General features: G+C 54.2%; 1 protein-coding gene across 1 annotated transcript; it reads right to left on the minus strand.

Annotated features, from left to right (window-relative positions):
* Positions 1 to 27003: 27003 nt before the first annotated feature.
* Positions 27004 to 58853, minus strand: EPHB1 (EPH receptor B1). The gene is made up of 14 exons (XM_026073711.1): positions 58697 to 58853; positions 57642 to 57797; positions 52899 to 53234; positions 48661 to 48842; positions 46780 to 46942; positions 42793 to 42901; positions 42305 to 42369; positions 36692 to 36814; positions 35305 to 35552; positions 34120 to 34335; positions 29934 to 30083; positions 28952 to 29145; positions 27656 to 27811; positions 27004 to 27112 (listed from the first exon to the last, which is right to left on the minus strand). Exons 1-14 carry the CDS (start codon positions 58851 to 58853, stop codon positions 27004 to 27006), a joined length of 2364 nt encoding a protein of 787 aa, XP_025929496.1.
* Between the last annotated feature and the right edge of the window lie 3566 nt (positions 58854 to 62419).

A 62419-nucleotide genomic window follows, 5' to 3' on the forward strand; every position in this document is an offset into this window, starting at 1 on the left:
ACAAGTTTTAATACAGGACTCAGCTAAGAACATACGTAGAAGCGTATCCAGTTGACCATCTCCTTACTGCTCAGGCAGGCCTTCCAAAGTCGGCCTGTTCTCTGCTACTCTTCTGACAGCCTGCTGCCTTAAGACATCCTTGAAGCACATTGTGCTATTGTTTTGGAAGCCCCATATATCTCCTAACGTTTTGACTACATCGTGAAACAGCACAGGAGCAGCATTCAGCTCTTGGAAGGGACCCTGCCAGGGTACACAGACTACCAGTAGCCTGAAGTTTCTTCCCAGAGAGGTCCTCAAGGCAAATCTGACTGCTCACCCATTGCCCAGGCCAGGGCAAAACTGCTCTAGTCACCAGGGCTGGCTGCAAGGATTCGCACTCCCCCGTTAGCAAGTCTTGTTACTTCAGCTGCAGCCGGATGCTGAGCTGCTTTCTTAAGGCTCTTCTCTCCTACCCTGCTAGATAAGGGGCACGTCCTGCAGCTGCAGCCAGGGACCCGCTCTGCCACATCTACTGTGCTTCACAAAGATGCTCCACAGGGGCCTGATACCTATTTGCTTTCAGTGGGAATCTGTCACTTAAACCCATCTTCCAGGTCTGATCCTTGGGCTCTTTTCAAGAGTTCATCCTAGACATGTCTCAGACACTGCGTTTTAGCAGCACTGCTCTTGCTGTTGTAAAACACACAGGGAGAGAACGAGACTTGGGAAGGGTGTGCTTGAAAACCCCAGCCTTCTTGAAGGCCTGCCTGCTCCCCAAAGCGACTTCAGTTTAAAAGACAAGATGAATCTGGTGAGTGCAACAGCCACGTGACGGGCTGGTCCGTATTGGCCCATAATAGTATGGGCACCACATATGAATAGAAACATGCTACTACCACAGTATTAACGTATGGCCCAGCAAGGAGCAAGGACGTGGGTGGTGGTAGGGAAGGGCTCAGAGCCAGCGGTCTCTAGAGCACGGCATAGATCCTTGCTCTCTAGCCCAACCACCCACCTGTATCTTCTCTTAATTACATTAAAACAGCATTCTCCCATCTCATTTATTATTAGAAACAAAAAATTTAAAGCTTTTCCCCTCAAATTATGGTTCACCTGAGTAGATAATTAAAAGACTATAAAGAAGATACATTTTTATGTGCAATTACGCCTACTTCTACTGCTGTAATAGGGCTTCAAAAATATTTGCAAAACAACTCAAAACTTTTATTCTGTCAGTACAGTAATTGCTGCTTGTCATGGCTATCCATACGGGTGTCTCTTATCTAACGAGAGCGCCGTCTCACGAGCCGTCTGGCTGAGAGAAGGAGAGCGCGTGCGGGAGCTGCAAAGCAGCGCCAGCGTGTTTCTGACACAAAAGCTGCACGCCGCAGGACACGCGGAGACAGGACAGCCGCAGGCAGGCCTGGAGCTCGCCGGGATCCGGGGCGCTGGCGGAGACGTCCCCAGAGCTTTACAGAGAGAGAGGAGGATGGAAGAGTCCGAGCACCCTCCCCTCCCAGAACGGTAGGGTCTGTTCCCCGCTCGTCTCGGCAACAGGCAGCGCGCACCTGGCTGGATTTCCTCCGGACAGCGCTGGATCTGCCCGCTTTCGTCTGGCATGTTGCAGACTTGCCCTGTAGTAACGATGCTCAGCAGTAGCTGGAGCAGGTGCAGGACACAGCTGCCACCTCTCTGCACGGGTTCTCACCCCCGAGCCCGAGGGGACGAGAGCAAATCACCCGCCGCGTTCGGCGAGGTCGACGTCTGCAGTAGGGGGCTCCTGCAGAGGGGCTGGAGGGCAGAAACTCGACCCCGCGGGAGCTAACAGCACGCGCACGTACTGCGCGGCACGCCGCGCGGGGTCTGAGCCAGCCCCTGGCCACAGGCACGCGGAGGGGCGACCAGTGGGACGGGAGCGCAGGGCTAGTGAAGCAGGAAGGACGCGGCCAAGGTCCCAGCCTGGGAAGGTGTAAGAGGCCGCTGGGGATTTCTGCGTGGGCAAGGGCTGAACAGCACTCTGGTGCCAAATGTCACAGAGGAGGCCATCTTCACACAGCAGCGCAAGGGCCCAACGAAGAGGGACCGGTCTCATCCTTCTGCTAACGAGGCTGGGGAAGGCTTTACTATTAGTAGCAGCTTTGTAAAGCTAGCAGGTCTCCGGTGCCTTCACCTTCCTGTTGCACGAGCTGTGGCACATGAATTCCCTATTTCYGAGATGACTATATAAGAGCCGAAGGGGAAGGTGAGCTGGGAGAGACAAGAAGGAAGGACAGCATCCCACCTGGAACATTTTCATTATCAGATGGAGATGGTAGATTTGAAGTCCCTATCCCCAAAACCTTCAGCTAAAAATAAAAAGCATTTCTAAATACACAGCTGGGAAAGCCAAATGCTGCTGAATATCCCTTGCAACTGCTCAGAGCACTGCAGATTCAGCTTCCCGAGGAGAACAGGCTGGCATCAGGTGTTTGTTACTCCTCAGGAAACTTCTGGTGAAGGAGGTGCAGCATTTGCCACCTTTCCCAGCAGGGAATGGTCACAGCTAATCACACCTTGGCCAGGCTCTGCCAAATGCAGGCCGCAGCTCCAGCCTCATGTCACCAGCTCCCCGCTCCTCACAGACAAACTGCACCCTTGCAGCACAGGCCAGCAGGGCTCGTTAGTCCAGGCTCCGAGGTGGCCTTGCCTGATGCTCCATACCGAGCAGCTCAAGGAAGGCACGTCGGTGGAGCTCGGCATTGCATGAACGCGGTTCTGCTGCTCCCAGTCCCGAGCTGGTTCCAGGCCACCGCATGTGCCACACTTCAGTTCATAAACCCTCTTTGAGCTAAGAGCAGTGCTGATCTGACACGTACCCTAGCTGGGGTGGGGGCTGCACGCTTCAGAGGCTTTGCTTACAATTATCCAGGCTTTTCCAGGGCATCAAAGCCACCAGGAAATTCAGTGCGGGCCAAACAATTCAGCCTCAGCTAATTCTCCCCTTAAGGAAGTCTCCAACGATCCTGTCCCTGCCTTCAGTAAGGAAAGTTTAGGCTGAGGCTGAGGAGTTTCAGAGGTCCTCTCCCTGGCTACTGAAATTAGAAAGCATGTATTATGCTGCTTATGTCACCAAGATGATGACACTCCAGGGTTTCTGCTGATCCAAAGGAGACTATTCCAAGGAGACTTTACAAATATCCTGCTTTTCCTCCAAACCCTCTGGCAGTGCCAGCCACCCCCTTCTGTATTTAATGTCAGTAGAAACGTTCCAGCATTTTCTCATTTTAACAGGGCCTAAAATAGTATGAGAACAGGCTCTCTGGTGTCATTCCCATACTCCCACTGCTACAACAAAGAGCACAGGAAAGCACTGTAAGAGAAAACTCGCCAGAAGCTCCCAAACCTCCCTGAAGTTCTTGCTCCACCACACCTAGGCTTGGGGGAAGCCCCACGCTTCTGATCAAGAGTCCTACACCATGAAGATGCCTTACTGAGGGGTTGTGCCATGGTGAAGACTTGCCTAACTTTTTCAGGGCGAGTTTTCAGCTGTGGGTTTTGGCCGTTGCACAATTTATAGCCACGAAAGTACCTGGCATGCTAAGAGTTGAGCATAGTGTTCCTCACTCAGTGGTATAGGGGGCACCTACTTAGAGGAAGGTAGAGCAGTTAAACTTCCTTGCCATCAGTCCCTAGGCCCAAGCTAACAAATCTGCAGCCAGGTTTAAACAAGGCCATCCCACTGTTACGGTCACTTGTCCTTGAGGACCTAAGAAGCTAGTAACAATGCTAATCATCTCACTAACCACCTCATGTGCTACTGGCTACAAAAACCTGGTGCCCCCTACCCATGTTAGCCTGATGGGCCACTTAGAATCCATAGCAGACTTTGAGTTAAATGTTAAATAATAATCTTCAGTGCACAAAAGCAGCTATCACAGCCAATGTTCTTAAAAGCAATCACTGGTGCTGGTTGACCAACTGGCATCAGGGCTGACAGCAACCAGGAAACGCAGTTATTTCAAGGCAGATGCACGAATGGAACTTATAGCCTCACTGCGGCCATCTCCAAGGTGGCCTCCTCACTCAGGGGAGTGATCCCACTCAGTGCAGGGGCTGTGGTTTGTAAAGTATCTAAGGATGTGGCAGAACATATTAAGTCAACACCTATGGCTTAGAGAGCTGCCATAGCACCAAGACATCTGCTGGTCACTGACTCCCTCCCACTGGCAGATGTTCCTAGTCTCAACCTTTCCCAGAAGTGCACTGGAAAGCTTTGGGCTTTGGAAGGACAGCCAAGTTTTACATGTTCATTGAGCAGAACCTCACTGATAGCTCCCTGTTCAGGCTTGGGCTTCTCTGCAGCAAGTGCCCTGCTGAATGCTAATTAGTACCCATCAGGCCCAGGGGTGGAGCTGGACTGAAACAGCCAACCCAGTCTGACACAAGTCACTAAACACCTTTATGTGCTAACAACTCCATCAGTCCCAACAAAGCTGGATTTTCACCAGCACCCCATATGTACGTAGAGTCAACCTGCTCAATTCACAGCTTGTTCCTATCCTCCTCCCGTCTCCAACTCAAGTAATACCATGGGCTCAACTTTAGCCACCACTGAAAAAGGGGGCATATGTCAGAGCCCTGGCTCAGAGGATCGGAAGACAGGCATCCTTGGCAAATAGGTCAGGCTGACTCCAGACTGCATGTCTCCAACATCTCCGGGCTGTAATGGCACGGGAACCACCAAGCCGTGAATGAGGAAGCGCAACCAAACTGGTCATAACTCAGCAGTACACCATTGCCTCTGATTCACTGATGCAGAACAGAACATGGCTGGCCCTAGAGCCACCAACACAGCCACAGATCACCACGCAGTCCCACCCTCTGTGCTCCCAGGCAGCGGCTACTCTGGTGCTACATGTTAGCAGAGGTGGAAACTGTGCTGAGCACAATAAAGGAGAGGGCAAAATCATCCAGTTACCTGAGCGCACCTGGCTCACAAAACCCCAAAAGGCCCCTATGGTATCCAGCCTCACAGCAGCATGTGTCAGCTCAGCTCAGCCCAATGCACAGGCTGCATTTCGGTGCCGGTGGGAGCATTCCTTGACGTTGTTCCACATCTGCAGGGCCCTCCCAGGGAGAGGGGAGCTGGGATTACATGCAGCAATAACATACGTGAGTGCTTTCCAAAGGAGAGGGCTACCTGCAATCAACAGTTGACTCTTTGAGGACCTGTAGCACACTGTCCAGCTTCTTACAGCCACTGTAACAATTAAGCAGGCCTGTCCTTTACAAATCACAACTGGAAGCATGTATCTTATCACTACACCAGACTTCCCTTTAGTGACTTCTGTCACATCTTAAGTAGTTCATACGTTGTATTTTGGAGAACACCCTGAGGTTGTCGGGTGTCTCCACTTCTCCTAGAAGGATGGTATACCAAGATGCTGTGGTGGTAGCCACATGCTACCCACAGATACCTTCTCCAGTCTCCTGCTTCTGTACACACTGCTCCTCTCCACATTCCTGGTCAAGCCAGCTGGGGTTTAGCAGGAGGCAAAGACTAAAGAAAAGGGATTCACTGTAAATCTGAGTGCAAGAACATACACGACAAAGCAAACAAAAACCCAGCATGGCAAAAGACGTCGGCCCACCAGAGTACAAGGCTATCAGAAAGAGAGACGGGACATCTAACAGCTGGAGGAGGCAAGAAGTCTGGGGACACCAGGAGTGCTGGAGGGGGAAGCAAGCAGGACAGAGCACCAGTGGAGCAGCTAATAATGCTCACAGACATGGGTGCAATTCAGAAAGCAGAGAAGAGGGAACAAAAGCTTGTCAAAGAACATCTGCAGCACCAGCAAATGCAAACCCCGCAGCATGGCCACTACGCCCATGCTCGCCCCCACGCACCCCGAACGCCTCGCCGCACGCCGGAGCCCGTCCTGCGGGGCCACCCCATCTGCGGGGCCCGGCCCTGCCGACCCCCTCGAGGGTCCGGCGCAGGCGCAGCCGAGCCGCGCCGCAGCGGGAGCTGCCCGGCAGCCCGGGAGGCAGGGCCACATCTGCCCCTGGGCATTAATGAGCAAATCTGAGCACAGGAACTGGTCTGGTGCCTGCAGGAGCTGCGCAGGGAACCTATGGAGCTGCCCAAATTCCCGCCCGGAGAGCTCCCGCCCCAGCTAGCCCCACGCCAGCGAAGGCAGCCAGGAGTACAGGGAATCACAAATCACACCACATTTCCAAACCACCCCAGCAAATGCGAACTCCCTTCGCCCTCCTGTAGCAGAGCAGAATAATCTTAGGAGGAGAAACAGGAAGGACCCGCTCCTCCTGCTCCTCCTTCGAGCCGTGACACCACCACAAGGCCAGCAGCCCTGAACTACTCCGAGTCCTCACCTCCTTGCCTCTCCCCTAGGGTACACCCACATTTCCTCTTGCTCAGAAAGGAATGGGACTTCAAACACACCCCGCCAACATACCACCTGGAAAGAAGATCCATGGGTGTCAGCAACAGCTAGGTCATGCCTGTCAGACAAACAACCCGTCAGATTGCTCGCTGTCTTGTCCTGAGGAAAAATTCTGCAATAAAAGTTGCACAGGTGATTTTACGCTTCATCCGATTACACTTGTTGCAACAAATCAGTTAGCTCTGTTCAGTGCCCTCCTCCTTTCAACACAGGAGCCACGGTAGGACTGCAGTCAGCCTCATGCCACCAGAAGCCGGTTCCTGGCTCGGGACTCAGGTGCGCTCTCCGCTTCCAGCTGACGGTCATTCAGCATCTGACTCCCGGCACATCCCACCAAACCCGGCTGGACCTCAGCACTGCCAAGCGCGGATCACATCCGTCAGCCCTCAGCGCCTCTCAATACCTTCCCAAACTACAGAGTCTCCATTGGTGTAGGCCATTTTGCAGGAGGAACCAAGAGTTAATGCTGTCTAGTGGGAAAGTGGTGGGAAATGCATTTGGACCGGTATTATAGACTTGGTCTGTACGCCAAGATGAATCCTCTGCAGCAACATCAAGGCAGACGAGCTTCCCAGACTGCATATGCAAGAGGTAGGTGGGCTGGTCCAGTGGCAGAATCACAACACACCCACCCAGACCAACCCATGCTGCAGGGAAAACCCTTATATTTGCAAAGCCAAGCATTCAAAAGCTAGGGAATATTAGGAGTGCTAAATACTGGAAGAAAGGCGGGTCCCCCGGTGAAGAAAAGCTCCTTGTCCCAGGAGTAAACTGCCGTCTGGCCCTGCTGCTTGGGAGAAGGCTGAGCAGGGACCCGCACAACGTCCAGCACCATCTCCGTCCAGGATGGGCATCTTCCATGTCCCACTTCTCAGCTGAAGACACCTGGAGCTTGGTTTCCTGACGTGCTGAGCGCTCACAGCTGCAACCGAAGTTAACCACAGCATGCTCTGAATACACCGAGCGCTCGATTAACACCAGGTCCTCGGCAAAACCAGATTCCTGGCCTCCCAGGCTGCATATTGAAGCCTGTGGTTTTGAAGTCCCCGAATCTGTGCCTGAACTCCCTGCGTATAAAGAAGATATAATACCTCATGTCTCTCATAAGGGCATCAGGAAATAAATTCATTAGTGTTTATAAAGAACTAAGAAACTCTGATTAGAGAGCCATGGAAAAAGCCCATGAGGGAAATGAATAATTCGGCATTCAGCACAGTGTTGTGAAGGCGCATGGTAAATAATGCATGGGCTACGCATGGAACAAGGAGATAAAAGGAAGCACTGAGGAGCTGCTCCGCCGCGGCATGCCGCATGCAGCAGGAGTCCAGGGAGGGCATAAAGTCTCCTTGGACGGGGTAATTAAAGACCACCTCATAACACCGGGACATCGGGGGCTTGCATCAGGCAGCACAGGCATTTCCGGGCTTGGGGGAGCTCGACTTTGCAACCTCCATGTTCTTTTGATATTAGTTTGCTGGGGAGTGGGTTGCGACCTGTGCCAGATAGCAGCACAATGAGTTACTTGGGGTAAGATCCCAAAGTTAAAAGGAAAAAAAAAAAAAAATCCATGAGCAGGACCTTGGAAAACCACAGGCTCAGACAGACTTATTATTAGTGGTTATAGGCTATTTTCCTCAGAAAGTCTTACGACTTCTGTCGCCCTGCAGTCCACTACCCTTAACCCTTATGTCTGTGCCTAGCCAGGAATAAGAGTTTTCCTGTGGTATGCCTCTGTGACACTGGCCCCGGCTGCAGCTATTCCCTATGGGGCCGTACCATCCCCATCCCAGCCCCACACGCAGCTCTCCATGGCTGGAGACAGCCTCTCCAGAGGAGACGCATTTTTCAGATGAACCTGTTGCTATTTATTCATCCTTTTTCTTGCTCGGGCTGCATCATGCTGAGGGGCAGAGCCCACAGCGGTGGGCTGCGAGAGGAAGCAATTGCATCAAGGTGTAGCCTCAGCAGCCTGGAAATAGGGTTTCAGCTCCCAGTGGTGGTGGTGACTTTGGGGATAGGGAGGGTGGAGGTCATGCAGTCAAGTTGTAATTAAGTTGGTAATTGGAAACCAGCTAAAGGCTATTGAGTCGATGTGAAGCCTATGCGGTCCCAAACACCTTGGGCTAGAGGGAGGATGTAAGCTGTGCACGTGTGTGGCTGTGTGTGCACGCAAATGGCTCCGTATGCACATGCAAGTGTGCGCGCACACACAGACGGGTGCTGTTGCTCAGGAGGTGTATGCAATGTGCAATGATAAATAAAAACAAGCCGTTCTGGAGCTCGGCCTCGCCGGGGGCAGAAGGTGGTTTTCCTGAGAGAGCATCCCGCAAAAGTCTCCCACGGGGCCTGCAGATTTCGGTGAAGTTTTTGATGCAACAGCCACTTACGCCCTGCTCCTGCCAAGCCCTCCTGGCTGAGGCACAGGCTCTCAAGAACCGCTGCAGCCTGTCTGGCTTGTCCTCAAGGAAAAAAAGAACACTTTTAATAGGCGATGAGGCATCTCCAATAATTCCGGCAGATGCTGCCATTTAATGCAGGTTGGCACATAGCTTTATAATTGGACCATATTGCTCCAATTACGATTTAGCCTATAGTCCTCCCGGGCTTGTCTTTTATTTGTGTTACATTACCAAGCGCAGAAGGGAGGACAGGTAGGAGAAGACCGGATCGCACGTGTCTCCAACGTCCCCTCCTTCATTTGCACGTCCCTTTGGGCTGATCCCTTCCAGGCTGCCCCTCTTTCTCCTGTGCCCAGGGGTGCTGTGTCCCGTTGGGCATGCAGCGAGGCTCGCGTCCTGCCAGCAAGCGGACGGGGAAGGAGGGATGTGGCCACACTGCACAGAAAGCTGTCCTCAGGGGAGCGCGGTGCCCGGCGCCTTGTCTTGCAGCGAGCAGCTTGCCCCAGAGCCCACAGCAATGGAACAAGGGGTTTTATGGGTGAGTGTTTTATGAACCCTTAAAAAGGTGGCTTCTTTTTCCCCAGAGCGACATTTGCCAAGAAATACAGTGCATGGTACCCCTCGCACAAGAGGTGAAATAGGAGTAAACTACAGACTGTCATTAAGAGAGCAGGGGTGATGGTCAGAGACCCCAGAGAGCTGGGTCCTTCAGACCATTCCCGGCTCGCCCCGGGGTTCCCAGCAGTCCCTCCCCTGCTCCAGCACTGTCTGAGTCCATCCTTGGGACCGAAAAACCATCAGGAGCTCTTGGCAGGGTGCAGGCTGGGGAAAGCCTAAATGTGGGTCACCTTTATCCCTGGAAAGTAGGGGGGGAATTAGGCAAAGCTGTGCTAGCTCCAGCCGAGGCAGGGACCGGGCTCAAGTAGACATTGGGGGCAAATCCCCACTGGCATAAATCACGGCGCGCCCCACGAAGCATCGTCCCCCCCCCAGGGATCTGGCCCAGCGCTGCGTCTCCTCACCGCGCTGGGTTTAGAGGAGTCCCAGCTCAATTTTCTGCTTGCGGTGGGGTAAATCAGGAGTCAGCCTACTTGACGGCAATCGAGTTAGGCTGGCATCAAACTAGTGCGCCGGCATACCGGGTATATTGAAATTTCTCAGAGCTGCTGCAAAGTAATTGGAACCAACGTGCTGCTTCCATTTTTCAAACTTGATAGCCATGAAGGAAAGATTTTTCATTTTGAGAGCTAGTCTCTGTTCCGGTTGTGACAGCTGCCTATATCTATATTCAAAGCTCAGGAAAACTTTTTTGGACTCTGTGTGGCCTTCAGAAATGACATTTCATTTGAGCCGGGAAGCAGGAGAAGCTCATGACTGGCTATCTCATGGGAAACAAAAAMAATCAGAGGGCCAGAGTCTGCAGCTGTATAAATCTCTATCACCAAGCTGATGCCCTGATGCCCGCCGAGGTGAGGATCCGGTGAGGACCGGCCCGGGAGCCGCAGGCAGGGGCCAGTCCCTGCCCTCTCCGCGGCCCAGCTGTGCTCTGCTAACCGGCTCCGCGCGCCGCTATCGACACCGCACAGGTGCCCGGACGTTCGCCTACATCCTTCAGAATCCCATTAAGCCATCAAACTGTCAGCAGTGCTCTCGCAGACCCTATTAAAAAGATATTCCCAGACAAGCTACTTTGTGAACTTTAAGCACTGGCTGTAAATGTCTAYTGGCTGCTTAAGCGGAAAGCCTCCAGTGACCTGAGTAAGGGATATTCCTTCCCTGCGCCCCCAAATCCCGGAGAATTTAAGACATGTGAACATTTGTTTAAACCACACTGGTAGTCCATAAAATCAAATGTCTAGTCAATTAAGGCCGCACAACCAACTTTAACTCTGCCCTCAGTCAGCCACTGCCCGTTCACGCTTGTCCATTTGCCTCTTGTACGGCCAGTGTCCACAGGCGCTCTGGTTTCATTTGTCTTTGTTCAAAAAAAACCCTACTAATACCAAAAATCGGCTCTAAATGACCCCAGAAAGGTAGCAAGAATTCAGATTTCTTGACACCAGATWTGAGAAACTCTCACAGCGGGAATATAACGGATCTCCTTGCTGGTGTCACCACACACAGGATTTTAGGGCAGAAGAGACCTTCGTGACATGCGAGCCCGGCACACAGCACAGAAGTGGGGTGACCTGGAGAACATTTCCCTGCGAAGGTCACCCACCTTGATTTAAAAATCAGCAGGGACGGGAAGTCCTTACCTGGAGCCTCATAAGGTATTCCAGTGGTAGCTCCTCTTTTTGAACCCCAARCACTTTTGCTGATCGCTGTATCTCTCCCTTTTATAAACCTTTCTCATCTCTGGTTCCCAGCTGGATAAATGCCCAAGCACAGCTGATGCAAAAGGAAGAATTAGTTTTCCTGTTATCATTTACATCAATCGCTGCAGCAAGCAGGTTCAAGCTGAGTGTGGGACTTTAATTGACGGGCTCCAGCAAGACTTGGGAAGCACAGAGCCTCCCTGCTCACGCAGGACAGACGGGACTTTCATCCAAGTCAGCATTTACAGCGTGGTTTCCCTGAATGATTGCACACGAGCGTTTTGAAACGTACCTTGTGTAAAAACCCATGCCAAAAAAATTCCTTCTTGCGGCTTTTTTGCAGCAAGCAACCTCTGATAGGGATCACTGAGAATAAAGTCGGTTCGCTTACAAACCTGAGAGCCAAATCTGATATGCATCAACCAAAGCTGAGGTAAGTCAAGGAGGGATGGAGCTCTGCCAGATCCCTAAATGAATATTCATGGCGAATATTCACCCAGCGCGAAGCTGAAGATRAAACAGAAGCAGAGAGACCGCCCCTGGGAAGGGGAAGAGAAGGAATCAGGCTTATTTCATCCTTTTTATTGAGTGCAATTTTCCTCTTTAGTACAATATTCTCTGAAAGTTACTGTTACAAACGCCGACAATTYCAACACAATCAACAAATTGGGGAGGAGGGGGGGGCAAAAAAAATTACAACGGGCGAAATCTTTTACAGACACCTCACTGGTTATGTACAGGACAGGGTACTGCCGGCCGGCACAGTGCATGCTGCAGCGGTGGAGGCTCCCCGCGCCGCGGCTCGGCGGCACGGAGCCTCCTCGGCGCGCGCGGGAGCCCGGCGGGAGACGTCCAAGTCCATCTCGGGGCTCGCGGAGGGAGCGGGGCGCTCCGCCAGCGGAAAAGGAAGCGGGCGGCGCGGCGGCGGCGGCGAGCCCTGCTGCGTCCCGTCTCCGTCGCTGCCGGGCTGGATCGCTGGACTCGTACCCCTGCAAGGCAAGAGGGAGGGAAATAAAGGAGGGGGTGAGGATGAGCCCGGCTCGTGCGAAAGGAAACGCGGGGCTTCGCGCCGCCAGTCGAACGCCGGGGCGGCGCGGGAGAGCGGGCGTCCGCGCGCGCCTCCCGGGCGGCACAGCGAGCGCCCGGGGCTGCGGGCTGCCCCTTCCTGCCGGCGCGCAGCGCTCCGTCGGACGCTTGCCGGGGTTACCGTCCTCTGCTGCACCTCCCGAACGCTCCGTGCGAACGCTCCTGCAGGAGCCGAACCTGCCTGACGGTACCAGACGCTCCCCGAATCTCCAGCAGCGGCACGCAGTCAGTCAGCTCTRCGGCTGGCCGGGAACGTCACGCAGCAAAACCCAAAGATTTGCTACAGCAAATACGTCGAGGTTCTTAATTACTGCGCTGTCGCAAAGGTGACAATTTGACTGGAATCTTTCAGTTTTTTCCTTGGGGGGAAAAAAAAAATCTAAAAGCGACGCATTTCATGGTGGAGGCAAGCTGACGTGGAGCCAAAGGCTCCCAGCRGGAGCAGTGCCAGAGCCTGGCACTTGGTTTTTGCCGGGGAAGGGGGGGCATTCCTGTACCCTGGTGTCCCCAGGGAGTGAAAAGACAGGGAAGAGGCAGAGCAAGGGCCGCGCCGCCGCCGCCGGAGGGGAATCGGTCAGCGCGGCAGCAACCAGCAAGGGCTGCACGGCCCTGCTGGAAAGCCCTGCTCGCCTCCCGGGTCCGTCCTGGGAAACGCGCCGTTTGCAGGAGACCCGGCCCCCTCCTCCCTCCCCGGCGTCCGTTCGCACAGCGAAGCCGCTCGGTAGGTAGAGACGTGTCGAGACGGAGGGGGAGGCAGAGGAAAGGGCTCCCCCAGCTTCGCACCACGCCGCGGACGCAGCAGCCGAGTCGGTAAGAGCAGAACTGTCACCTCTCTTGCGCTAATGCCGGCACGAGCCGTAACCTTAATTAAAAAAAACAGGGTTTGCTTGACGCTGCAGCGACAGCCACCCAGGGCCACCTCTCCCGGCRCCGCCGCTCCTCCTCGCGCCGCTTYTCCCCCAGCCGAGACGGCCACGCGTACAGAAACACGGCAGCTGCCCGCAGCCGACGGGCTCGCCGCCGGAGAGACGGCCGGACCGCAACGCCCGCAGCAGATTTTCCCCCCCGGACCCAGGCGCCGGCCAGCAGCTCCCCGGCGCCAAGCCYGAAGCGGCCGGAGCGCTGCTCGCTCGTGCAGGGCTTCGCCCGGGCTCRCGCTGAGCCCGTGAGCCCGATTTGCAGGCGAAGCCAGACTGATGCCGTCCGTCCATCCGTCCGCCGCGCTCCAGCGTGGCCCCCCCAGGCCTACAGCAAAAGAAAACCACCAGGCACCGAGAAACCGCTGTGCCTAAAGCAACAAAAATYGGCCGTTTCCTCTGCTGCCAAGGGGAAGCCAGAAGGTTTCCGAACCGAAAGAGCAGCCCTGGGAGCACCTCCTTCCCCCGCTGCAGCCAAGAAGCGCGGCACAGCAGCAAAATCCCATTAGTGAGCCACTTCAGAGAGGCAAAGATGCTTTTAATACACAATTGCACCTTGGAAACATAAAGCTGCCGCGTTAAATAACAAAGCAATTGACCGCTGCGTACCCTTGCGTGGCTACCAATAACTGGGGATCGCTGGCGTAATTATTCCAGGGCGTCTCTGCGACTCTCCTAACATACTGATGCTTTTAAAAAAAAACCTCCAGCTGCGCCTGACATTTTGCTCCTATTAAAATTCATCATTCTGCTGAATGAAAATCATTTTTAGCAAACCTAGGTAGTAATGAAACTTTTATTTAGTAATTTAGTGTTGGGTGGAAAAAAAAAAGGTATGGGAGAAAGGGTAAGAGAAATTGAGATTATCTCAGAAAGAGAGTTTTGGTTGAGGGAAAAGATATAGCTGTGTGTTTCTTATGCACCAGGGTCCACTTCCAGTGCCTCGCTCAGAGATTAGGCCTCACGGCTCACATTAACATTAATGGGAGTAGAACAGCTAAGCGGYAGGAAAAAAAAAAAAAGCTACAATGGAAATACGTCCCTGTTATGTTTTACAAAATGCAACACACGCAAGACGGAGCAGGTGATATTTAACATGCTGCTAAACCGGACGGGTCCCTCGGGGCCGGCTGCTCCGTCGGTGTAAATCGGCACGGTTGCACCGCAGCCAGTGGGGCGACAGTGATTTATATCAGCTACAGGTTTGGCCGCATTACAATTTAGGCACTGTGCGCGACAGGGCAAGCGCTCGCACGACAGGCGAGGGGACAGCGCCGCGTTCCCGGGCTCGGCCGAGCCGGGTTCTGGGCCCAGCGTTGCCGCTCTGTTATTCCCGCGGCCTTTCCCGGCTCGTTTAGAGGCAGCCACGCGGCAGCCGAGCCGGGAAAGGGYTGTTTATTTTTTTCCCCCTGGGGAGCCTGCGCTTCCCCCAGGGTGGCGGCGGCCGGCTCGGCTCTCCTGACGTGACTGTAAACAGAGCTTTTCCCTGGCTGCCTCTATCGAAAATGAGGCAGCAGGACCCAAAGCAAGAGCTGGAGCAAAGCTGGACGATGAGGCGGGTTACGGCGGGGCTCCGCCAGGCGATCGCAAGGGCCTGGCCGTGAGAACCGGTGCGAAGCAGAGCAGAGAGCAGGGCTTTGATCTCAGCCTCTCGGTGCCGGCGCGACAGAAGCAGCAATAAAAAGGCCACATTTGCRAGATGAAAAGTCATCCTGTAATGGAAGGTGTTATTAGCATCAGCATCCGCCGTACGGGAACGAACGTCTCGTTTGYGATGTGAGCAGCATACTGGCTGCCGGAGTGGTCTCCCTTTCAAAGCTCCCGGAAATCATCGGGCAGCCCGGCAGAATCATAAATACTCATCAGAGACCGACACGCTACGCGCATGAAACGCCTTTGATCAACTGTATGAGCCATGCGACGAAACCGCGTCTGCTGCTGCTGAAAGAGGCGCGCCGGGCGGCGCGGGAGCACGGCCCGGCTCAGAGCGGGCAGGGAAGAGGGATTCATGCGGCGACGGAGCCCCGGCTCGCGTGCCGAGCGCCGGGGCGAGCGGAGCAAAGCAGTCGCCACGTCTCTAATTGTTCACGCAGGCTCTCCGYGGGCGCCAGCCTTTCCCTTGCCCTTTCCCCGGGGAGCCCAATTGTCAACGAAGCGCGGTTTCGGCTGAAACGGGGAGGATAATTTGACAGCCACAATTAACTCAAATGGGGCTTTGATTCCCCGATGGGAGGCCAGCCAGTAGTTAAGAGTTAAAACACGCTTGCTGTGTTAACTCTGCTCCCCCGCCAGGTGTGGGAAACACAAAGCTCTTTAATTGCCAAAGGCATTACGGAAGGAGGTAAAAAAGATAGCACGGAGTTTTGTTCATTCGCAAGGAATGGGATACGGCATGCAACTCCTACGGTGGATACCTAGACCTTCCTGTTTGCTTGGGCATGGCCCGCAGCCCGCGTGGGCAACGGAGTACCCGGGAGGTCATTCTGCTGGGATATACGCTCCTCACGTCGATCTTGCTCGGCASAGTTTTACGCACGCAAGCTTGCAAATAACCTCCCTCTGAGCAGGGGAAATCTCATCCAGTCTTTTTGCAAAGGTGAGCTGCAAACGTGGTRGGACCCTGGCGGCTTCTCCACCACTTGAGGAAGTGCTGCCTTGCCGCCAGCCACACATGCTGAACGCACCTCGGAAATCACACAACACCCCGGTTGTTGCCTCTCTCAGGTCTTTACAAACACAGCAATTTGTCCTGGCAGAAGAGTATTCCCAGGCCCGTCCTCCTGCCGGGAACGCTGGCMCCTCGCCAAGGGCAGGTGGCTCGGCCAACGGGATACGCGCCATCCGTGGCAAAGCTGGAGGCGGACGGCACTGCAGCACGGGCCGAGACCCACGCTGCCGYGTCCTCCCGCGCCTCTCTCACCGCACCGCCAGCGGCAGCGTGAAAAGCGGCCTTCACAGGCAGCACACAAGCAGAACGATCCTTCGGTGGCCCCAGAAACACTGCTTCAAGCCTCGTCACCGCTTCCTCAGTGTCCTTTTGGGCATCCGCTGGAGGACAGAATGGCAGGAGAGTCCTTGCGCCCCRTCCCCATCCATGCAACACCTGACACCACCTGCGCATTAGGGTCTGTGACACACGTCTTCTCCTCATCCAAGGCATGGGTCTGCCTGGCATTAACCCCAGCTAAGGAATCAAGAGACGAGAGCCTGGACCAAAGACCAACGTGCAGTTCTCTGGCTGCAGGAGAACAACATTTGCCATGAACCAGAGGAAGGCCCAGGAGGCAGCAAGTGTTTAATGATCAACTCTTGTCCTAGCTGGAGAGGGGATCTCCCGCTCTCAAAGACTACAGTATCCGCTTGATGCCTGTACGGCAGGCTGGACTATCACGCTGACAGCCAGAACATAATAGGTGGACCCTTCTCTAAAACATTTAGGCGGGGGCCTATAAAGCCTGTGAAAGCACTTTAGCRAAAGCATGGAGAAAAACAAGAAGAGCTTTGCACGTTCCGAGCCTGCTTCTCTGTGGAAGTCCCTGAAGAGTGCCAATCTGCATTTCTGACGCGAGACTCTCCAGGCMACTTGCTCCTTAAACATAATACTTGGCATGGTCCGTATTTCATGCTGTCAGTCCCACTCAGTACTAATTAGCATTGATAATTGCACTGATGTTGACCATAATTTTCCTGCCCTCTTTCCCCACCTTCAAACAAGGGTTCAATTGCCTAATGAGACCCCTGAGGATAATCAAGACAGAGGAGCAAATTCACCCCGGTGTAACTCTGCAGGTTTCAGCAAAGTTGCTCCTGAGGAGAAAGTGCCCTGAAGAAGTCAGATTGGGGCAATGTGTGTGTGAGACAGAGAATGGGATGAGAGAGAGAAGAAAATGGAAACATACAGTCTGGGATGAGGAACTACAGAGGCTTATTTACTTGGGCCACTGGGAAAAGTTGACTCAAATTAATTTTTAAAGTGACAGTGTAAACTGCATTAATTCCCTTAAGACTTATCTCGAATGAACGCAGCCTTAAGTARATTTTGCCTAATCCACTTTCATGTCAACCCTGAAAGGGTGCATCCATTTTCAGAACAAGAGTAGTTCGGCTAATCCACTTACAACTCACATTGCTGGTTTGTTCAGACTAACCTCTTTGAGCATTTCTGTGTAAAGATGAGCCAGAAGACCTCAGCTCAAATCCCCACTCTGCCACTGACCAAGCGGTCCAATCCACAGTCATCGCCCCTACCGGCGCCACGGGTTTCTCTTCCCTTGTGTGTGTTGTTATGGACAGTTTGGACCTGGCAACATCCCCAAAACACCTCTTAGAGTCATACACCTGGGGAGCAGGTACCCAAGGTCAGCATGCAGAGCAAGGCAGCCTAGCAGCAGCCTCGCTTCCCAGAAAGTGTGCGTGGCGGGAGCGCAGCGGAAACAAGGAAGGTCACCATCTTCTCTGGTGATGGTGCCCTTGGGATAATCTTTGCAGGCTGTCACGAGTGGGCTGGCTGGGTTTTGGAGAGGGCAGGGACACAAGCCAAAGCTTAGATGATTTCCACAGAAATGCCCAAGAGAGCTCACAGCAGGAGGAGCTAAGCTGTCTAGGAGATGAAAAGTCCTGCCAGCATCCCTGAAGACCTGGAAAGGCACAGATGAGAGACACTGTGCTTTCCAAAGGCAGGCTTATTCCCCTCCTTGGCACAACCGTGTTTCTTCAATGAAAAACAAGAGAGCCAGCCTGCAGGAAGGGCAAAGCCATTTCCTTTCTGTGAGGAAGGGTTCAAAATACCGAGCTGCATTGGGACAGCGTCTTGCAAGCAAAGGATGGAGAAAGCCATGTCATACTGCTGGAGAAGCAAGGCTGTAGATGGAAGACTGAGCACACAGAAGGAGGCGCAGGACAAGTGTATCCTCTTGATCACCTCCACCAGGATCGGGCACTTACAGTAGTCACTAAGGGCCCTTCTGGGCTAGAGCTGCAGAGCTGCCCAACAAAACAYGACAACGTGAATAGCCRAGACCCYGAAGGCCCTGCTGGTGACTCCCTGRCAGTGCTGGGGGTAGTCAACACACAGGGGACCCCGCTGCCGCTCTACTACCATCCCATGCCAGCCACCCCACCACTGCAGCCACACTGTGCCCACAGCGAGGCACATCCAGTGCTCATAAGCTGGGGTTTGGAGAAAGAGGAGGCAGAAGAAAACCCCTTCTGAGCCGCTTAGAGATGTAACAAGGAGCAAGAAGATGAAATTAAGGAAGAGAAACTTATGCTGAATATGAGGATACCTTTAAGAATTAGACTATGCAATGAACTCTCCTGGGACATGATCAAGCACTCTAGGCATGGTGGGCAAACTGCTGAGAGACAGAGAAGGCTAACGTCATAGATCCTTACAGTCCCCAAAATGCATGAACCTGGTTCTTGTCTCATGCGGTTCAACCCAGGGGAAGACTGCTGGGGTTGCACARCTGACACAGAGTTCATGAGCCTTCTGCTTTCCACCTGCTCCTCCCACCACACAGAGGAGAGAAGGTCCTCTCTTCCACCTTCCTTCTTTCCTCACATCCCTTCATGCTCCTGGCTGGTTATGCTCCTTCCAGAGCAACCAGCCTTGCTTGCTCCTCTTTACATCACAAACCTGGCTCAGGGCACACTAGCAGGCAGGCAGCGGGATGGGAATGGAGCCCAGCTCCAGTCAGGGTCCAACAAAAAAGGCAGGACTCTCTGTACAGACACGAACCGGCAGACATCTGCCAAGACACGGATGCGGAGCCAAAACCCAAGGGCATTAAAAATGGGAGAGTGCAACAAGACATAAAATTAAAAGCCCTATCATGCTCTCCAAACCCACAGATCACTTTTCCAGGCCGTTTTCCAGGTCAATTTTGCCACCAAAACAACTTCTTTCACAGCACCATTTTGGCAAGGCACTCACAAATACTCTCGGCTAAGAGTAGTCACGGCATTACCATTGCTCCAGAAACCAGGCTACAGGGAGGAGGGCAAGGGAAGGAGCACATGAGGAGAGAGCTGTGGCCTCACCCACCTCCTCACACCCTTCTCCTGCAGCCCACGACAATAACGCCAACAGCAAACCTTCACACGCTGCTTCTCACCAGCGGATCTCCAAGCGCTCAGCACAAGCGATAGCGTCACTGTGCAGATGTTAGAGGCGAGGAAACCAAAGCAGAAGGGGAGGAAGGACTCACCTCAGAGCACCAACCAGCCCGCAGCATCTCCTGCACCCAGCRCAGCACAAATGCGGCACTGGCACCTCTCAGAAACACGTCTTGGAGGAGCTCGACCTCAGCTGGGGCAGGGCAGAGCCATTCCCACAGGTGGAGGAGACAAGACAGGCCGAGAGCAGTGTGGAAACCAGGCATGAGGAGGGGAAACAACTTGCTGAGGGAGAGTCATCTGCCTGGTTGGGGGCGTGCAGAAGGTGCCTTTTCCCCGTTGTCGCTCGGGAAGTTTCTAATGCTGAACTCTCTTTCGAAATCCGGAGGAGCTTTACTGCGAATTGCCTGAGAAGGTCTCCTTCAGTCTCTTTGAAAATAATTTGGAAGGCAACCAAGTTATAATTAGATCAGCATCCATCTTGGCAGGATCTTTCATAAAAGAAGCGCCAAATCAGATTATGACACGTACATTAAATAACCTCCTGTGGTCTCCTAGTACAGTGAGGACTTTAAAGGAGAACCAGATACACAAGACCTGCATGAATGCAAGAGCCAGTCTGAACGCCAGGCTTTCTATTTGCAGTTTAACTAGACGTAACGCGAACTACAGAGACATGGTGGGGAGAGGATGGGTGGCCTTGGAGCCAAGATAGATACATTTCAGAGAGCTTGAAAATCTGCTGCAGGGCCTGTAAATCCATTTCTTGTGTTAGAAACCAATTGATTTCTTTTTAAAGTTAAATTTGACGTTTAAGAATACTGATTTCCAAATGAACATATAGTGGTTCAAATATATTGGCAGGTTTTATGGATTCGAGGCAAAAGACTTAATACAGACCCTAAGAAATGCAAATGTGTGCCTCCTCATCACAAATCAACAGTGCTCATGGTGAGTCGTTAACAGGAAAAAAATAAAAAAAATCGGAGTCTGTGAGGCCCAATTTTTTAATTCCACTCCACATGCCTGCCTCTGCCAGCTGCAATATTCCCGTGGCATCCCCAGCATCCTCCAGCACAAAAACTGCCTTCTCTTCCCCACCAGCCTCCTGCCCACGGTTTGCCCAGGCCCCCGGGGACACCCTCGGCAGCCATGTGGCCAGGTTTTTTAACTAGATCTCTGCAAAACAAAGCAGCCCTTGCCTCCCTCCTCGCCCAAACCACCAACTCTTTTCCCCGGGCCACAGAGAGCGCGGAGCTCCTTCAGGCAGCAAAGGAGGAGAAGGCAACCAAACCCAGAGAAGGGGAGGACGGGGGRAACAACAACCCTGTTTTTCACCTAGGGAAAAGAGCGAGTACATTAAAAGCACCGAAAGCTGACAGGCTCAGAAATAATGGTCCGAGTTTGCTTTTATTTAAAAACTGGCTGCCTGCTGTTTTCATTGCAAGCCCCACTCTGACTTGCAGCAACATTTAAAATTAAATATACATAAGTGCTTTCAAAGAACTGTTAATTTGAAGGTCATTAAATGGCACAAAATATATATATTTTTTTATAAGAAGGCACATAATAATGCTATTAATACGTGCTCCTCTTCCGCATTCAAAAGCTTGCTCTTGCCTCAGACGTGTGAGTGACTGCTTTTACCTTAGCTTCCAACGGCACGACATCTCATTTTAATTACTGCTACTGAGAAAGCTGCCTCCTCCCTTCGGCACATGCTGCAGCCCTCCCTGGATACGGTATATACAAAGGCAAATTCCGGCGGGGAAAAACGCACCTGAATTGCCCGTGGATTTTTGGGGAGGCAGAGGGGAGCCAGACAGCGGGGCTGGCACCGGAGGGTGCAGAAGCGCAGGGGCAATTTAAAACCACGTGGCAAATACCCAGCGCGGACCCGACCGTCTCGCCCGCCGGTTCCCAACTCGAGCCCCTAACGTGGGCTGAGCTCAGAGTTAGGTTTCCGTAGCAAGAAGTTGCACCCGGATTTAACGCTCCTGCGACAGGAGCTGCTCCCTTTGCGGATGCTCCCGCTGCGCTTCTCCTCTGCGCGCCGCGTTTTGCCTCCTCGCCCTCCCACTTCGTCTCAGTCACCGCCGTTCGATCGCGCCAGGCCCGCGAGGGCTCCCGGGGCGGCGAGCTACGGCTTTATATCGCGTGGTGCGATTGCAAACAGCCATTTAACAACCACCGCTCCATCTGTCCACAGCTGCAGGGGAAATCTCAGCACCTCTCCAAGCCACTCGCGACGAGTTTTATTTATCTCCGGCCCCGCCGCCTCCCTCTCGCCGAAGCAATCAGCGCGGGAACCTCGGGAAAGCTGCGGCTGCTGGATGGCTCCCGCTCGAGCGCAGCCTCCCCCTCGCCTGGCCTCCCCTTACGAGATAAATCACTTGAAGTGCAGGCAGGCAGCAGCCTCCTAGCAAATCTGCTACATGCGAAAAAAAAAAAGAAGAAAAGAAAAGAAAGAAAAAGCCAACACATGCACGCACAAAAAAACCAACAAAAAAAACACACCCTAAAAAAGACACAAAAAGACTGAGGTTTCGCAGTTGCCATAGAAATGTAGAAAAGAAGCTGACAATTGGAAAGCGTTTTGTAGAGGAAAAGGACGCGATCGGGATCGAGCGAGCCCAAGATGGACGCAGTCAGAGAAACTAGAGCGAGGCAGGACAGACGAGCAGCCCAACGGGGAGACGAACGTACAACAGCAACACGAGAAGCAGCCGGAGAAACAAGGCGCCGCGGCAGAGCCGGCTTCAGCCGCGTGAACTAGCGGTGCCACGGGCAAGAAGGGAAACTCAACTTGAAGAGCATGTAGTAAATCACTGCTCAGACACGGCGGCTCATGGGCAAAGCTTGGAGGGCAGGAATACGCCTTGGGAACCCACCAGACAAGAAGCACCTTGCAGCCCCGAGGCCAGGCAGAACCAAGTCCTGCATTAACCCACCCCAGGTGAGACAGCTGAACCACCACCAAGCCCAGGAGGAAAAGCCTGCGGGAAGATCCACTTCACTCTCGTTGAAAATGCCTTTCATTTCCTTTTATTTCTGGGCAAACCAAAACACTGGGAAACAACATTCATTTCTGAGCAGTCGCCTCTGCTTTGGGATTTAAAAAAGGGAACTATAGCGCCAAACACAATATGGATCAGGGGATGATATTGAAATGGCAGCTTCCGTTTTTAGACCACATTTAATGGTTTCATTTTTGTCCCTCTTTTTTTTTTTTTGTTCTTTCCTCACTGAAACAATTTGACAGATTCCCTCTGAATTTGCAGAGCATTCAGCTCACCCAAATCTGCATTTGCCCTTGGTCCAAAAAAAAAAAACCCAACGGAAGCTCTAACCCGAGACRCTTGCCCAAGGTCCCAAGCACTGATTGCAGCTCCTGCCCCATCTCTGCAAAAGACAGAAGTTGGAGCTTCTTGATGCTCTATCAGATCTTCAATGAAAAAAGCTTCTTGAGCAATTTACACAACGGGAAGGACCCTCTGCCCTTGCTCCGGGAAGATAAATATGCAGCCAAGAAGAAAATGAACCTGCTCGAGAAGGAGCCGGGCAGGACCCACGTAGACCACTCTACTGAATATGAGGCTTTCTCCTCGCAGGCTCCGGCGAAGGAAGAAAAGGGCCAGTCCAAGGAAGGAGAAATAAGCTATCATGCGCTGTAAAACCTGTGAGGCAGGGCTAATGCTTTTAGCATTTCAGTCACTATCGAATGGAAATGCTTCATGGGTTGGAAAATATATTTTCATTGAAAGAAAGAGTCCTAAAAGAACAAAATGCTCCAGTGGAAAGTCTCCTGAATTTTGTATATTTTTTTCAATAAAAGCAAAGACCAACTGAGAACATTTTACATTTTTCTCCTTGCTTTCCATTATTAAATCAGAAAATTGAAAGCATGCGGTGAAATCTTCCAGTTTGGTTGACAAGCCTTTTATTGAAAAAGTAAAACAAAGAGGCTCAAAAAAACCCCCAAACCATTGGCTCTGTTCATTTTCCTTAAAAAAAAAAAAGTCTTCATTGGAAAAAGCTCCTTTCCAGGACTAAGAAGTGCAACTGTTGGTGCTGTTGCCCACAGGCTGTCCCACCATGTCCTCAGGACTGTGCTGCCCTTTGCAATTTTGCTTTCCCAGGTCTCTGGTACCAACAAGGACCTTGAGGCATGCTAAGCAGCAAGGGAGAAGCACACAGCACACATGGGGGTGATCTCCAAGCAGATCTGGAGGCTGTTGGACATTCAGCCAAGTGTCCCATGTGTGCGTGGAGGCTGCTGGCAAGGCTGCGGGAAAGCTGCTGGCATTTGGACCAAGTCTGCAACATTCGTGACCTCAGGGCAAGGTCTCCAGGGCAGAGGCAAAGACTTTCCTGACTATCAGCCTGAGCTGGTGGTACCAGGGATGCTTCAAGCCCTAACATTTGCATCATAGCTATATATTTCTCCATTTGTGAGGAACGGTAAAGAAATGCCCGACGTCTCTGAAGGCAAGAGACCAGGCGGCCCACGGTGACCCTCCTTCGGGCTACCATCTTGACACCAACCCGCTTGCCAACTACAGCTCAGCGCTGAAGGGATTTATTTTGGGCCGTCTTCAGCCTCCTTGCTCAGACCTGGGCACCAGCACTCTGCTGCACTGCTCTTGCTGCATGACCATGGAGGAGACATCTCCAGGCTCCTCCAGTACCTCCATGGCTGCTCGCGAGAGCTGGCAGGGCTCAACGCAAAGGAGCGGACCGCATCCCAGGGTGCCGTGCCGACGAACCCAGAACAAAGTGATGCCATCCTCACTGTGAGAGCTGGCTAGAAGATACGGGCTAGGGGAAGGGTGAGGGCTGCACTGAGTTAACTGTTGGCAGGGTGTAATGAGGTTTTGGAAGCAGGCCTGAAAATTTTAAGAGGTCAGGATGAACCCTTCTGTTCTCTGAGTTTTGTAAATATGGCATTGTTCCCAGGCAAAAATCTCTCCCTGATCCTTAACGGCCATCCTGGTGCCCAGATGTGCCAACTTCCCACACTCGCGCCTGCAACACAACTTCCTCCCCTGCTCCGGGAACCTGTCTGCACGGCTGCCAGCTACTGCCCCTGTGCAGGGGGAGGAAAAAAAGGGCCCCGTCCCCAGGAAAAAGCAGCCGAGGAAGCCCAAAGCTGCAAGGTGACGCTTAAGAGACATTTCTGAAAGCTGCTTGGCCAAGCAAATGCCACATCTGGGAATGCCCAGCCGTCATATCATCCCGGCACCCCCAGGCGAAATGGGGGGAGGGCACCAGGCATGGCTGGGGGGCAGCTGCCTTTCAGGTGCTTTCCTCGGCTGGATAACAAGCAGCAGGATAAGCATAAAAGCGCAGTTTTGATATTTAGCCTGTGTCACTGTCATTCCTTTTTTCTAAACGCCTTTAGCTCCCTTCTAATAAAAGAGAAATCATAAAAAACCCCACAAAGGATCCCTCACTGACAGCGAATATCAATGTAGCAACGCGGTGCATTAGTATGCATACCGCCCGCTCTATCCGCTTGTTGGAGTTGGTGCGACAACATCCAGGAATACAGATGTTGGTTGCGAGCATCCCGAGAGGTATCAGCGATCGCCTATCAGACAGGACCAGGAACAGTCCCTGCTGTTGTAAACAAGGGGGAGTTTCTCTGCCTCTTTCTCTGGGGGGAGTTCGGTGATTTGCAACAAGCTCATTTCTGCGTCTTCTCAGTTCCTGTTCTTCGGCAGGGCAGCGAGCAATTTTCCTTAGGCAACTAAAACCATTTTGAGGTCTAAAGCAGCAGAGGTGCTCTCCCAAGCGCGGAGAGGTGCGAGCTCGGCCGAGCAGGGCCAACGGTCAGAGCACCTCGGAGCGGAGGTTGCTCCCCAGCGCCCCGTTCCGGGCAGCATCCCTGCAGCGGAGCGGGATGCAAGGTTTCCAATACACATGCGAGATGCCGGGCTACTGAGCTAGGGCTAGGAGGCACCAAGCTGCTGAAACGTCTTAAGACGGCGACTGCCAGGCGCTTGGGCTTGGCAGCAGCTCAGCGCACGCTGGGCGGGAGCCAGCAAGGCTCCTCCAGCTCGCTGAGCCGACCTGCCGTGGCTGATGGCATGCCATCAAACCCCGTCCCTCCGCCACACGAGTGCCGTTCGCCGACAACTGCCGTGCCTGCAAGAGCGCGGTGATGGATCATTATAACTCGCACACAATGATCTAAGTAAAAGCCTTATTAAGAGTTCATTCATTTTATAAACTCTACGCATAGTCCATAGAGGGAAGTTAGATTGCCCAGTCTTACAATATTCTGTGTAAACACTGACATGCTTCTAGTAATTTTAACTAGATCAATTTGCAAGGAGACAAGCAGTGGAACAAAAAATCAAATTAAACACGGGGAAATATTCACTGGAAGAGGCTTTAAAGAAGTGAGCGGAAAAATACAGAAGATGGATAGAGAGGTATGTGAAACAAATGGACCTACCTCTGAAGCCATGAAACCTAAGTCTGTAATTTAATATCAAAATCCTTAGGTCCACAAGATGGGAAAAAGTTCGCCATAGCCATCTTCTGCGGATCACTGAGGCTCTGGAGGACTTATCAGTCTGTTTTCCAGAGCATCTCTCCTTCTTTTCCAGCGGCCTCCGCAGTCAACAACCCAGTAACAACCACACTGCGTCTCATCGAGTCCCAGCCCGTACAGCATCTTCGCTGACCGGTCCTTTGCTTCCTCCTCCCTGTTTGTAAAATGCTGAGCGTTTGCTTTGCTTGGTTGGTTGGCTTTTCCCTGTTATTTCCCACTCTCTCCGGTGCCATGGATCCGGACAGAAATCAAAGCCATCCACTTCTCCCTCCCCACCACCCCAGATCCCCCAGAGGGTTTGGAACTGACTGTTCATTCACGTCAGGGTCGGTTGTGATTTTCTGTTATGGACAAGCAGTGAGTCCACAGGAAGTTGACAACGTACACACGCGCACAAGCGCACACACACACACGGGAACACCTCTTTCTCTGTTTTCCATGATGGATTTTTTTTTTTCCTTTTTGCAAAAAAATGCAAGCAAAAGAAAAACAAGGTTTTCTATTGAAGGTACATCTCTTCTTCAATATGAAGACATTAACTGGATTGATTCGGATCCCCCATGCAGTGGTCAGTGAAGTCCTTTGGTAGTTGACAGAACGACATCTGGATATGACAGTAGGTAGCTGTGGAGACTTCTGAAGACACTTCCACACAGTTCATGAGCAGAGAAAAGGACCAGGGTGAGGCAGGAAGGGCCGGGGGAGGGAAGGAGAGCAAAAGAAGAAAAGAAAATGAACATGGTTGCTGAAGGTGGTTTCTCTGGACCGGAAGCTCAGTTCTTGTGCCTCTCCCTTCCCCAACAGCCCCTTCTTCCTTATCAGTTTTGACTACTGCTCACTGGTGGCGGGATTGGAGTCTGGTTTCTAGGGATTGGGGTTTTTTCCCCAACACATATTGGTTTGTCTTCATTGCGTGGTTTTTTTTTAAATATATGATTTGTACATATTTATATGTATTTATATGCTGTTCCCCATGACATTGGTAAGTGTGCTTCTGTTGGTGAGAAATGGAAGTCACCAGTTAGAAATGAGTCCCAGGTATCTCCTTGTCTGCCGTTACAGTTCTCAGACAATGATTCAACCTCTCCAAACGTTTCACTGCTTCTTCTGTCAGTTCCTCTCCTCCCACCTCCGACCCTCCATTACTCCCCTCCCCATCCCCTCCCCATCAAATCAGAGACGTCATGCCATTGAGGTCGGAGACTGACTCATCTGTACTCTCATAGACTGGACGCTGTTCAGAATCTTCTTCTGGTGTCCAGCTAAAGTTATCCCTATTCTCAGGAGATCTCTGGAGGGGAAAAAAAAAAAAAAAAAAGGGAAGAAGAAAGAAAGAAAGAAAGAAGTCAACGGACAGTTCAGTTTTGGTGTATTTATTTTACTGTCTCTAAGAAACGTGCATGATGTAAATTCAGAGGTGCTGACTTGTTCCTCTCAAGAGAGGAAGAAAGCAGCCTGAAAATTTTCCATTTGAGAGCAACGAACCCAAAGCACAGTCCCAGTGAAGAGCCCAGTGAGCACTGGGGTGGGTGAGGAGGGTGGAGGGAACGACCTGAGTGCTCACCCCAGACCACAAACACACCCAGATCCAAACTCCATGGTGCTCCCGCTACCCTGGGCACTTTGCACACCTCCTTTATTTGCAGCTGTCCCCTTCTAGCTGTTGAAACAGGAGGGATGATGCATACTTTCTCTCTCATCCTGTCTCAACCCCGAAGCACTGAACCATCTCATGGTAGCGAAAGGCTTTTGGTGGCCTGTCTTGCTTCCAACTACAACCAACAGAGCCGTGCCAGAGATGTCTGGGGGGACTGCGTGACCACATCAAACTTACTCTGACGTCATCTGGGCAACGAGCTGCAGGGAGGTGAAGCCAGCTGTCAAGAAGTTATCTCTGTACTGGCTCATTTTAATGGCGCTTAGCCAATCTTCTACTGAGGTAAAGGCAGTGAAATCAGGGATGGAGCGGTCTAAGAGTGGCTGAGAAGGCCTGAAACGCAACAGAGAAGCACCAGGGTTAGGCTGCTTTGGCAGTGACTGCAGATAACCCCAGCATCGGTCCCAAAACACCCGCTCCTGTGGAGAGGTCGTTACGATGGGCTACCACGCATGAGACAGCCGCCACGGCCACTGCAGAAACCAGTACAGCAATATTCTGGGTACCTGGCCCCAACCTGAGCCTCCCTCCCCCTCTGACGCTCCTTGAATTCACCATCTTCTGACCTCTCACTCTTGTCCGCGCTCCCAGACTGCGGAAAGACAGCGAGACTGGGAGTCATGGACCCCACAGTGCCCCAGAGCATCTGTGCTAGTGGGCAGCTGCCTCCTGCTGAGGGAGGCACTGGGCATGGGATGTCAACAGGACAGATCCTTTGAAAAGGCACAGCAGCACTGCCATGGTCCAGACATGCTTCCTAGAGATGGTCTGGACGATACTGTGAAGGCAAGAGTCTTCCTAAGGAATTTAAATTGGCCGCTGAGATGTCCATGCGTGACGAGACAGGATTCTTTACATTCCTGGTATCCGTTTTCCAGAGTTAAAAGGAAAAAGCGGTTCTCCAGCCTCAAGGAAGGCCAACCCGTTGGGAATATTGCTTTCCTGCTCTGCCCAAGAGTGTTTTACAACCTCATATATCGCAGTTCAGCTCCTCTGACATTCAGAGCAGCACCTGCATTTTGCCCCGCTCACACGAACGGGGTGGTGTTCGCTGCTTGGGAGCATCTGCACGAGCAGACCTTTACACCTGTAGGCATGGCAGCTTCTCCTTGGTGCGGACGCACCATTCGTGGGATGCTCTCCTCTACACTCCAGCTCAGAGAGCTCTGGGGACCGAGATGCGAGTGGAGCAGATACTGTGCCATGTGCCTCTACGGTCACACGCCATAAAGAATCAATAGCAAAGAATTATTGCCGTTGCTAGACTGCAAACTACATGTTCTTTGTCTGACTGTCAGGCAGAGCAAAGACAGAAATCCCACACGACTGGGGAACAATTTAGGAATTTACGTTCTTCCCACTAGCAACACGGTCAGCTCAGCGAGCCTTCGTCCGTGACTAGGGGTGCCGACGGGAAGTCCCCAACCCCGACCGGGACCTTGGCCTCACCCACGTGGGTGCTCTGGGACTCACACAGCGGTGATGGTAGCCACAGTTTTGAGGCTCGCCGGGTTGCGGATCATTTTGTCGAGGGTGTTGACTATCTCGGTGAAACGAGGCCGGGTGTTGCGGTCTTTCTGCCAGCAGTCCAGCATCAGCTGGTGCAGAGCGGCGGGACAGTCCATGGGGGGCGGCAGCCGGTAGTCCTGCTCGATGGCGTTGATAACCTGCGGGCCAAGGGGGCGAGAGAGCCACAGATGAGCAGGAGGGACACGCTTTGGACGTCTAACTCGGCCCACAAAAGCTCGGCGCCGCATCCGCAGGGAAGRACAGCCCCGAGCGACCCGAGCACGCAACCCCGAGCACGCCTGGGCTCACGTACCCAGCACAGCAGGGGGGCCAGACACCCCCGGGGTCCCTCTCCCCGGAGCTGATTTATTCCTGCGGGCAGAGGTGCTACACTCGGCAACGCTGCGGGCCGGGAGAGCGGTTGCCAGCCCACTCGATCGGGAGCAAAGGGAGCGGGAGGAGCCGCGCGCGGCTCTGCCGGCGCCGGGGCGCGCCGAGGTTAATCGCAGCTCTGATGCTCCGCGAGCAGTGCAGTTCCTCGCAGCGGCGAGCTGCCGCTCGTTAGCTCGGCTGAGCGCATCGGAGCGCAGGAGTCCGACTACCAAAGCTCTTTCCCCGCTCGAAAATCCTCTGAACATTTTCAAAGGCCTTCTGGGCTCCCGAAGTCCAATTACCAGCCCACTGGCTTTTCTTCCCCTCTTCCCTGCATCCATCCTTTCACTCGCCGGCCTTTTTCATCTGGAAAACCGCTGAGCGCTGCAGCGGCTCTGGAAAGGAGCAGCCGGCTCTGGAGCAGCCGGGAGAGCTGACGCCCGCAGCGCGACAACCCCATCCAAAACCGCCCATGCAGGGGGCAGAGCCGAGGAGCAACCTCCGGGCTCGCAGCCGAGCCCCCCAGCACGCACACGCACCGCCGCAGTAACAACGCCCGGCTCGGCCCACTCACGTCTTGGTTGGACATGTCCCAGTACGGCCTCTCGCCGAAGGACATCACCTCCCACATGACGATGCCRTAGCTCCAGACGTCGCTGGCCGAGGTGAACTTGCGGTAAGCGATGGCCTCCGGGGCTGTCCACCTCACGGGGATCTTCCCACCCTGGAGAAGAAGGACGGGCAGGTCAGTCCCCGGCATCGAAGCCTAGCTGGGAGCGACTGGGATTTTTCCTCCCTTTCACGGTTCCCTAAGCAGCCGCCCACACCTCTAGGCGATGGGGCTGCAAGGAGCCGAACAACCAAGCCTTTTTAGGAGGAATAAGTGAATAAATGGCTCCCTTGGTAGAGCATCCCAAGCCGAGCCAGGGCCACCAGGAGCCACCCCGTGCTCCTGCCTTGGGTCCCTGCAGAGCGACTGCTCCTTCAGCTCGGACGGGGCCCAGCACCCTCCTGCTGCCCCATAACACGGGCAAGGAGAGACATTGATTCTCAAGCACAAAAACAGCAGGTGGTATACGTGTAGCCGGATTCGATAGTTACCGTGTGACTGTCTTCTCTAAGGACTGAAAATTAGAAAATGTCAATACAGCTATTTGTTAACTGGGGCTGGAGGTAAATTGGAGCAGAAAGGGCGTTTATTCAGCTTTGTCTCAAAAGGGTTTCCCCTATGTATCTTCAACTTTTCTTAACGCTGTAGCAATCTCTTCTCCATCCTTCCATTGTGCTTTATAGTTTTGGGATGAGAAGAGGGGGCAGGAGTCAAAAACATCTCCTTGAATTTATCTAGKACCTACATAGGAGGGTTTATCTAAGTGAAACAAAACGGTTTCTCTAAAGGGTAGAAACCCAGGGACTGCTGCCAAAGAGCAGAGMCAGGCACGTGCCTGCAGCTGGACGAGCAAGCGCAGGGCTCCTTCCCCATTCTCGAGGGCACGGCCCCGCGCTGAGGCTGGACCCATCGGGAAGTGCCAGCACACACGGCAAACGCAGCAGGCATTGCAGCAGCCCAAACYGACTCCTGGCGTGAAATGGTTGAACCTTATCCTGCAAACTACACTAATAATATTAACGTCAGACGTTAATGCTGACGAACGTGCGCACGGATGTGCATGCACGTGCATTTAAAAGGCGTCTGCGTTTCCTGCTGAGACTCTGGAGGTGCTCTCGTCTCCCTGAGCCCGAGGGCGGCTGGCAGACATCGGTGCCTGCTTGCTCCTCCGTGCACGCAAGCAGGACCCACGGTGCAGGCTACAGCACTCGGCCCTGGGCAACCCTCGCCGCCCCACAACCAGGCATGCAAGGTGCCCTGTCTCCGGGTCCCTTCCCAAGGGAGACGACAGGGAAGGGTTGACAAGGGCTACCTTGACACTTGTGTGACTGCTGGCCGTGATAGCGCTCGCCTTGGATAAGGAGCTACACGTATCCTCAGCTCTTGGCCTTGGCTTGAGCTTTAATTAGATGACACCTGCCCTGCACTGACAGCTTTGGCTTTGCCAGGGCCTGCAGGACAAAGCGCTCTGGCCACCACAAACCACCATGCTATGGGCCACCATGCTCCTTGAGGGCAGTGAAGAAGGAGAAGAAGAGCAGAGGCCTGCTGGGTGCTCAGCAGTTCACGGGGTGCATGCCCTTGCCCTCCAGGCCCTACTGGAGACAGCGAGCGTGGCTCACTCAAGCACAAATGGAGGATGTACCCAACGTCTCCCTTCCCTCACCTCTGCAAACCATTACAAACTGCTGCAGCAGAACACACACGAGAGGTCGAAGCCCCGAAAGGAGGGTCTCCTCCCCTTCCCTCTCCTCATCTGGTGACGTGGCCAGCACAACCACAGACAAGGTTGTCACATGCAGATGAGACATCACAAGAAACTGCCTCTTTAGAAAGGATGGGGGGTGAGCACCTCGTCTCCTAAAAGCTCACAAACAGGCTCCGGGTTATCAGCCATCACCTGCCCTCCACTCACATCCCACCGGTCAGGACAGGGATGGCTCCTCAGCCCCAGCTCCACAACCCTCCGCACGCACGGCGAGCTCGAGGTCGCGCTGGCAGGGACACGGCCTCCRCAGAGAAGGGGCAAGAGCAGCCAAACTCCTTCTTGGCAAAGCCCAATCCAGTCCTCTTTGTGTGATTGAGGTAATATCAAAAAAAAAMCAAAAAAAACCCGCAAGGGATGAAGGAAAGAAACAAAGAAATGGGCAATATTTACTCGGGGCAGAATTGCATTGTAAATCGTTTAGCACAATTGTTTTCCACAGCCTTTCCAATGAAGCGTCAGCTGCTCTTTAAGGATGAATGGCAAAAATTTGATCTGAATAACTACAAATGGAGAAAWTAACTGCTAGGTTGTTTTTCCTGCCTCTTCCCCAGAGCTAAAAACCTGCTGTGGGAGGCTGAGTGATGTAATCGCAGGCAGAGCATCATTTCCCAGCTGCTGAGAAGATCTATTATGGCCTAAATTAAATATAAACACCGATGAGATAATCTCTTTTATCTCTAAAGGTGGGAAAAGGCTACTTCATGCCTTTTCCCAGCAACTGCTGCTGGGCACTTTAAACAAGAAAAATACCATTCTTCCACTGAAGAGCTACTGCCTGCAGGACAGGCTTGGGCAGGGAGCGCTGGCATTCCCACGGAGCAGGGGAGGACCAGACCCCAGCCAGAAGCCCACAAGTTTGGCTTACACCAGCTCTGCATCTGCATGACTCTGATTCCTTTACTTCAGTTTGATGAAAGCCAAACAGTGCTCATCTCCTCAGGGCTCCCGTCATAAATCACATTATGTGCAGCAACTCAGACTCCGCACGGTGGCCTGAGCCTCCTGGCCAGAGAGCCTGGATCCAGCCCAAGCGCCTGGCCAAAAGCAGGCCATGCCCAGGGAAGGTGGGCAGGAGAAACTGCTTTTGCAGGAGTTGGTCTAGGATGCCTCTCCTTGCTCCCTCACCCAAGTCACACCTTTCCCCACCACTTTGAAGTCCCCGATGACATGGAGCCAGCCCCTATGGTCACTGCTTGGGAAACACCAGCTCACTTCATTCACCACCGAGAAACCCCAGACCCAGAAAACCCAGATTTTACACTGCTCTCCTCAATCTGTGAGATGTGACCTGCTTCATCGCTCAGCTGGAACCACCGAGCCTCTTTTCAGCGCTGCCAATAAAAGATGTGGTCTCTTCATCCTCCTTCTCCAAGGCATGGCCCAGCCATGCTTTTCACTGCTGTATTATGAATTGTTTATAAAGAGTTAAGAAGGTTATTAGCTCTTTTAATAAATGATTAATCAATTACGGAGTCCACCAGGTCAACAGCTTGCTTATAAGCTTCTCCTGTGTTCATCCATAACATTGGCTACAGCCTCTGGGGCCTGCTTGCATGGGTTTCTAACGTGCTCATACTGCCTAGTAATCTCTTAGTGACCCTGTCTAAACTACTCATACAGATAGAGTTAGGAAAAAGCGGGATGCGTTTGTCAGAGCGGTAATGAATAGCGCAATTGCACCACCATGTTTCATTATCTCCAGGTGGAAGTGAGAGGTTCCCAGGCCCCCAGGTCTGGAGACAGAGGGATCCTGCTGGAAGGGGAGCGGGTCATGCTGCCCCCAGGGCTGCAGGGAGCAGGAGGAGGGCTCCGACCTCCCGGGGCTGCAGAAGAGGCAACAGGGAGCAGAGAGGGGCTGGGATTATCTGCGAACGAGTTAATTAAACGGTGGCTGGGGAATAGCGGCACTCCGATTAGACTTGTCTCTTTAATTAATGCCTCGAACAAATTTCCAGAAGAGAAAAGTAGACCAGAACTGGAGTGCTGTGGGAATGGCAGCTAAAACGCTCTAGCTATATGGTCAAGAAAGCCGTTTATTGCCCTCTGCCTCTTGTAGCCCTCTTCCAGGTCTCCTCTGCAGGGACTCTTTCTGTCCATGGAGGAGAGAGAAAAGGCTCATTTGGAAACCAGCCAAGGGTAGAAAGGAGCTTTGGGGAGGAGGGAGACAGAAAACTCAGAAAGGGAGGAGGGGAAAGGAAGGAGAAGAGGATGATGGAGGAAGAAAGGAATGAGAGCAAGGAAAATAAGAGTGTCAGCCTTCACAAGCAAAGCGCAACGCAGGCATGAGAGATCCTGCACAAGTCAAATCTCTGTCATTTTTAGTGAACTGGCCTCGACAAGAGGCTCACAGATTTACTGCTCAGGGATATGACTGGTACGTACCAACGAGCTGGTATAGGTGGGGTCGGACGTATCGTCTTGCAGGTAGCGTGAGAGGCCGAAGTCTGACACTTTGCACACCAGGTTACTGTTAACCAGGATGTTCCTGGCAGCCAGATCGCGGTGAACATAATTCATCTCTGCAAGGTATTTCATCCCGGCAGCAATTCCTCTGAGCATCCCCACCAGCTGGATTACTGTGAATTGCCCATCGTTTTGCTGTGAGCAGAAAGAGCAGGCACCAGGGTCAGTGAAAGCCATCTGAAACCATTACGGGCAGGTTCTTCTGAACAGGAACGGGCACAGAGACGTTGCTTTGCGGACCGCGTCGCTCCCCCATCCTATCTGCGAGAAGCAGAGCTCCTCCAGAGCAGGACTTCTCCTCCAGCCGCTCCCCTTGCTTCTGCTGCCCACCCCAAGCCCACTGCCAGCACCCCCAGATCAGCCCACCAGGCTTGGCCACGACACCTCTGCTCCGCCACCTGCACAGCGGGTACCTGGCAGCCTCCGACATTTTTCAGGCCATGATTATTCTTTTTCCAAATCCCTCCCCGCCTTTTCCACTAGCTTGCAGGAAAGCCAGAGCCCCAACACCCTGTGCTCCCCGCAAGACTGAGGGATCCCTACACTGAGGGAGCCTCCATGGAGCAGAATCGATGACCTACTCTTCTACCTTTCTGAGCAGCCGATGTGCTAATTAATGCTGCTATTTTTACATCAAGGCTGAAATTAGGCTTATAAGTTACCTGGCTTCTGAGCTAAGGAAACTGAGTGGATTTACAGGACTGGATACCAAATTCTTAATTGTTTTGCAGTTTTCTTTGAAGATCTCAACCTAAGTGGTTTACTCCATTTTTTCCTTCCTCTGTATCTCTTTCCCTCCTCCCTCTCCTTCCCTTTCTTTTCCTTCTTCATTCTTTCTCCTTGCCACTTTTTTCCATGCTTCTACCTTCTTTGCAGGTAGGTGCTGGCACCTTGGCTCTCTTTCCCCTCTGACGTAGCAGGCTGGCTCCAGGCGCTGCCCCACTGCACACCCATGAACCAGTTCCCATCCATGCTGGAAACGCTGCTGAATGGCAACAGAGAACACGCTCCCAAATCCCACAGCCCTGCCAAAACATCCCCCCTTTTGCCAGCGCCAACCATTCCCATCACCTTGGCTGAACGGCAGCGCTCGGCCCTCCTTACCCGCAGGAAAGAGTCCAGGGCCCCGTTTTCCATGAATTCTGTGATGATCATGACAGGCCGGCTTTTGGTCACCACCCCTTCCAGCCGAATGATGTTCGGGTGGTCAAACTGCCCCATGATGCTGGCCTCGCTCAGGAAATCCCTCCGCTGCTTCTCCGAGTAGCCAGCCTTTAACGTTTTGATGGCCACATAGATCTCCCGCTTGCCGGGCAGTTTCAGACGTCCTTTATATACTTCTCCAAACTCTCCTGCAATTGCGAGACCATCCACTACCACCTTCTCCTCCACATAAAACATTGCGAAGAATAACAGTACCATTGAGCTGCCTGCTCTGCAAATCAACTAGCTAATAAACATGAGCCAATTAACAGGTAAGCAGTGCTCTGCTCTATAAAACCACCTGCCTGCCCTCTTTCAGGGGGGCAATGTCTGCTGTTGAGGACATATTTGGGGCCAGCACTTAGTCTTCTTCAGGGAGAGCTAACATTTAAGACCTGCCTCAAATACAAAGTGGTAGCATGGCTAATCTTTGTTTCTTTTTTGCACATCACTTATCTTGGATGGGAAAATAACTGGGTTGTTTTCATTTCTGCACTCTGATTTAAAATACAGAGAAGGCTTCCTGTCATTACACTCAGACAGCTTTCCTTTGCCAAGTCAAAGTCTGCCTGTGGACGGATTATGTTTAAGTCAGGTTTACAGCCGCTTTGCCTTGATGAGCAGCAAAAGGCAACCGATACACTGCTGAACTTGATCCTGATTGAAACAGCTCATTGCTTCTTTGGAGCTTCCCTGCAGATTTTCTTCTACTAGTATGACACAGTTATTTAAAAAATTGAAATAAAAGCAGCACAGATGATACACAGATAGGTGTATATATACATATGTATGTGAATATGGCACAGGCTAGCGAGAGATCTAACTTTTCCTTGTTATCTCTTCAAAGCTAACTAGAAAATCCACAAAAGTCAATCAGTGATAAGTTAACTGAGTTTTTCCAAACCTCAGTTTGGAAGCCTCTCAGAAGAACTTCCAGAGGTCTGGGTTTGAGGCAGGCACGGGAATATGGTCTCATTTCAGCTGAAGGAGATAGGTGAGCCATAGCCAGAGGGGTAGGTAAGGCCCAGTGGCTGTTGGGCTTATCGCTGCTCATCCAGGTACCCGCAGCAGGTGGGAGGCACAAACCAACCTGGTGTCCCCCAATCCATCATAAATCCAGGAAAGCCTGATGTCTCAAGGCTTCCTTGGTGGGTTTGGCTTAAATGCCACACTTCAGGGTGAAGGACTCTGCGTGCATATGCAGAAAATCACTACGGGTCTGTGAGCGTCAGCTCCGGCAAGGCAGAAAGGCTGGGAGGGACAGGCAGTATGGGAAAGCAAGACACACCTGCTCCAATGACTTCTTCAATCTTCACAAAGGATACATCGATCTCCTTGGCAAACTCGCGGACAGCCTCGTTGGGGTCCTCATAAGTGAAGGGGTCAATGTAGATCTTCATCCCTGGAGACCCTGGTCATGGGAAGTACAGGAGAGGCGGCAAAAGGGAGAGAAACGCAACAGCAATTACTCCATGGTCAAGAACTGTAGACCCCTGTGTCCTCACGCTTTCTCCTCTCCACGTCAGTTAAAACTGCTGCTATTCCCTGTGCTCTCCTACATCACCTCCATAGCTTATCATCTCCCTCTTGTCCCCTCGTTCCACCCTACCCTCAATTATATCATCTCCTCTTACTGGTGTGACCTCCATCTCTCCTCCATTATCTTTCCTCTTGCTCCTCTTATGGAAATGTGGAGCATATTACTTATAAGCTGACAGATTGAGACCAGTCCACAGAGTGCACGCGGGAAGCTGGAGCAGGCCATTATTTACCGACAGCACACCAAGCGCATTAGCAGCCGAGTTGGGTAGAGCTGCAGGTAGGTATCAATATTTATCAACGTGACACCTTTCCAGAGCGGAGGCTGGTGCTAAGGTCAGGGAAGGCGGCTTGGGCTCAGCACTTGAAAGAGATGAAAAAAGAGATGAGAGAAGAGGGGAAGAATAACTAGGTGAGGAAGGAATGGCTGAAGGAAAGAAGCAAAACAAAAAAAAAATCACCTCTGAGACCTGCCAGGTTAAAAAATAGAAAAATGATTGCGAGAAAAAAGGGTGAGGGATCATAACCACAGGGGAACAAAATACCATGTGCATGGAAGGAAGACAGGAAAATACATCTCACACATCACAGCTCTCCCTGCTTCAGCTAACGTGACCGCGAGCTCTTGGAGGCAGCTGTGGGCTGCTCTGTGCTGAGCTCGGTGTAACGGGACCCTGCTCCAGCCTGGCAAACACGCAGTAAAYAAAGGCAACCATAAATACAGAAATGGGGGCTCTTAGGTGAGAGGAGACAGTTGTGCAGGGGCCAGGCAAGCCCTCGACAAGGGCTGCTGATGCGCCAGGGAAGGAGAGCTGGGACCACCACCTCCAACGCAAGGCACAAGGCTTGCGACACAAGGCATAAGCTGAGCTTCAGAGACTCTCAAGACCGGTTTAAATATCCCAGAGCTTAAAAGCCTCCTAATAAATGGTTTTTGGGGGAGCCCTCTGCTCATTTTTGAGCTTTTCAGGTTCCACCACATCATGTACTCAAGTTTCTTCTCTCCACGAGCAGGGAAGTGGGACTTTTACTTCCAGCAGGAGCTTCAAGTATTACAAAACACCATGACTCCAGGACCTGGGGCTTTAAAYGAAGATCAAAGAGCCATGCCGTAAAACCAGGAGGGCTGGCAAGTCAGCATGGATTTCTCCAGCTCTCTCCCGCCTCTGCAGGAGGGACGGGCCTTGCTGCAGACTCCCGGTTTGCCCACGCGCAGCRGGTCCAGCGGGGAGCCTGTCCCCGTCTCTGCTTCCAGCATCCGATGGGCATTCGGCTCACCGGGGTGCACTTACAAACCCAAACTACAATTAGCCGGTTTTACCACGAGGCAAGCGGCAACTTTATGAGGCTTCGTGCATTACTTGGGAAATATTTATTTACCCAAAAAGGCCTTTGATAGTTTTGTGACTGCTACTAAATTGACAGAGCGGAGCAATTATAATCAAAGCCTGTACGGCCGGATAAAACCCAGGCTTGCCAGCGCCGCGGACGAGCGTGAGGTCCCTCGCGCGCCCGGCCCGCTCCCGCGGCCCCGCGCCGAGCCCCGCGCAGCCTCTCCGCCGCCGGCACGCGGCACGGCAAGCAATGGCTATCGATTGCGTTAAGAGCCGTATCAAGGCCTGAAATCCCGCCAGGCTGGCGCTTCCCGGGGCGTTGCTAAAGCTAACGCGCCCAGGAGCTCCCGGATTGCCGGATACCCCCCGCGCGGCTTTGCGCGCTCCGCTTCGGGACTTGAAATCAGCTCCTGGCTTCCTCGGAGTTTGCCAGCAAGTAATTCGGAAGGAGCCACGAAATCCTAGCGATTGGGTAAAAAAAGCGAGGGGACGGTGCCGTTTCACCACGGCACACTGGTGGAAACAGGACGCAGAGGGAGACCGCTCCGGCCCCAGGATTCGGCAGGGACGAGGCAGGAGCGACCTCGTCCTCCAAAGGGGCATTTTGGGCGAAAGCCTCTAAGCCTCCAAGGCCGGCGATGAAGACCGCAATGAAGCCATCTGTGCATCTCCCACTTCATAAATCCCTTTACGGCTCTGTCTCATACGCTTTAACGGCCCCATAAATTTTTTTACAGGAGCAGCTGATGCTCCAGCTAGGATTACAAAGGGATTTACAGGATCGTAACCGCGACTGACTTACTGATCCCAAAATGGAATAAATAAAGGAGAAAATCGTGCAGAAGTTTCCTGCCCCCTGCCAATACCGGCTGGCTTTTAGACACCCTCTGGTACGCCTGGCAAGGTGCCCGYGGGCTCTCCCCCTCCGAGGAAGGAAACTACTCCTTCGGGGCTCTTGCCTAAGAAACAAACCGTATTCCTACATGGAGAAACCTCCTCCAGAGCCCAGCAACTAACTGAAGATAGAAAACCATCCTTATTTATGTTTGACCAGGCTTTCTCCTGGAGGTCACTGGTAGCAGTGACACTTGGGGCCACCCAAGGAATTGAAATTTCCACTTCCCATCAGAACGGGTGCGCTTRGGGCACCCACCTAAACCTATTCGATACCTCCGGAAATCTCAGCCACTCGCTGGCCATCTCCAGGCAGACAAAAACTGGGCTGTTCAGAGGGGAAAACACCGGGAATTCGAGCATAACATCGAAGGAAATCAATGCTGAGCTTTCCTGCAAAGAGTTCCTTAAAATAGCCCGGATACTCTTATATTATGGCATCAGGCCATTTACTACTGCCTTAGACAACAGCAAGTTATTTATCACTTTTAGAAAGTCGAAGCACTCCGTGCGGTGACCCTGACTTGCCAGGGGTGTTAGATCCCACCTGACATAGTTTTTTTTGTGTGTGTGAGTAACTATCACAGGGTCGGAAGAGAGAAAGCCTTCGCAGCGTCTCGCCCGCCGAACCGCTGTGATTTTGAACGCCTGGGCACTTCCCATATTTACGCTATCTCCAAGCGCCTTGCAAAGCGGCGCTGGAGATAAGGCCCAAGAAATTACTGCCAGCTTTTGACAAAGTCTGGACCGCAGCCAAATCAAAAATTATCAGCACGAGTCCTTGCCGGGAGTACACACCGGTCGCTCCAGAAGGCTCCCTTTGCAACCCGCGCTGCAATGACTTGATATAAAATTCCCAGCCGAGACTCTCCGAAACTCTCTGCCCCAATAATTACAGCTGCTATTTCCGGGGACACGTCCTYGCCGGCGTGGAAACGTGTCGGCAGGACACACGTCGATGGGAGTCGTGGGCGCACGCTCGCCCAGCACTGGATTCGGGCATCGCTGCGAGGCGGCTCATCCAAAAAGCATCCCCAGGCCACCGCAACGCCTCCGTCCGTCCGTCCGTCCTTCCCCCGTCCCAGCAGCCTGCCCCGGGAGCGAGCCGCGCGGTGCCCTCGGGAACGGCAGAGCCACGCGAGGAGCGGGGGCGAAGCACTGCGCAGCTCAGCAAACGGGTTATTCGTTCCGGTGGAGGCACTCGTTCCTCCATCAGCTGCTGGCCACAAATTTCCCACCTGTTTTGCTTTAGCGGGTGCAATAACGCAGCAGCTGGAGCCTCTCTGACCTTGGAAGAGTTTTCCCGCGAGCCCCAGAGCCCGGGGCTTTCAGGCACCACGTGCTTTYGGGCACCAATACCCCCATCGCCCCGCTTTAAAAAAATAAATACCGAGATCAGGCTCGGTAATTTCCTCCCCGTTTCTGAACGCCCCCAAGCTGCGTGCCAGCGGCCAATTCCAGACGGACTAGGGACGCACAGAGGCCGGGAATGTTTCAAAACGGGTAGGAAACGTGAAAAAAGACCTGGCTGCGGCATGGCCCTGAGGTCAGGCACCGCGGGAAGAGCCGCGGCGGAAAACATCCCGGCCGGCGACGCAACGAGCCGCCGGCAATGCTCTCGCTCGGGGCCGGTTCCCGCGTGCGACCCAAGCCAGCTCCGTCTCGCCCGCTAGGACCGCGCGCGCCTCTTCCAGCGAATAATTCTTCCTCGAGCAAATTTCCCTGCTCGTCACCGAGACAAAGTGCTGCTTTTGGAGGCGCCAGCGCCGAGAACGCGTCTGAGGGCCAAGGAGAGGCTGCGAGGAGCGCTAACGACTTGCCGGACGAGGGTTTAGCCGTTAGGCGTAAATAAATCTCCCCCGCCGCCGCCCGCGGCGCAGGGAGGCAGAGGAAAGAGCGAGGAGAGGCGCGGGTCCATCGTATTCAAGCATCCCCCAGCGACGTTCGGGGAGCGGTTTAACGTTTGCTCCGAGCTTTACGGCTCACCGCGACACCAGGCTCACGCCCAGCCGTCCCGGTGTAGAGCTGAGGGGGTCGAAAGGGGTCTTCACGCGGGCACACGTCTCTCCGGCCATCCCCTCCGCCTTGGCTCCTCCGCTCACCCGAGTGCTTTTACTGATTCTGCTCCCTTTCGGAAGGACCTAACCCCCCCGCCCCTTTGGATATCCCCTCCAAAACGAACAGCAAAACCCCGCCAAGGTCGCGCGCAGGGGCTGCTCCGAGGCAGCAAACTCGAGGTTAGATGAAAAGGAAGAGGCAGCTTTTACTCTGCCCCACGCGCGGGTTCCTCCTGGCAGCCTAAGCAGAGGCTTGCACACAGCTCCCCGATCAGCCGTATCGATCAAGTCAAACTGAAATTAATCCCCTCCGTCCTCCGCGCCGAGGCCTCTGAAAGGACACAAACGCGCCTGGGAGGGTTCTCGAGGAAAGCGGAAATTGGATTTCACCTGCTCCCAATTTTCTCCCTCATTTCCCGCTCCGCTTTCGCCGCCTGCCCCACTTGTGAAGGCACTGCCGGTGCCCGTAATCCGGAGAGCGCCGGCGAGGAGCTGCCTTCGGGCTGGAGACGCTCCCCGAAACACCCGGGCACCGCAGACGGCRACTGCTTGCCGCTGGCTCGGGGCGCGGGCGAAGGCTGCGGCGCCGCAGAGGCTGCGCGGCAATTCTGCACCGGCCGAAGCAGCTGCTTTGCTAGTTTATTATCTTTCCCAACACAGATAACGAAGGCCGGCGCTATCAGGAGCAGCGCCCGGGCTCCGGAGGGGCGCCTGAGCGCAAGGGACGCTTTCGGCATGCGGGAGATGCCTGGGATTTACGCGGGTCCACGTGCCGCGAAGGTTAAGGAAAGCTTCTTACGACAAAAGAGAAGTCCCTGCGAGCTCCGCGCTCGGGCTCCCGCGTTCCTTCGCCCGCCGGCTCGGCAGCTGCACGCCGGCGAGCCAGCCCGGCCCGGCCCTTGGCGAGGCATCCCCGCCTCGAGCAAAGTGCGGCAGGAGCGCGGCTCCGCCGAGCTCCTCCGTGGAGCTGCACGGCCCCAAAGCCCTGCGCGCGCCCCGGCCGCAGACACCCGCGCGGATTTGCGGCACGACCCCCCCCTTCCGCCTGCCCCGCTCCATGCTTCTCCCGCCGCTCACCTCGACCGGTGCTGTAGTGCTGCAATTTATCGCTGTAAACCGCCTCCTTGCTGTAAGCGCGCTTCCTGGGGGAAAAAAGGGGGGGAAAACCAGCCTCGTTGGAGTCACGAGCAAGTGGCTCGCTGCAGCCCGGAGCCGCTCGACGCGCCTCTGCGGCGGAGCGCGGGGAATCGCTGCGTTAAGCCGCCGCGCCGCGCGGGAGAGCGGTGCCTGCCGCTCACGCCGGCACGCCTGGCACCCCGGGGCGCGTGCGTGCGTGCATGCACACCGCCGCGCGCGGGCCCCCGCGGGCACGGACACCTCCCGCCGGTGACCCTCTCCAGCTCTCCCCGCGCTGGCGGCGCGCTGCGCACGGTGGCCGCTCGGCCGACCCGGCTGCTCGCCGGGGGTTGTCCCCGCTCCGAGCCCTCTTGCACGCCGGGGAGCCCCTCTTCCCTCCCTCCCTCCCCACGGCCTGAGAAACTCAGCCCCGAGCGTGCAACGGGCACCTGCTGCAGACGATCGAAATAGCCACCAGCGAGACGATGAAGACCACGCCGGCAGCAGCGGACCCCGCGATCAAAGGCAGCTGCTCTCTCAGCTCCGACTTGTAGTCATCTGCAAGACAAAAAGGACGGGGTAAATTCTCCCTTGCGCGCCCAGCCCTCGCGAAACGAGAGCAGCGTGCCAGGAGCGGGCTCTGCCGGGAAGAGCTCCCGCGATGCACAAGCTGATTTCGAGGGTACTGCTCCGAGAGGACGGGTGGCAGGACAAGGTGCTCCTGGAAGAGCATGAGGTTCAAGCACGCGATGAGACACATGCTGAGTTGCACAGGTAGGGATTGCCATGCTTGGCTCGCATGTGTTTTGGGTTAAATATATGGAAGAGAAGGTCCTAGGAACAAGGTCAAACCAAGAGCGTTTCAGTCCAGTTTCCCAAAGAGATGAGGGTTAGGGGGCGGCTTTGTCCATGCCTGTTTGTCTGTGYGGTTTCTCTTCCCTCAATAAATTTACACCCCTTGGACCTGTTGGTCAACTGTATTTGGCACAGGGGTCTCAAAGGCATGAAATTCCTACAAGTTCCCTAAAAACAGGCAGAATAGAGACTCTGTTAATAACCAGCAGAGCTGGGGCAGGCTGCACCACGAGCTCACCCGCATTAGACACCAGAGAATCCACGCTTAAGCCAGAAAGCCAGGAGAAGGCAAGCACCTTTGGCCTGTGTCTGCTGCAAACTGAYTTGGTTCCACACCACGAAAGACGGTACCAGCCGAGTGCTTCTCCTTAGCGGCAGTAACCACACCACCCTCTTGACCCCTGCTGCTCTGCCTCGGCACCGCACCGCCTCCCTGCGGAGCCACCCCGCTCCATCCTCGGGCCGTTCCCAGGGTGGAAGAGGGATGGGAGAGGGAAGACAGTACCTGATCTGGCTTCTCCCTCACTCATCACCCACCTGGCTCTCACCTGAGTTAAAGTGGCTGGCTGCGAACCTCCAAAAAGATGGAGAACAATAATCTCAGGGCAAAGAGAGGAGACAGCAGCTGAAGACAGGATTTGAAGGGAGATGGAGATGGGGGCCAACCTGAGGAACCCAGGGCACAATCGCTCTTCCACAGCCCCGCAAGGTGAAGCTCCTCCAACGGGAGCCCGGTCTCCTGCCCTTCCTGCGCAGTAAGGTAAGGGCAGCCACAAGCTAGAAGAAGAAGCCATTTTATTTTGATTTTTGTATCTAACTTAAGGCCATCTTAAAGCTAAGGTGTAAAAGGAGGTGCATTGCTCCTTTCTGCCTGCAAGGCAAACCTGGTATCCTGCGGAGAAGGCTGCAGGTGAAACAGGGCTTTCGCTTCTGCGGCACACAGCGAAGCAGCTGCAATAGAGGCACTGATTTACCATTTCCAGCACCAAAACCCTCCCCAAAACACACCGCTTCCRCGCTCTGCTCACTGCAGCTAGACCTTGTTAAAACAAATTGGACAGGCGCAGGCAGCGACCTTGTAGCTGTGATGGGATTAAAAACCGGGAGCGGACCCGAGAGTAATATGGTCAGGATAGAGATTTGCATCGGATTTTGCTGTAAACCTCATCCAGTGAAAGGCCGTTTTATTTTGATGTTTTTATCTAACTTAAGGCCATTTGAAAGCTAAGGTGTAAAAGGACGGCAGAGTAAACAAGAAACAGGCTTGACCTTTTTATTTTCGTGCCTGCGTAGTGATATCTAACTAATGGATGGAGACAGCACAGTCTGCCGTGTTGGAGATGGGACACGTGGATTCCGGACTATCCCCGGAAAAGTTATTTCCCACCTCTGTGCATCTCCCCYGCTTCTGCCCTCGCCTGCCCTGCCCGTACGGTTGGCGGTACGGCTGCCTCGGGCCACGGGAGCGGGCAGCGCAGGGGACCCTGCTTCCACAGTCGGACGGAAAAACCACCCATCTCCTAGCAGTTGTCCCCRGCAAGACCTCTCCGTTCATTCCGGGAGCCACAAGCAAGGGTTAAAAGAAAATTCATTCCAAAAGAAAGCATTTAGCACCCTTTTATCTGTATTTCCCCATTCTGCAGTTAATTACTAGCAACTAGATTTATCTCTTGCGTGTCGCCTCAATCCTGAGAAATTCTCATCTAACAATCAATTATTATTTAATAATCTACAATATCCATTCTTATTAAATTTCAATTAATTGCTTATTTGAGGCAGGATTTTTCTCCTCGCTTCTCTAATCCTGAATATTCAAGACATGGAGGAGGGGAGCTGTTATCTTTTCCATCCTCTCAGCCATCCTGCGTGCTGCTCTTCCTCTCGCAGACTCAAAGCGGCACCACCCGAAACAACCCGTGACGGGCTGGCGTTAAAAGAAATCAAGCAAAATCAGGAGCCTGTCGGGGGGCTGCCGGACCGTCCCGTGCTGGACCGTCCCGTGCATCCGTGTCACGGAGCCCAACCTCGAAGGATGCTTTCGGCACRGGGGGCTGCGAGCGCGGGATAGCTGCTTGGATTCGTTTTTTCAGCAGCTTCTGCCGTTATTTAATTGATGCCCTTGCTATCCGCAGCTCTGCACGGCAGCCAGCGCAAAAGGGCCGCAGCTAGCTTCTCCGCACACCGCCGAAATGCCGACGAAAAGCAGCGGAGAAGCGTTTTTAACGGAGTCCGGCAGCCAGCTGAGCTGCGCTCCCCGCGAGGCCGCGTCTGCCTTCTTAAGGCTCCGTCGGAAACTGCGGCCGCTGCTCCGGCGGTTTTGCAGCCGCCGCTGTGGGCGTGCAAAGCCCTGCAGCTGCAGAGCCAGACTCCTGGTTTGCCTGGGTAAAAGCAGCCTGCGCGGGCAAACACCGGGTCTTCCGAGYGGGCCACGTGTTTTAGCAAACAGCCAGTCTTGCTGAATTAATCTCCATCTATTTCGGGCTTTTTTTTCTTTTTTCTTTTCTTTTTTTTTCTCTCTAGCAGGGCAAAGCCCAAAGCAGGAGAGCTAGCAAAAAGGGAGAGAACATTGTGCACAGGGAACAGGCTCTCAGCAGAGACTTCGGCTCCCTCTGCGTCCGGAGCGGGGAAAGGGACCATCAAAGAAGCCCTGCTTCACTCACTSATTCCTGGATTCATCTAGAAGCCAGGAGATCTTGGTTTAAAAAAAAAAAAAGGCCATGAGATATTAGTATTTAAAGGGGACTGTTATTTCTTGGTGCTCATGTGCAGAGAACGGCTGGGACCAGAGGAACGGCAGCAGGACTCTGGCGAGGAAGCCAGAAGAAGCCGTGAAGTTTGTGAGCTCGCCCTTTGCGTCCAACCTACCACCCCGGGGTAGGAACCAGCATTCGGAGTCAGTTTGGACTTTTTCAGGTGCCCGTTTGCCCCCAAAATGGGTGTGAATCTGAACGGCTACAAGAGAGTTTCACCTCCTCCTTGGGAGGGTTTGCAACTTTCTGTTCGTCCCTAAGCTGAACACRGAGCCAAGAGCTCAGCGTTGCCCGGAGCGGGAGGGGGCCCGGTGGGGACGATGACTCTCTTTTTCATCTGTCTCTTCTTTTCTGCTCTCTGCATCTTTTATTGATGTTATTCAGAGCAGAGCAATAAAACCGATGAAAGGGCTGGAAGGATTGATTTATAGGAGGGAAGAGTCAAAAGTCTGGTGAAGCGAAAGCCGAGGTCCAGAGGGGAGGGGACCGGGACGGTCTCCTCGCGCCCGGCTGCAGTCAGAGCCACGGACACGTGCAGCAAAGACAAAACCGCAGCTAAATAGCAGGGATGGGGGGGGGAAAGCAGCGATAAGAGCTTTAAAAGCAGATTCCTCCTCCAGCTGGCGATTAACAAGACGTGGCTGTAAATCACCCGGCTTTTGCCACGCTGCCCGCCGGGACAGAGGTTTGCAGAGACAAGTTCCTTTAATCCAGTTAGAGGCCGAAGCGTTAGCTGGCGCCGCCGCCGCCGCCTTCCCCGCTCCCTTTCCCGCCGCCGCCTTCCCCGCTCCCTTTCCCCCCGCCGCCCGGGACGCCGCGCCGCGCGCTCACCGTCCGTCAGCGTCTGGAAGCACATCTTCCCGCTGTACTTCCCGTAGCCGGCCACGGTGCGGGCGCGCACCTGCACCACGTAGACCATGCCGGGCCGCAGGCCGTCGATGCGCGCCGTGTTGGTCTGGCTCCGGGCCATGGAGGAGTTGTACTCGTTGTGGTCCTGCRGGGCAGAGCCGAGAGCGGAGCCGTCAGCGCGGCTTCCAGTGCGACGTCCCCCCAGCGACAGCGGGGAACATCGCCGCGGCTCACGCACCCCCGGGAGAAGACACGTCTGCTCCAGCGCCCGGGAGCAAAGCAACCCCGCGGCTCGTCCCTAAGCCTGGGCTATCCGGTTTAGCCAGGCTTAACCCCAGCGTGCGGCCGCCCTTCGAATCAAACACGGCCCAGCATCCCCRGTTTGCGCGCCGGGACGCCGTCCCCCTCATCCCTCCTAAGGGCGCCCGGAAAAACAAGGACCTGAAGCGTTTGGGCYGAGATGAGTTTTGCAGACGCTTTGGGGTGTGGAGGGATATTTGACAGTGTCTTTTCTTGGGGGAAAAAAAAAGGCTGCTGGASGAAAATGGGACCAGGATCCCCAGAGGAAGCAATTTCAGGGAAAACCTGCAACAGCTGGGCTGCAAAGTGCACCTCCGAACTCGGGCRGCTGGAATAAGCCAGAGGAATTTTCCATCTGGAGGTTATGTGAATGGTGCAAACAAGGAGGAGGCGGTGCATTCGCGTAGGCTGGACCGCRGGGAATAACTCGGAGCAACAGGAGAAAACGCAATAAAAGAGCATTCAGAGCCAGCATGAAGAAATGCTTATGAACAGAGAGACCCCACGGGCCGAGCCCAGGAGGGAATTCCTTGCCTTTCAACCGTTTATGCTCCTGCACAATTCAGAAAAATCATGCAATTATGGAAATGCCACAACCCACCCTACAAGACCTCAGCGCCCCTGCTCGAATCAGTTCAAGGGCGACCTGCTTCTGCTGAGAGCCCCAGCCCTCCTGTCACTGCTAAGCTGGCATAGGTCCTTACGCTAAAGATTTGTGGAAATATCAGGTGTCTCCGGTCTCATTTTTACAACATTCCCTGGTGATTTGCTGTAAAAGGGCCGCTGGCGAAATCATCTAATTATTCACATTTAAAGAAATTCATTAAAGCGGGCACGAAGCAGGAGAGCCTGAACAGCTTGGGCTTGGCACAGTTCATTACAAGGGTCAGGAGTCCGTCCCCTGCGGGGGAATGATGGCTTCCTGCAGAAAGGACCCAGCAGGGAGGGTGTGATTAAGGATGGCAGACACAGGGACAACCATGATAACCTTCACCGGAGCTGGCCTTCGCCTTCCTTTCCTCCTGATGCCATCTCCATACACGTGCACAGCTCTGCCACGTGCCCTGCTCCTCTGATAGCAGCATGGTCACCGCCTACGAGCTGCAGGACCTGAGCCTCAAGCRGGGGCCAGCCAGCGTGACTCTCCCCGGCCCCGTTTGCTCTGCTCAGATGGATCGGCCAGTGAGGCAGATTGCGCTGGCGATGCTCAGGAGCAAGGAGGTGGGGACGTGTTCCTGGGGAAACCTACTGCTTTCTCCACCCAAGGAGCCCCCCTCAGGACACGCTTCACCCTGGCCCTCCCCAGAGCAGGCAGACAAGTTCTCCAATGCACCTTGTCCCATTCAATCCTGCTCAGATCAGTGCTCCTCATGCACCTTGTCCCACTACCCAGACTCTCCCAGCAAAGAGCCCAACTCAAGCTTGCCAGTATTCCCTCTTCTCAGCAACCTCAGGACCAGGCTGGCTTTGAACAGCCTCCAAGTATAGAGAGAAACCAGCGTGGTTCGAAGCTCTGTGAGGCCCCAGCCCACCCTCCTGCCCGAGGTTTTTGTCTGAGCTTACCGTCGCTGGTCTTGAGCCCACAGTGCTGCTGAGGTCGGGCGTGCAGATCCGGCTCACCTTCTCGTAGTAGCGGATCTCGTAGTCCAGGATGATGCCGTTGGGCTGCTCCGGCTGGGGCCACGACAGCGTGATGCTCCTCATGGTGGCACTCACCTGGTGCATGATGGGCACGGTGGAGGGTGCTGCGGGGAAAGGTGGGAGGGAAAGTTAACATGGAGGTGAAAGGGAATTAAAGCATCCAGAGAAAGAGGGAGAGAAAATGCTGGAGAACTTGCCTGGGAGAGGAGAAGGGCAGGAAAGAGATAGGACTGACGGGAAGGAGGACAAGACATGACATGAGGTGACCCGATTCCTGGCAGCAAACACTCCAAGGAGCCCAGAAAAACAGCATTTGTGAAACCATTCAGGACTGAGAAGGGCGTGAAGAGGACGGGGGATACCGTAGCCATCCTTGTGGGGGGACGTCCCAAGTGCCGCTCTGCTCCCCAAGGCCGCCATGGCCAGCCCTGCTGCGTGCCAGGGAGCAGGATTCTGCCGGGGCAGGATAAAATCTCCTGGGCGCAGGGAGCCACCCCAACTCCCTTGGCCTGTGGTTGCTCAGCATGTGGGCCAGGCTCCTGGGTGTAAGGATGGGGGAAGAGCATCATTCCAACAGCTTGCGCAGAACGAGAGCAGCGAGCCAGTGAGGGAGGTCTAACAGTCGAACCGATTACTATTTTTAACGAGGGATTTGGAAATCGTTGGGGTTCCTTCTCCCTAGACTTGCTCAATACCACAGGAGCTCTTGTTCCAAGGATGTCTCCCACGGGGGGCAAACAGGACAAAGCTCTCCCCGTTCCTGCAGTGGGGACAGTGACCGTAAGGGAGTCTCCCGCGGGGCGACAGTGTTCAGCACCTGGCCTGACCGTGCCAGGTCTCTTGGGGGAACCAGGGCAGGGATCTCCCTCCAAACCCCCACGCATGCCCTGGGGACACTACATTCCCGGAGGAGGATCTCGAGGCAGCATTAGCCACCAGGATCAGACCTCGGCTGGACTTGAGCCCGTATTTTCATAACACAGCTTCTGCTCGGCACTGTCCCAAAGGTGCTAAGGTTTCTTCTGGGTTCGCTCTTAGCAAAGCAGCACACAACTGCTGCTCTTTGGGAGAGGCCGAAAAGCAGCTCTTTCACCCATCAGTATTAGTGGGGTCTGTTCTGCCCCCAAAACATGATCTTCCCAGCTCATTTTCACCGCTGAATTTCATCTCCGCGTTTCTCCTCCAAACACCCTTAATTCCCTCCTGCAGGACCCCTGCATCACTTAGCAACACAAATTACATTTTGTTAAACAAGTTAATTTTCTGCTGGGTCCTCTGGGGACATCACGGCGTCGCAGGCAGATGCCTGGCAAGGCACGTGCGGAGCTCCCTGGGGACACAAAGCCTCGGAGCCCGAACGCGGCTCTCCTGGGCCCAGCTATCCCGCGGGGACCGCGGTGCCGGGAGCTTATTTCCCAAGATGAGGAAGCCTGAACACTTCCAGCGCGGCTCCCAACCCTCCTTCCTCTCCGCAGCCACCCAGCAGCCACCAGCACCCGAGGGTCCGAGCCCGGGCACCGATTCTGCACGGGTGCCTCCCTGCGTTTTTGGGCAAGCCCGTAAAAATCAGGCACGTTGCAAGCGATTTGCATCCCCTCCGCGCAGCATATTGCGGTGCCCACGAAACCCACACGCCGCGGACGGGAAACAGAGATTCCTGCTGCACGGATGATTGAGTGCAGCCCCTTCTTTTTAGGCTCCGGGCTCGCGGGGAATTCGCCGGGCAGCAGGTCCCCGCTCTCCGCGCCTGCCGGCGCCTCCCCCTTGCRCTGGGAGATGTTTACAGTCCGGCGCTGCCTTTGTTTACCCAGCGTATTTAATGCTTCACTTTGCATCTTTCCACATCCACTTCGTGAAGATGTTCATTTTCGGAAATTAAACACTTAGCTTGATTGCTGCCTTGCTAATTGCCGCATTCCCCGCCCCCGGCGCTCCCGCCGCTCAGCGCGGAGAGCGCTGCGCCCACGATCGGCACCGAGCGCCTCCGGCCGCCAGCCCTGCCCGATGGCGTGCGCGAGCCGGCAGCGCGCCAGCGCGGGAAAAGCCGCCCGGGAAGCGGGCGGGAAGCCCTCCGCGCAGCCAGCATCGGCGCAGGCTTGCAGAAAGCGGCGGCAGGGACGGGGTGGGGGTGCCCTGCCGGGCCGGGGGGCCCCGCGGGATCCCGAAAGCACAGAGAGCATCCTGACTCGCACGGCACCAACGTCCCGCCCGAATCCTCCCGGGATTATAGCGACGGCCTCTTTGGGGCAATGGCTGCAGAGCCGAGCCCGGCTCTTTGCTGGGTCTTGGACACCGAGAGGCATCAAAATCGGGAAGTCTTCTCGAAGCTCGCTGAGCTGGTTATCCAGCCAGAACTGGYGACAACGCCTGGGCGAACAAATGGTTTTACAGGCAAACCGAGGGCAGCGGTAACGGGGCTGGGAAGACGTTTCGCGGAGGGGACGCTGAGAAAGGCGCAGCCCCTCCTCCCCCCTCTCCTTCTTTTGGGTCACCACGAGCAGGAGCTGGCAGGGGCCACCCGAGGACATCCCCGCTGAGGGCGACCACAAGGGACAGCAGACAGGCACACGGAGTCCCAAGGTGCAATAACCGGGCCAGGTCTCAGCCCGCGAGGTGCCGGCGCCCCCACAGCGGCGCCGAGGGCCAGCGGGGCTCCGGAGCGAGGCTGGAAACGYGTGAGCACCGAGGTAAGGAGCAGGGAGGCACGGAGGGGGTGAGCAGCCGGACGGACGGACAGCAAGACAGGCGGGTGGACAGCCATGACAGCAGAACGAGGGCTGGATCCACGGGGCGACGCAGCTCCGGGTGAACGGGCAGGCGGTTAAGGGAAGCGCACAGACCTGGGCGGCTGGATGCTCTTAAGGAAATTCAAGTGCGCTTCCATTAACGAGACGTAATTGGCTTCATTAGCCCGGAAGGACGGACAACAAATACCAACAAACGCAGCCGGGGGGCTGCCGGGGCAACACAGCCGCACGCTCTTCCCACCACCGGGCCGTGGGAACGGGCGCTCGGCACCTTCTCCCGGGGCTCCAGCGCAGGCGGCGCCGGGGAAAGCAGCGCAGCCGGCTCGGCGGGGAAAAGAGGCTCGGATCGGATAAGACGTTAAGGGCCGATGCCCTGCAGGCTGGGCACCATCCGGGGCCGCGAAGCTCCTCTCTCCGGGAGCGGCCAGACGCGTGCTGTGGCTCGTGGTCTCGCCAGCAGCGACAGCGCCCTTAACGCGCTGCAACCTCAGGCATTGCAGCTAGGCTCCTACGCAGCCCGCCCGGCACTGGGGCAATACTTCCCTGTCACCATTCAGCCTTCGCCAGGYAAATCGGGAGCGAAGGAGGGGGGGAGAAGGAGATGGGGGAATAACAGAGCGRCAGGCAGAAACAAAACAGCGAGAGAAAAAAAATAGCCGGGGAGCTAACGAAGGGAATTTCCCCGCGCGAGGTCCCCGGCGGATGGAGCAGAGGGTCAGGTCCGTCTCAGACCACAGGCTTCCCCGGCACCCGGCTTGTTCCCACCAGAGCTGCCCGCGGCTCCCTGGCAGCAGAGCCGCAGACGGGCAAACAGCAGGACGGATGGAGAGTCAGACTGGGCAAATAGCCCCCAAACCACCCGCCACCCCAACAAACCACCCCAGCAAAAAGGTCTAGATCCAAGTGGCAGTTTTGATGGCAGGCGGTTAAGGAGATGGGAACGACAGCCCGGCACAAACAGGACACGGCCGCCCGACAGGATTTGTATTCCCCGGTTGCTGTCTCGCGCTCTCAGAAGGCTTCACGCAGACACAACCCCACACATCGCACACCATTCACGTCCACCGWGTCTCCTTTGGACGCGCAGCAGAGGCATAGCTTCCACGCAGTGCCACCTTCTGCAGAATCTGACCACGTCTCATGAACACAAACTTCTGACACGCTGCCTTATATCTATTTGCATTGACACGTGGTGGATCCTTAATTTTCCCTTCCCGATGACCGTTACRCACACTCGTATTCGAGCACACTCTGGATGTGCCTGCATGCACGTTTGGTCTTTCTGCCAAACAACATCTGCCAGATGTTGTTTAACGCATGGAGTTTGCAACTCCAAGGGCATGACTTAAAGCCACCACCTCAGTGCTCCATGCACTGCAAAAGGTCCCAGCCCCACGCTCCCCTGGCACTCACCGGCTTGGTTGGTGGTGATGTTCACGGAGACGTGCTGTGGCGGGAAGGGGCTCTTGTTCGAAACACCGTTTACAGCCTGGATCTCAAAGGTGTACGGCGTGTGCGCCCAGAGACTGCTGATGAAGACTCGGGTTTCCGTCAGGCCCAGCTGCCTGGGTACAAACTCCACGTTGTCGTCGCAGCGGGAGCAGGCGCGCCGGTCGGACCGGCACTTCTTGCACACGATGTTGTAGGTCACRTCGTCCCGGCCCCCCGTCTCTCGCGGCGGGTGCCACTCCAGGATGATGGACGTCTCATTGACGATGGAGATCACGTTGCGGGGCCCRGACGGGACACCTGGGGGGAAGCAGATCAGTTGACACAGGTCCTTGCACAAAGCGTTATGCTCAACTCTACTGTTGGGCTCAGAGGTAGCCCAGGCAACTAGAGCACCTACAAGGACACTCTACAGCCCCGTCCACAGTCAAGAGACCCCGAGGTCTACTCACCTCCTCCTGGCTCAGGAGGGATTTAGTCTCCATATCCTTGTCTGGTTCAGGCTCAGGCTTTCACAGTCTGCAACTTTAGCACCCCTCTCTAACCCRTCCACACTCATGGCCACGTCTCCGGCAGGAGAGAGGGGCTTACTAGTTTGTGTGTTGGAYGGGGACCACGTAGATACGGAGCCCTGCTCTACCAAAAACCTGTCTAGTGTCCGAATGCCTCCATTTCTCGGTGTGAAAACGTGCAGAGCAGCTCTGCGGTGGAGTGCTGCGAGGATGAATCCATTTTAATGACTGGGAGATGCTGAGATAGCTCAAGTGTTTACACGGAGCCCACAGAAGTACCTCAAACAGATTATCGCAGCAGGAGAAACGTCACTTGGATAGAACCACACAAAAACGAAGCAACGATGGGCAAAAAGAAAGTCAGAAATGGAAAGTGGTTATTAATGGTTCAATATTTCAAGTTGAGAGCATGGGTATTTAATGGCATTGAGGAAGGTTCTCCTCTGGGCCTGGCGCTATTCAGTATTTTATTAGCAACTTGGATGTCGGACTCGAGAGTTCATTGATCAAATCTGCAGGTAACACCAAGCTGGGAGCAATCACAACTGCTTCGGAAGATGGGAATTAAATACAGCACCAATTTCATATATTGGCGAAACGGGGCTCGAATCGATAGAGAGAGATTCAGGAGGAACAACTGCCGCGCGACTCAGGCAGGAGAGAGTAATCAAATGCACAAAAACCCAATTGCGCTGCTGCCCGGGTGGCCGGGGCCACTGAAAAAGATCTGGGGGCTCGCTGGGACGGGTCACCAGCACGACCGCGGGGCCGAAAACGCAAACGGCAATCTGGCAGGCTACGTTAAACACGGAGAGCAATCAATGATTCTGCTGTGCCGGGTGCCGGCGGCAGGGCTCGCGTCCGGGTTCGAGCGCAGAAGAAAAAGGGCTTCGGCACGCCGGGAAGAGCTTGGAGCAGCGCAATAAAAATGATCAAGGATGCGACCTCTGAGGAAAGGTTAAGAGAGCGAAGCACGCTCCGTCCGGAGGAAAAATGTCTTCGGGGAGCCTTCCTCGCTGCCCGCACACACGCTGAGGAATGCTCCTAGCAGCATGCGGACACATTATTCTCATTCGGCGCGGGGGACGGGAGAGAGGGGCCGGGCACGGGCCGGGGYAGGCGGCTCAGCCGGAGCCGGAGCGGCGTAACCGCACAGGGAGCGCGGCACCCAGCAAAATCCCACATCTGCTTTGCAGATCCAAAGCAGCCCCCAAAAGCCGGGCCCCGCCGGCCCCTTGTGCTGCTCCGGCCCCGGCAGAGCCTCCCGCCGCCGGCCCCGCTCCGAACCCACCCTCTCGTCTCCCTTAATTACACCGGGATTGGCACTTTGGGAGCCTCGCTGAGCTGTTGCCACGGTTACCGCGGATGAAAGCGTTTCGTTAAAATGGCTAGAAAAACGATGTTCTTAAAAAAAATAAAATAAAAATTTCCATTCCGCTTCGTTTTTTCCCCCGCCAGCGGAGCCGATGCCCCCGTCGGGAAGCCGTCGCCAGCACGGCTTTGCGGTGTCCTCGCCRCAAGGGGCTTTCAGGAGCTGGAGGTGGCAAAGACGCCCGGCCCTGGGCACACGGCACTGCCATCGCCTTCGCGCCCGGCCGGAGCGATCGAGCGCGATTTAACAGAGGCGGTGGCACGGGGAAACGCCGGGGCGAGAGCACAAGGGATGGACACTGCTTCGCCCGGAGGAGGAGGAAGCCTGGAAACCCCCTGAGACCATTAACAAAGATGCTGAGGATATGGGAAAAGGGAGGAAATCTCTCTTTTTCTGGCCGTCTTTTAACTTTTTAAACTCCTAGAATAAATGGTTGGATCCTGCTGCTACAGAAAGCTACGGCAAAGCTCCCCACGGAGCTCCCCCTGCCCTTCCCCGGCACCTGGAAGGAAAGGGTTACGGCGGTCCTCCGCTTCAGAAGCGCTTGCTATCGAATTCCTTCCTCCCTTTCCACCGCCTCCTTTGTGAGGATCTATCAGAGCCCGAAGCAATTGCTCAAGTTCTGAGTTTTAAAGCCTCTTGGGGAAAAAAAAGAAAAAGGAAAAAGAAAAACCTGCCGAGGAGTTTCTGACAAGAGCCCCCTCGCCGGAGGCAGCTGCGGCGCTGCCCGGGCACCACCGCGAGCTGACGGCAGGGAAGGCGTTCCACCCGGAGGGTTTCCTAGCAAACCACTTCTCTCGCCCGCCTAGACGTTATTCGCTGGGACGACCTTGCACGCCACCTCCCCGACGCTCGGCAGCGGCTAACGCTTCCAGCCCCTCGCTGGGCTCAGCGCTACGGCTCAGCCGGGAGATTAACTAAAACCAGAGAAATGAGAAAGAGGGAGACGCTACCTGCAATATTTCCCTTCCAGCAACCCATGCAAAAAGGTTCCGGCAGTTGGACGTGCTACCAGGCCACATATTTGCATTTAAGAGATAACGAAGCACTTACGGGCTGAACGGCCGGTGTCTCTGCGCAGAGCGCAGGAGACCTACGGGAGCCACCTAGGAGGACACACTTTGGAAACGCACAGCCACGTTTTTATTGCACTAGTAARGAGAAGCGTCTACAGCCACACAGTATTATTTACTCCTGTGACACACACCAACTTTGGAAGCAAGCAGCAAGCAGCTGGCACCTCAAATTAGAACATTTTAAAATTAAGCTTTAATGAGAGGAAATAAAAATCGACAAATGGACTTTTTTATACAGTATTCCTTTAGTGTAGCATACTGTAAATCAGCTATATAACAAGATACAACAAAGATGCAGGTTTATTTACAATGGTTCTACCTGCCTATTACTCCCTTCAGCTCGTGACAGCGCCAGTGACCCAGCAGAATATGCACATTAACTTCTTATTTCAGGTGCATGTCTCAGGTACTCCTTAGCATCASGTGCATCTTAGCAGATCCAAGCACAAATGCAGAAATCCGTGCAGATTCCCAGAGTACAAGGACACGCCAAGGGCAGAGAGATGTGCTCAGAAAAAGACACGGTGCAGTCAACCTCCGTCTTGAAGACATGTCTACCGCCAGGTTGAACTGCACCGGAAATGTCCTGTCACGCTTGCAAAATGCGGTTTCTGTATATTAAACCGAGCAAAGCGCATCTACAGTCTAACCGAACCGTCTTCAGGAGCTGCAGATTAGAAATATCATGCAAAGTTCAAACCACACACCTTAAATCGTAAACCACAGCTCGCTGGAGCAGAGATCCAGATGAGAACACCAGGAAGAAAGTCCTGACTGCCGATGTGCTCTCCCGCAGCCACCGGCATGGACCTCGTCCACTTTTGTGGTTTGAGCTACGTGGCTCAGCTCTCCAAGGGGGCGTCACACACTCACCTTGCATACAGACCAGACACACGAGGAGGAGACGCTTGATACCCACCAAAGAGCTCCTTGCCAAACACAGCTTTCCCAAATCTGGGAGAAGAGACAGCATCTTTGCTTACCCTGTTCCACAATCTCCTCATGTTTAAGATCCTGACTACTTGATGGACAGATTCAATGGCCTGGAGCATGTTTTCTTGGGGTAGCTTGGCCAGAAGTCAAGCCTGGGACTCACAATTCCAACCAGCTGAGAAGCCCACCAGCTGCTGAGAGCTCCCAGCCCTTTCCTGTGCTCTTTCCTAATGGAAAGCCCGGCTTAAGACCGCTGCTGCCATCCGAGGCTGCTAGGCCAGACGGCTGAGCAGGATGATGCATCRCACACACAGCCACGCAGAATACCAATGCTTAATACACCCTCYGCCCTATAAAAAAATATTCCATCTGCAAGACAATGAACACGACAGCGCTAGTAGATAACTTTAAATTCTAATTTATCCTGGGGGACTATCTCCCTGCCGTCACTGCCACGGGGAAGTATAAATCCAAATAGCTCTTGGAGATGTGGGCTGTGGGACTGTCCCATTACTCATCATTTGGGGCGCACCACGGTGGCATCGTGGGAAGATCAGCAGCGCTAGGCGAAGGGTGACACATCATCATCTACTTACTCCAGCGTGGCGACAGAGGGATTCGCGCTGGTGTTATGACACTAGCAGCATTTCTATTACCGCACAAAAGGCAGTGTCATGTTGTGCAGTAACAGATGGGTGTTTGACGTGGGTGAGGTGGCCATCCGTGAGCTAAAACCTGCAGCATTTTGCTCCTACAGAGAGGAGCGAGACCTCGCAAGCCCTCCCCACGTGTCGCACCCCACCGTTATACTCACTGGTGCAGGCGGCCGCCGGCAGGTCGAAGTCCGCCCGGTAGTAGCCGTTGCGGCACGTGCAGACCGGAGAGGCCTCGGCCGTGGAGCGGCTGTTGGCGGGGCACTGCGCGCAGGTCCCCGCGCCCTGGCTGGCCTTGAACGTCCCCGCCGGGCAGGCTGCAAGAGAGAGGAGAGGAGAAGGGTCGGACGCTGAACGTTGCYGGGTGTCTTGGAGCCGTCACCCGTGGATGGCAGCTCCCAGACATTGAGCAAAGAGAAGAAACCCCGACCACGCATGCAAGCATGACTTTAATCCCTAGCAGAGCATGTTTTCATTAACCAACAGCCTCTCTGCTCAGCGAGCGTAAAGCAGGGACAAAAAGGGGGGCTCAGTGGGTGCCGGCACCCCCGTCCTCCCCAGCCAGGGTCCCCGCTGGCTGGGCTCTGTCTGGGGGACAACCTGCAAGGCCACCCCTGCATGGTCTTACCGGCTTGCAAAGACCGAATGATCCTGATTTGCATTGTTTTTTTTAAAAAACAAACATCTCCTCCCCCTAGGTRACCCCAGGTGCAGAGAAGCTTCCTTTGCTTTGAGGCCAAATTTTCCAGGCAGGTGCCTGGTCTGATCTGGACGAAGCAATAGCACGTGGATGGGGATTTAAAGGTATTTTGTCTTAACCTGTTTTCCTGCAGTATGGTGTAATGCCTTGCCTTGTACTCCAGCCTGTGATACAGCCTTGGCACCCTCATGCCCTGGACACAGCGAATCTGTTCGGAGCAGGGCAGCGACAGCAGAGCCCACCCCAGCTCTTGGCACCCGCTCACTTGCTCTCCAGCCTGGCCACCCTGCTCGCCCGCGTCCCACCTACTAGTTTTCAGGGGACTTTCACCAACTATCTGTTGAGGTACGGATGCTCAGGCACCTTGGAGTTCCTGACATTTAATAAAAGCATGCAGATGACTCCTGCAAAACCTAAGGATGCAGAAGGTATTTTGACACGTGTATCAGAAAGACCAGACCTCCATCCAGGTGCGCAGGACATGTGCTTGCAGCGCTTGGCACAAGCACCACTAACACCCCACGGCGCAGAGCCAATGGGACTCCTTGAGGACCTGGGAGCCTTCACACAAAGCAGGGAGTGAGTCCTGCTCAAGGAGCGTTTGCTGCACAGACCCATGCGGTGCCATGGGCATCTCCATGCCGTCCCAGCTTCGGGCCACCTCCACAACCATCTCGCGAGCAGGACGGGATCAAAGCAGGGCACCCCACAAGGCGGAGGAGAGCACATGCCTCCAACCACCGAGGTAATGCCAGCAACCAGACGCGACTTCTCCAATGGACTGAGTGAGGGGGGGAACGTCTTTGTTTTCTGGCCCAGGGGTTGACAACTCCTCAGTTCACAAAGGAGCCCAGCGGCCCCCAAGCCGCTTGCTCCTGGCTCTCCCCCCACAACGCCATCACCTCCGCAGCATCGCTCGGAAAAGAAACGCGCTAAGTGTCTCATAAACACTGGGATGATTGAGATAATGGAAAGTGCCTCTTAGCCCCTGTCTGCCGCATCAGGATATGAGGCATCTCCTAGCAGCCCTGAAGAGGAAATTAATAGGAGCAAGCAGGAGTAACCACTTTGATGCAATTTCCTTGGGAGATAGTGGACCATCTAATCTTTATTGGAGCCCTTTAACCTGTCATTCAAAACTCATGAAGGCCTCTTGCTCTCACGGTATTTCCAGATATTAAAAGATGATAAAAAAGAATAAATCAAAACATTATTTTACAATTTTATTATTCAGGGGATGTTTTCCCCCGCCTGCGGCATGCAACCAGTGTTTTACAAAGGACTGAAATGAGCTGGCTCTTTCCGACGCCGCAAACAGCACAAGTGGGGATTCAGCATCTCAGAGGGTCCAGCTACCATCTCAACTTGTCCTTTCCTCCTCCTCTCCATGTGAGGACCACCCAGGCCTCTATATCCCTATATTCCCGACACGGGAATGGTCTCTGGGAAGGTGGTTGTGTGTTTTCTCATCTGACACTCAAGCAGCAGGACTAAAACACAGCACAGCAGCAGACACAGCAAGGCCTGGCAAGGATTGGGCAACCCACGCAGATAGCTGGGGCCGACTTTCCAGCTGATCAATTGATTCATTGGTTAGCCTGATCCAAGCCCTCCCTTCCTGCCCTTCGCTCATGTGTTTTCAGGAGGAGCTGGAAAAATGCAGTATGACAGGGAGCATCCAAGAGGTACCCACATCTGTGGGTCCATCTTAAATTTTGGACCTGATTCCTGCTTTGAATGCAAAATTATTAAATCTAGCATCCACAAAAGGTCAGGCATTGATCAAAGCCACTTGCAGAAGAAACAGTAAACTCTGCAAAGCACTTCAGTCTGTCAAGATGTTTCCCCACAATTACTGTTTTTCTTATCTCCGGTGCAGTCGTAAGTATCTCCTCTGGAGCCATGCCTCCACAACGGCTCTCCACCTTCCCCAGCTCTAGCACCAGCCTCAGGCATGAGTGCCTCAGAAACAACATCATGGATAAAAGACCTGGTGTTAAGATCCAAGAGGTGATGCTCTTCCTCCCAAGCAAGCCCTGCACGAGTTCCCCACCATGGCACGAAAGGGACACCAAGTCATATCAGTCAGGCAAGGCAGAAGACCTAACCACGCATGGACCTGGAGACTTCCAAGGTGGAACTCCATTTATTCGCAGTCCTGCCTCTGCCCTCTCACCAACGCACGGGGTGTCCTCCCCCTCCAGGTCTCAGTGCCAGAGCCCTCGAGTGAGCAAGTGTTGAAATCCATGAGCTCTGCGAGCTACCCAGCAGTTTGTTTTTAAGGCAAACGCCACAGAGGAGCTCCAGAGCTTGGAGAACTTCTGAAAACCATCTGAAATGTGTTGGGCTCTTCAGAGAAACCGAAAGAGAGGGCTCCTGTATCGGGGAATGAGCCATCTAATTTTAGTTGGAACGCGACAGGAGAGCGCGGGAGGAGGATGAGGACCAGAGGGTCACATTAATATGAACACGCATCATTTTTAAGCATATGGGCATGTTGGTGGTTCAGTTAAAGGGTTTTGTTTATTTCTAATTACAATTAAACTAAACGGCACTTGTCAAAATAAATGAACAAAGTACATTCTGCAATACGGCGTCCTTGGGTTTCTTTTATCACTTCACTTATCTGCAAATTCCTGTAATCTGCATGCGCGTGTCTCTTAATTGTTATTATTACAAATTAGCATTTCTCTCCTGTAATTATATTATGGTTGCCTAAATTCTCCTGCAGTTTCAGCCGGGGCTGATGCCTTCTCTTTCCTCCCTTGACTGCTCTGTACCGGAGCCCTCTGCTCTCAAACCTAAGTGCTGCCCAAGCCACTCCTCTTTCTAGGGGGGGTTGAACAAAACCCTAATGCAGTAGCTGAACCATAAAACCTGGGCACACGGGGCACCCAGGCTGCCGATGGGCCCTGAGCCCCCTGCGCCTGCACAAGTGGCGCTTTTCCTTACTCAATCAATCCCGTACCCGACAGAAAAAAAACATATGGGACCCAATCCTTCCCATCTTGTCACAGTAACAGCTGTTTTTTGGATGCTGCACAGCATCAAAACCACCACTCGGCATGCAGACACGGGCGGCGCGCATGCCACCGCTGCACCGCACACCAGTGGCGACCGTGCATCACATGAGAAGCAGCACTGCGCGGGATTTATGGAAACCCGCGCAGCCCGGGATCCATAATCCCCTGGACAGTAAATGCACAGTCCAGTTTCACAGCTTGGAGAGAGGGCTTGAGACCAGGGGACAGCAAAGGGTAATCCCACTAAGGGCAAGTGCAACGTTTTTCTTGATTGAGGGGCTGCTGCAGGAGCATCTCCTGGAGCTTGCAAGGTTGGGATCCCCAGCAGCACCTCGGATCAGGAGCGGCACCAGGGTCTGCCTCTGCTTTCCCTGCCCAGGCGCTGCCCAAACGGACGCGTTACTACCTGTGACGAGCCGCCGTGCCGCACTGCAACACGCGTGTCTTCATCCTGGATACCAGTTAATTGATTGTTTATTATGTGGGCTGGAGAAGATTAATGACGTGCTTAACTATCCGTTGCCTTGCGTTTAAGTACCTGGGGCGTGTCTGCAAAGGATGAGGCAGATAACCAGCCTTGACATCTAGCAACTTTAACTCTCGTCCGCCTGGGGGTTTGCAGACACGGTGCACCCAAGGGGTGGCCGGAGCGGAGCAGCAGGACCACAGTGTTGAGCACCTGCTGCCTGGGTGCGGGCACCCAGCCAGCATGAAGAAGCACCTCTGCAGCCCATCCTCAAAAACCTCTGCAGAAACAAGCCTCAGCCCGCTGCTCCCTCGCTTTTGGGTACAAAGGGTCAGCCTCGAGTCCAGGCTTGCCTGCACCGCTGCTGGCGATCAGTTGTCCTGTCTGTAAAATGGGTCCAGTCACTCAATGAGGGTTGCAAGGGCCACGGATTCCCCAGCAGGGCTCCTTTCCTCTGGGCTCGCACAGTCATTTTGCAGTGGGACGAAGCATCATTTTATTCAACCCTGCCATTTCCCTTCCCCTTCTGAAAAATAGTCAGAGGCAAACAGTAAAAACACTCAGCCTCACGGGTTTCTCCCCACACCTCCACGCAGTGATCACAGAATCACAGAATCACAGAATCACTGAGGTTGGAAGGGACCTCTGGAGATCATCTAGTCCAACCCCCCTGCTCAAGCAGGGTCACCTAGAGCACATTGCACAGGATTGCATCCAGGCGGCTTTTGAATATCTCCAGAGAAGGAGACT

Source organism: Apteryx rowi, unplaced genomic scaffold, assembly GCF_003343035.1.
Source record: "Apteryx rowi isolate R43461 unplaced genomic scaffold, aptRow1 scaffold_375, whole genome shotgun sequence".
Classification (NCBI taxonomy): domain Eukaryota; kingdom Metazoa; phylum Chordata; class Aves; order Apterygiformes; family Apterygidae; genus Apteryx; species Apteryx rowi.